The sequence below is a fragment of the Barbatula barbatula genome, assembly GCF_947034865.1.
Source record: "Barbatula barbatula genome assembly, chromosome: 23".
Classification (NCBI taxonomy): domain Eukaryota; kingdom Metazoa; phylum Chordata; class Actinopteri; order Cypriniformes; family Nemacheilidae; genus Barbatula; species Barbatula barbatula.
In genome coordinates, this window is record NC_136786.1 from 7,329,952 (window position 1) to 7,402,040 (window position 72,089).

A 72,089-nucleotide genomic window follows, 5' to 3' on the forward strand; every position below is an offset into this window, starting at 1 on the left:
TGTAGCTTATGCCCTTGGCTTTGGATCTACATATTTGGCATCTTAACAGGAAGTTAAGTTTTTTTGGGTCTGAGTTTTGAGTCTGTATAAATGGCTTACGTGTGCACCTAAACATGTGCGGGATAAAGCCAATCACACGGAACACAAAGTATTACCACAATGCACTTTTCTGATTAAGATTAAGAAAGCATGAAAACAATCTCGTAAATTAAAACACATTTACGAGTCCGGAATAAACACTGCTGCATTGAAAGTTTGAGAAGACACCTTCTGAACATATCTGTAATGGTTCTGCCATATCTTAAGGCAGGATCATGACCGAACACCTTTTTTGTGTGGAGAGAAACATATTATTGTTGGTCACGATTGTTGTTTTGCATTACTTCCTGTTTTCTTGTGGTCCTGTTGCCTTGCCTTTGTTGTGGAATTTTCTTATTCCTTAATCTAGGTTGAGTCAACCTTGACAAGCGCAATACACAGAGAAAAATGGAAGTACTTTGGAAAGTATTTTATTGTTGTTTAATCTGCATCATAAGCAATGAGCATGGTACAGAGAAAAGGTGCTCTTTCCTCCTGCACACAGAGTCCTTCTCAAAAAATTAGCATATTGTGATAAAGTTCATTATTTTCCATAATGTAATGATAAAAATTAAACTTTCATATATTTTAGATTCATTGCACACCAACTGAAATATCTAAAAAAAATTGCATATTTCATCCGACCATTAAAAAAAAAAGTCAACCTTCAAATAATTATGTTCAGTTATGCACTCAATTTATCACTTCTGAAAGTTTAATTTTTATCATTACATTATGGAAAATAATGAACTTTATCACAATATGCTAATTTTTGAGAAGGACCTGTATATGATTAAAACTGGTTTACGAGAAGCCAGGCAGAACATCTTGGCCCCTGCTCGAGGGCAAAGGCAGAGTGGTATGACGCGTATTGAGAAAAACATGATAACATTTTAAAGAAAACATAGATAAACATATAGACAGACACATCAAGAAGCAAGACTAGAAAATTTCCATTACACCTTATTCAATCCCTTGCCTTGTGTTGGACTGTGAGTTATATTTGGTCTTGTTTTATCAGTTATTAGTAAGTATTGCAATCCTGTGTTCTCGTTTTTGCCCCATTACAGGAAGTTTTTTGTTTATACAATTTCAATGCCAGCAAATCAACTGAATTGAAATATTTTATAGGTTTACAAAAAGATCAAATGAAAACTGCTTCATTACTTTGAAGCATTACTTTATATACTGAAGTTTGTATTTATACAGTATAATAATATATAAATTTAAATGCTTCGTTTATTATTAATTGATTCATATTGATGTAACTGATGTAATAATTATATTACTTATATGAATTATACATAATTATTTTCAATAAAAATAGATTTAACAAACAATTTTCAGCAAAAGATTTTCCCTATAACATCTTATCACTTTAGACTCATTTTAATTTGGAGCGAGATGGGAGTGGCTTCACTGAGTCACTTTGGTTACAGCTGGTTGGTCCAGTTTTGGTGTGCAATCTCTAACCCAGAATAAAGCCTGCTCCTAAACAGGTAGTGTACGTTACCATTGGGACAAAACCCGCTCCACACCAATCCACCTTCTTGAGCCTGAGAACTAAATGCAAACTTAACCGAAACCGGTTTTGTGCAGTAGGCCTCAGTTTCACTGCTTTACCGAGTGTTTCAATTGTCTACTTATTGCCTACTGAGTTGACCATTGTGCCTGCCGTTTGTTTATTGTTTGTTGGATTACCCTTTTGTCTGCTCTAGATTTTGCCTGTATTTTTTTAGTACCCCTGTGGATTTTGTATTGGATTCGTTTGCCCTGGTTAATAAACTTCCTTCACATGGATTAACACGATGCCTCCACTTCCAGTCAGTTACAATCATGCTAAATAAATGCCCAGATAACAATTATTTAATTTTCAAATTAACTACCTAACTTTAATATTAATTAATTTATAATAAAATCTTTACTTTCTAAACATCTCCACATTTAATTAAACTATTTTACCAACTTTCCATCTGTAGGACCGGAAGAAATTACTATAATATACATTTTTCATCTTCATCACCATCGACTTTAATGAGTTTGTTCACAGACTAAGCAAATGCTCAACTCTTCTGCTCAATGGTTAAACCTCTAATAACCTCCAAAGTCATTCACACACCAACATAATTCAGAACTTAACATTAACAAGGCTCCATTTTCTTCGCCAACACTGCGTTTTTAATAAATCTTTAATGCTTGAACTTTCCATACAGGAAGATGTCAAAATAAATAGCAGCGGTAGACATATGTTGTGATGTCTGAACCTGTGAATTGAATACACTAAAGTGAAATCTTGATATTAAGAATCTAATACTAAAGCCCAATTTATAGTTGTGCATAGGACCAATGCCGTAGCTACACGTCAACTCAACATGTAAGCCCGTAGGCAGGGGGGGTTCGGGTGGTTTCGAACGAACCCCCCTTACTGCCAAAGGTCCAGAATTTAAGTCGTTTTTGTTCATGTGATTATTGTCATCATTGTTTTAATCAATGCTTGTGACAAATTTCTGGGTTGCTCTTTCAAATTAATATGATTATTGTTGCAGGACGTGTGTGTATGTGTGTGTATGCGTGCGTGTGTGTGTGTGCGCGCGCAGACAGAGTTCTCTCAATACACTTTTCAAAACAACGTGAAGAAGCATCGCCTCTGAATGATGCGGGGGGGAGGGGTTATATATATATAGTTTTTTTATTAAAAGGATTTATCCACTCAATAGTCTACAACAGGGGTCCCCAAACTACAGCCCGCCCACAGATTTGGACCGGCCCTCTGAACAATGCCTTATAGTGTGTTCACACCAAACGTGTAATGAATGAAGAGTTAAGCACGAGTGATTTACATGTTTAGTCAATGCAAAGACGCTCACGCGAATCGCACGAATTGAGCGTTTGCGTTGAAAAATCTGAACTTTGACGAAATTTTGCGCCGCGTTAACCAATCAGGAGCTTGCTCTAGTAGGGCCATGAGCGAGCGCGAGCATCAGAAGCCCCTCCCATGACGCGAATTCACGTCGGTAAATTGTTTTTTTTAATATAGGCCTACAGTTTCACTTATATCATGTCTATATTTGATAATAAATATTGGCTTTCAGTTACTCACATAGCCTAATTATTTGTTAAATTCATAACGTACCATTGCAATAGAACTGACGCGCGAACCATCGGAAAATTTCAAAGATGACAAAATGGCCAAACGGTTAAAGAGAAAGGTTAATTAATATGCATAAGATTTTTTTTTTAATTTGAGTAGCACTAAACTATTAATAAACTATTCTACCATTAGAAGGCATAATAAATACATTTCAAATCATAATTAAATCTCCACAATAATTCAAGTAGTACCTCCGGCCCGTGTCATTTTCTGTTACAAACCAACCCGGCCCCCTCTGTGGGAGCAAGAAGAAACAACCAAGCATTGGGCCAAGCAACGAGCTCCTCGAGTTCTCCTCTGCCTCTACTTAAATACAGCCCGCTTAAGGATGTGCAGGTGGAAGCGATCGGCAGGCGCTGTGGCTTGATTGCGGTAATTCCATGGCGACGCTGATTGCACACTGACCCGCTCGTCACAATATATTCTTATGGATACTGGAGAGTCAGAAGCAGGGTAATGAACCTGTAATGTTTCTCTCACAGCACACAGGAGATCAACATTACAACAGAGCTGCCTAGCAGCAACACCCCAAAGGGACAGAATACAGAAAGTCAGGCCGTCTAGCGACAAACACGTTAGACACTGTGTTGTTCAGGAGAGTCAAAAAACAGAGTTTGGGAGTTGAACTGGGCAAAAGGCTCGAGTACTCAGCCACAAAGGCAAGGAGGGGGAATCTAGTAGCAGGAGCCTCAATCTGGGCTCGAGACACCTGCTCGCAAGGGGTAAATCCGGAGGTTGGGGCAGAGAATTATCTGGGAAACAATCCGGAGGGCGAACAGAAGGATATTCCTCAGGAGGTCCATCTTATCCTCCGTTAGAGCACAGGCATGCAAAAGCCACCAAGCAATACACAGAGTAAGCATCCGTTTGCTTAAGGGGGAACAAGAGCCACACTAACAACTGGGCCGACAGGGAGAAAGTCCTCAGGCTGTCTGCCGGGTTGACAGGGCATGAATGCTTGAAGGAAATCCACATGGACTGACAGGAGAGGAAACTCTGACATAATCCACAAAATGGAGAACATGGATGAAATCCCCTTAGACTGACAGGAGAAGCATGCAGAAGACGATCTCCCACAAGAGCAGCAAATTCCTGAGGTGACTGGAAACAAGGTAGACAGGGAAATCCCATCCGATCAACCAGCTGGATGAACAGCACCCACGCAGAGGGTCCGACGCTGCAGGCAGAAAAGAAGACACCACGTGGCAAACCCAGTTTTGGAGGCCTAGACAAGAAAGGGTGATTAACACAGGTTGCCCAGGACATAACGACAGGGAGGTCACGAAACTAACACTGACAATCTGACACAGGACAGAGGTAGAAGCGGGTATAAGAGGAGAAAGTAATCACAGGGGAGAATGACAAACCAGAGCCAACCCAGGTGAAAGGAGTGAAACAATGATGCAGTAATTATCACCAAAACACAAGACTGGGCGATCACAGAGACACTGAGCACATGTTGAGCTGTCACCCTGCAGCATGTGCTCGACAAGATGCAAAACAAACAAGTGCTCAGAACTGAGACCCTCACAAATAAGATGTTCTGCAAAGCCAACATTGATGACAACAGATTTGCAATTAATCAGGTTTTTATTTGAGAACAAACAGAGAAATTGCACACCACTGAAAAGTGAACAGACCCCGCCACAGAGTTGGCAATGGTTCATCTGTAACGTGTTTTTATGCAAACAATTTAATTACAACACACAACACAGGTTTCTACCAAACAATATAAACAAGCGAGGTTGTTTGCCTCTTGTTGCTCTTGCTTGATTCCCCGCAGAACTACAAGCTTCTCTTTTTCAAGCTTCACCAGCTCTTCCCTGCAGTCGCATCAGATAGAACGACACCTTCTGGAGCCCTTACTGGATTGCTGGTGTTGGGCGACCTCAGCGAAGGCTAGTGAAGGTGCGGACAGGTGTGGTGAGGCCGGTGCTTGAGAAGCACTGTCGTTGCTGCTTGCGGGGGAAGAGGTTGGTGCGGGGGGGGGGGGGGGGGGTAACGATGGCGTGCTCTGAGAGCTCTGTATCCACACCTGCTCTCAGATCAATCCCCCCTGAGATACCGCTTCTCCCAGGATTGCCAGGGTATTTTCTTCGTCGGGGCTCAGTGCCGGCACAGAGCTGGGTCCTGTGCCTGTTCTTTCCCGGCTGATCAGGAACTAGACGCTGCCATTTTTATGGCTTTGCTTTCCGAGGATTCTTTTTTGTGTTTGTTTGACACAGTTGTCCGGAAACTAGAAAAAAGTACACCTTTGTGGTGTCCATCCATCCAGCAGTATGGCCATTTCTGCAGAAGTAAAACTGGGGGATCTCTTCTTGCGATAAGTTTTCTCTGCCAAAGTGGTTGTTGGTATGTCTCGCATGTTTGCACTTTTATTGGGAAAGTCATCCAATCACACAAACGAGTGATTTATGCCAATAATGTGATATAGCTGGTGGGTAATCAATACAAATGCTGAAGAACATTAACACACTATGGTGTAGCGTCTGGTCGGATCAAAGGCCAACACATGGGATCGTAAAATGTAAATGGCCGAGCTATCACCTATCTGGACTGACCAGGGGACATTCCGACACTCTCCCTGAGCTTCAAAGGCATTCTCGGGGGGGGGGTCCCGAATGCGTCCTAAGGTGACAAAAGCCATGTGGCACCAGGAACAGAGAGAGATTCAAAGTCTACCAAAGAATGTCTCTTCTTCCCTCTTGCCACCTTAGAAAGGCTTAAAGTGTAAATAATTGTTTCTACCGTTTATGTTTGTTCCCATGATATGCTAGCCTAACCATAATATCAAAGGCATAGGTGTTACACCGTAACTAGGCTCATAATTGTGTTCTTGTACCAATTATGGGTCAATGTTCTAATAACCCTATCATGTTTCATACATAAAGGTTCCCCTTTTCCTTCTTTAGATGATGGTGTATAGCACAGTAATGTATTGTATACAATTCTCGTCTTATTTTCAGCTAATAATATTACAGCGCCAAAACTTCCAGGTGACCATAAATGCAAATGAGCTGTTGAGCCGGACAAAGGAACATTTCACGCTCAAAAATCAGCTCACTACATTGGATCGCCCACTCGGGAGGGGCGTGACGCCCTCAGGGTTAAAACATCTGTGCACGGAAGAAAATGCGCTCGTTGATGTGCCTTCAATATCTCGAGACCTGTCTCCTCCCTGGAGACAGCCCTTTTTCAGCAGTTTGCTTCGGCTAAGTTCGTACTTCCTTCGGCAGCCAATCCGGTTCTCAGGGAGAACCCAACGGACTCACCGCTCGCTTTAAACGCATCAGGACTTCCATCAGCGCAGACCAGAACATCTAAAAGCCAATGCAAGTATCTGGTCTATTTATAAATAGCTGCGCATAAGTTTTACCCCTTTCAATAAGGAGATTGTCCTTGATGGTTTATGCAGATGTGAATTGCTGATGTAATACTGCCACTCCTACTTTGTCTATTACATTCATTCTTTACTGCTTTTACGTTCCATGTGTGTTTGTCTAATTGTTCATCATTGTTTAGTTAGTTGGCTTATTTCCCCTTTGTCTCGTAGTCAATAAAATCCCAAAAGTACACCTGAATTGAATCTGTTATTTGCTCATATAACTCGAAGTCAATGAAATAAGATCTTAAACGTTATTTAAGCTGTATATGGTATTACTATTTTAGTAATACAAACTGTACGAACATAGGAAATATTATTTTATCCTGATCAGAAATTTAATGTTTCTTAAACGTTTGTAAAGCAGTAATCCTCTATTGAGAAGTGAGTCGGAAGTCTACAACTTTAGTTTGCAGCCAAACGAAGTAGTCAGATAACTTAAAGCAATTCTATAAAGGTTACTTGTACTTAATTAAACAATTCCCCTATCGGGAAATTGATATTTGTTGTTAACGACAAGCAAATTATATTCATAAACTAATGAATATTCAATCCATTTGAGTTAATTATTCCCCAAAACTCATAGTCGCTACAACTGGTGGAGAACGCGGGTATAACACTACAATGGCAAATTATGAGAGTTTAAATGAACATTTCAAAAGCAAGCGAGCGAGGCCAAATAGCCAGTTAATAGCTGGTTAACGCAGAAAACTTATGGCTGTGAGGGTTTGGGATTGCACACTTGCAAAATAATAAATACATAAACACACAAATATTTCTTTGTGTTTATATTATTTCAGCAAGCCCTGGTAAATACCATTTCTACTATTTCTAAAGCGTATCTTTATAATTAACATTTTATTACAAAGCTTTTCCCACTTTATAACGCAAGGTAGAGCAAATACATGATTCTCTAGATATCAATATCAACCTATTCAGCACTTGCAAATGTAACCTCCAAAGGTATAATTCGGGGAACACGCATAGAAAAGGTATAACTTGAGTTAAGGTGTGCCTTAAGAGATATTAACTAGCTGTTTGGCTAGTTATTTTTAGGGTACACGGCTGAGTGTTAGCAAACAATATGTCCTGAACGTACAAGATACTGAAATGTCACAGAAGTGCATACATTAGTGACCACACATTTCATTTTATTTAATCAGGTACAATGCTCATTAATAACACATACAATATGTAAAATGCACCAGATTTAGCCAACAGTGGCTAATTTTCATCCATAGCCCTTTTTGAACATAACTTCAAATAGAGAACTTAAATTTAAATAAATCAGGACCACAACATGAAACAGATTGGGAGCTATCTATAGTTTAACTATCAATGCAACAAAGTTCTCCTAAATAATTTTTTCAACATACATGTATCAGGGATGGCAGATATGTGAGAGCAGCATGTTCATTTCATTAGCAATAATAACAGGACCTGGATGAATGTTTTCTTTTAGATAGTGACATGAAGTCATCTGCCAGACATCCATGTACATCACTCCACCAATATCACTGAACATCTCCCTCAATACTGTATTTAACTGCAGCACAAACCAGTCGCTTTGAAAAATGTTCTGGAACAACAAGAATCAGTGAAGAATAATTAGCTTGAGCTTAAATACAGCAATAATATAGGAATATTTAAATCATATATGAAAATATTAAAATGTACTCTTTTTACTGAAACGTAACTTAGTTCTCTACAAAGCTCTGCTCCGTCCATGCTCACATTCACAAGCATGTGCACGAACACGAACACGCACACTAACCAGTGGTTCTTTAACAGCTCTTTTCACAGAAAGACCTTTCTGATAACATATTTTTCATTTAGTAGTTAACTGGTTTAAATTGCTTTGAGCCAATAAACAAATCTCCGAGATGCTTTTCTTTCTGTAAAAGTCTATAAAATATGTAATTCTTTACAGAAACCCACTTGAATCAAGTATTTAGTTCTATGTCCTGATGTGTTTTCTGCAAATCTGCTTTGCAACAACTCACATAGTAAGAAATGCTATAGAAATAAAATAGAATACAGTGGATCAATTTTACCTTGAAATGTGCAGTGTTTCCAGACTTGATGATGACAGTAGTGTCTGGTGCTCGGCTTAATAGTCTGATAACAGCCTGTCGCATTTTGGCCACTTCATGGACATAAAATGTTAGTGGATGAAAAACCAGGTGGGCAAAAAACGTGAAGATGATGACTGCATGAGAACCACCAGCTATTTCATCAATGCCATTGCTGATATGATGCAGATCAGTTTTCAGCATTTTAGCAAATCGTAAAGGAACACTGTGTGCGCGCCAATGAATGATGATATTATTGTTTAATTCTACAGCCATCAGAGGTCCAATAGCGCGAGGAGTGTGCAGATTAATTCTTGTTATCCCTGAATAAATGTAAACAAAAATTAAACAGCACTCAAATGTGTAAATATGACTGCATTGCATGGAAAAAAGAAAGGCATCTGTAAAACAATTATGCTGGTCCTTACTCAAAATCCATAAAATCTTTCTAACCCATTTTTTTGTTTAGTTGTCTGTTGAGTATTGTCCCTCATGTTGATATGGGTGTTCGCATTAATTCTACCATGTTTTCAAATAAATGACAATGATTTCAAATAATGGTGTTTATCGAATCATAATTGCCATAAAAATGACTTGCCTGGTACGTTTCTTTCAAAATACTCAAACCACTGTCTTGTGGTAGAATCTCCAAACAGGTAAACAATCTTGTTTTTAAGACAATTTACCATTTGTGAAGCATTGAACAACTGATTGTTACAGATTAAAGACTTCCAGACATCTTTAAAGTAGAATCCGGCGGGAACTGGTGTGATCAAACCTGATCTGCATCTCTCCGTTTTAACTAATGCAAAGAAACATATTAATCCTACGTGTGCAGGGTGTTTACAAATTATTAATAGCTTTACTTATTTACATGATGTGTTTGCTATCACATATGGACATACCAATGCCTGCAGTGTTAGAAAGGACATTTATGATTGTTTTGTCTCCTGGTATATTAATATCTGTTAATTCCCTATGGAGAATGAAGGAATGCAATCAATAAAGAAAATAAATTCTAGAAAGATATTTGTTATGAATCCTTTTCAACTTACTTTGAAAAAACCTTTTTTTCAAATGCATTTAATGGGCTTTTCAAATCTCCTGCTTCATGATACACCCAGTTGTCACAGGAAAGTTGTTTTGGTCTGTCACACTGCCACACCGTCTCTGTTTTCACATCCTTATACTCGCAGCAGCAGTTTCCTTTACTCCAACTTCCACGAGAGCCCCATTTAAGATTACATTCCACTTTTTCACTTATCCTGGTTCCTTCGGGTCCTGGTCCTACAAAGTATCCATAATAGTGGCTGCGTGGGAATGAAGATGCCCAGTATTTTTTAAGAATCCACACAACTTCACTGGAGTGTACTAGACGCACAAACACCTGTGCTTGACCTTCCCATGGTAACAGAAGATCAACAGTGTACGTCCCATTACGATGATCTATAACTTTCCCATAAACACTTGCCTTCAATACAAAGATAGAGTTAATAATGTAATTATAATTGCATATGCATCTACTCTGTAAGCAAGAGCCAGAAGCCAACATACTAAAATGAAAGTCAAAACATTAACAACATAACCTTCAACAGATACTCTAGTCTGACAGTAATGTATTAAAACTCAAGTGTACTCAGAAACATACCTTTAATTTGGAATTGAAAAGCTTTACTTGGAAAAAATCCCCTCCATATGTTTTCAGGTTCTTGATGTGATCTCTGGCTGTGATGATTACACGGATCTTATCTCCCACTTTGTAAGTGTCATTGAGTCTCACAATAGAGAATGTTGTGTAGACTGGACTTGTGCTGAGATTCAGTTGAGTGATTTCATGATCTGGACCAGACCATTCAAGAGCCTTCTGTAGTCTATCCCACTCCTCCTGACTGATTCCCATGTCAGACGCTGATATTCTGGATGATGCATTTAGGTGAGCAGCTTTAGGACTGGGGGGATTCAATCTCACCACTGGCCATTTCCATGAGATCTATAAGAGAAAGCAGGATAGAAAAACTCAATCTGTCAACAATGTTGACAATGTATATTACTGTAAAAATGCATGTTAAGGTCTAACGAAGTTCCATTTATACAGATTTTCTTTGTTTAATTATGGAGCACATTTACATAAACAGTTAAAAATATTATTTTTAAGAGTCATTTTTCAATTTGAAATACTGAGAATTTTTTTTAAGAAATAAGGCTATATGAATCCCCATTATATAAATTATGCCATTGGCAACTACCATTATAGTGCATCACATTTAGTCATTTAGCCGATGCTTTTATCCAAGGGAAGCAATTGGAACAGCATAAGCGCAACAAAAAGCATAAGTGCAATCAAAAACTAGTCTCATTATAGCCTACCACTGTATACAGAGCTAAGTTGTAAAAATATAATATATATATAATTTTTTTGAAAGAGTAGAAAAGAGATTGAAGTCAGAACTGATCGGTCAGGTGTTGACGGAAGAGATGTGTTTTCAGACGAGCTTGGATGGCTACAGAATCTGCTGATCTAATAAGTGTCACGGAACGTGGTGGGTGAGAGAAGAACCCAAGCGCAGGCAGCAATATGGGGTAACAGATTTTAATAAAAGGGAACAAAAACACAAAACAAAAACCCACGAGGAGGTAAAAATACAGGGGACAACAAAGACAGCAAAAACAGGACGAAAACTCACGGCGGGTAACCAGCTGTAACAAAACGGGGCCGCTAACGCTGGGAGACAGCGTAATGACAAATCCTCAATAGAGCAGTTACACAAAGCATATGGTTACCGAGCAGTACGAGAACAAACGAGCACAAGACAATAGACAAGAGGGTATTATATAGGGAGACTAACAAAGGAAATAACGATGGGCAGGTGTGGGTAATGAGACACAGGAGGAAAGCTATACTAGAAACGAGAGGGGCGGGGCCAAATGACGAGACAGGAGAGAACGCATATTATGTCCTGATTGACAATAATATGTTTCTCTCAATCAATGATGATTTAGCTGTATATACAGCAGAAATTATAGGAATATGGATGGCCTTATTGTGGGTAGAGAGCAATAGACCTAAGCAAGCTGTGATTGAGGCAGACTCTGGCTCAGCTTTAATAAGCCTTAAACGTTGTCACTCTGAGTCTAGACAGGACATAGTATATGAAGTAATGCAATTAGCCAACAATCTGCTTAAGTCTGGTATTAGTATTACATTTATATGGGTACCAGCTCATATAGGTGTAGGAGGTAATGAATTAGCAGATAAATGTGCAAAGAAAGCAGCAGGGAAGTCTGATATAGAGTTGAATATTAAATACAGCAAAGCTGAAGTCAAAAGTATAATCAAAGCTAAAATAAATGAAAAATGGCAATTTGTATGGGATAACGAACAGTCTGGAAGACACCTGCATAGTATTCAAGGAAAGGTGGGGAGGAGCAGGAATACATGCAGAAGCAAGCAAGAAGAAGATGTGGTATCCAGAATGAGGCTAGGACATACAGGATTAAACAGAACATTAGTTACCATGAAAAAGCATGTTGATGGAATGTGTGAATATTGTAATAGTCAAGAGACCATAGAGCATGTAATTATGTTTTGTCCTGAGTACCATCAAGCCAGACAAAGATTTATCTCACAACTTGGGGAAATCCAGATGACATTAAATTTGAATGATATACTGCAAAGAGAATCAGGTGAAATTTGTTTTTCCTTTTTGTTTTCTTTTTTGAAGGTAACTGGGTTATTTAAAAGAATTTAGGAAAGTGTAGGATGACCATTTGATCCACACTCCAGTCCAGATAGTGGCGGTAATGCACCAAAAAGCTGGTTGCCAACCGCCATATAAAAAAAAAGAAGAAAGAAAGAATATGTTTCTCTCCACATAAAACACGTGGGTCTGTCATGATTCTGTCCCTAGACCAGAAAATCAAGACAAGACAAGACAAGAGAAGAGAAGGCAGAATCATAACAAACAGTAGGCAGATACTGGACACATAAGTGGAACAGATTCAGAGAAGATACGCGAGAGAGATTTTTTACCTTTTTGGGATGGCACCACAAGACGTTCGTTTGCAGAGCATGGGGATCTGGTGGCTACATACGTCTGCATAAGCGAGTGGAAGTCCAGCCAGTAGCATATTGCAGTAGTTCAGTCTGGACAGAACAAGAGCCTGGACTAGGACTTCCGTAGCATGCTTGGATAGAAAAGGTATAATTTTCCTAATATTGTAGATAATGAATCTACAGGACCAGGTGATGCTGGCAACCTGATCTGTGAAATAAAGCTTATCATCGATCACAACTCCCAGGTTTCTGACCTTTCTGGAAGATGTGATGGTTGATGAGCCCAGTTGAATGGAGAAGACGATAATCTTTGTGACGGCCAGGATTACAAATTTGACACCCTGTTCATGTAGTCACAGAAATGGTATTCAGTATTTGTTAATTTCTGGTGCTATGAGATTGTCTGGGTATTTATAATGTCGATTAAATTAATGTTACAATGCCTAATGATGATGTGTAGTACTGTCCGGAGAAAGTAGGGGGAGATGTTGTGTTGACTGTGGGGTTAAGGGTGAGTCGCGAAGAAGTGAGTATTACGAGAGCGACGCCATGATGTAAAGACGCACAACTTTGTCTCTCCTTATTTCTTTCTACAGGTGGGTGAAGCTGATCACTAAGGACATAAAACATTAGCGACTATGTTGATTTAATGTCTATGTTGAGAAATTAAGTAAATGTACATGTTTCACATTGAGTTAAACTGTTAACAAGAGATCGTGTTGAAGTTTACTGGCACGTGTGTGCGTTAGACGTAATGTGAATATCTAAAGGGAATAGCCTTTTTAAAAACACTGAAGACCCAAGGCAAAGTAATGTTTATTTGGCTAATTGGTTTATTTATGTTAGATTATTTGTTGATGTTTAGATATATTATGGTTTGTTTAATGATCACTAATACTAATGGAGAAGCAATTTAGCAGTAGAAGCGTACAGAATTGTGTAAGAGTACTAAAACTCAACAAGACACGATTTAAATACAGTGTTAAACTGAGAAATCGCTTTGTATTTACTTCCGCTCTGTCACGTGGTGAAACCGCGTGTAGTATTGTTCATTCGTTCGTTCTCGGGCTAGTTTAATTGGTTTGCTTTGTGTGCGCGTGTCATCTGAGGGCGGGGCCTGTTGAATTAAAGTAATTAGACGGTATTTAAAAAGCGTCTACCCACTGCGGCAGCGGTCGCGTGCAGCTCTCACCGTGTGAAGACCGAAGAGAGTAAAGACATCGACTCTACCTGCGCACGACTCCACCGAGCCCGGGACACCGACAGGGCACTTGAGTATTGCACTTCTTTTGTAGCTATTTTGTTTTGTATTAAGTTGCACTTTTTGTCTTACTTGTTTGCATTTAAACTTAATCCTTTACTGTTATCTTTAATGTTTCTCCCTATTTTCTTTCTGCTTCTCTTAAATATGTGTTTTAAAATCCTTTCTGTTATCACAACACGTAAATCATCTGCCGCATGCCGAAGGCGACGCAATGCTAATAATCTTCACAATGTTTCACTGCTATCCACTGCCCCTTCTACTTTCCCATTAGGATTGTGGAACTGCCAATCTGCTGTGAACAAAGCTGATTTCATTACAGCTTTTGTTAAACATTCTGGTCTTTCCGTTGTAGCACTTACAGAAACATGGATCAAACCAGAGGACTCTGCCACTCCCGCTGCCCTCTCCCATAACCACACTTTCTCCCACAGCCCTCACATCACAGGAAGGGGTGGAGGCACCGGTCTACTTATCCCCAAAGATTGGAAATTCAATCAGCTAACACCCATGTGTGACAACAGCTCCTTCGAGTTTCATGCTGTTACTATCACCCACCCTGTAAAAAGTCATTTTGTAGTTATATATCGGCCCCCAGGTCAGCTTGGACATTTCTTGGAGGAGCTGGATGTGCTTCTTTCATCCTTCCCTGAGGATGGTACTCCTCTAGTGGTACTAGGTGACTTCAACATCCACATTGGAAAGCCACAGGCTGCTGACTTCATCAACCTGACCGCATCATTTCTCCTCGAGCAGGTTTCCACATCAGCAACCTACAAGTCTGGAAACCATCTAGATCTGATCCTCACAAGGTACTGCTCCACTCATCACTCTCAGGTCACCCCGCTGCACACGACTGATCACTTCTTCGTCGACCTCACTGCTCCAGACATCGCAGATGTCCTACCGATGGTCACTTTCCGGCGCAACCTGCAGTCCCTCCCTCCCTCCTGTTTTTCCTCTGCTGTCTTTTCTGCACTCCCCCCTCTGATGAGCTCTCTCTTTTGAATACAAACAATGCCACAGATACTCTGTGTTCCACGCTTTCATCCTGCTTGGACAACCATGCCCTCTTGCATCTGGACCAGCACGTGCATCCCCGTCGGCTCCCTGGTTATCGGATGTACTGCGTGAGCATCGTGCCAGCCTCCAGTCAGCTGAGAGAAAAAGGCACAAGTCAAAAGACCCTGCTGACCTCTCTCTCTACCAATCTCTTCTCTCTACTTTCTCTGTAGACGTCACCTCTGCAAAAACAGATTACTACCACTCGAGGATCTGCAACTCTCCGGACTCTCGAACGCTCTTCAAAACCTTTTCTGCTCTCCTCTGTCCGCCTGCTCCCGCACCTTCATCAGAGTTAACAGACAGTTTTCTACTCCACCACCTGTCGAACCCGCCCACATCCCTGACACGTGTGCTTACCGCCTTTTCTCCTCTGTCTGAAGCTGATGTTTCCAAGGTCATAGGTTCCAATCACCCGACCACCTGCCCACTGGATCCCATCCCCACCCATCTCCTCCAGGCTAGGCTTTAATGGACTAGTTTGATGCACTTATGTATTTTGTTGCCTATGTTGTTATAATTGCTTCCAATGTTTCCTCATCTGTAAGATCTGTAAGTCACTTTGGATAAAAGCGTCTGCCAAATGACTAAATGTAAATGTAATACAGTTCAAATGTTTATATAGATTTATTTACAGTGGTTTGCTCAACTTTACAAGTATCTGCACATATCAGAGAGATTGTGAAATGTGGTAAAGTAAAGAGTGAAGATGTTGAGTGATGTAAAGAGTAAAGGAAATAGAAAACTCTGAGGAGAGTAAATCAACAAATGTGTATTGGTGTTGGGTCATGTGAGTCACGTGTAAGGTGGCAGAAGGATTTGTAATTGTGAGATACAATTGTTGTTGGATTATGTAATAAAGATTACGAGAGCGACGCCATGATGTGAAGAAGCACAACTGTGTCTCTCCTTATTTCTTTCTACAGAAAACATATTTACTGCAGCGTCGCACGGCAGGCGTGCTACACAAGCAGTTCTGTTTTTGCAAGGGTCAGCTGCAGGTAATGGTCCTTCATCCAGAGCAACCTTCATCCAGAGCAAGAGGTCGGCTAGGCATGCTGAGATGTGTGCAGAAACAGTCAGATCGTCAGGCTGAAATGACAGATGGAGTTGTGTATCATCTGCATAGCAGTGATAGGAAAAGCCATGTTTCCAGATGAGAGGGTCTTCACGCTCTTCAGTGATGGATGGATGGATGGAATGAGGTTACATGTGTTGTCGTCGTCGTCAGTAGGCCTATTATCATTAGTAGGCTATTGCTATAATTGGGAATTGGCACCAGACCTCTGATATTAATTTAGGCAAGGCAAGTTTATTTATATAGCACATTTCATACACATTGGTAATTCAAAGTGCTTTACATAGAAGAAATAAAAATATCAATTTGATAAAACAGTTAAGAAAAAGAAAAATTAACCAGTTAAGAATAAAAAATGAATAAAATATAGTTTAGAATAGAAAATAAAATTAAGTACAGCACAAACAGTCGGACGGACACATTCATTGAATGCAAAGTTAAACAGATGTGTTTTGAGTCTGGATTTGAATGTGACTACTGTGGGAGAAAATCTGATCTCTTCTGGAAGCTGGTTCCAGCTGCGGCTCGCATAATAGCTAAATGCAGACTCTCCTTGCTTGGAGAGAACCCTTGGTATTTCTAGCTGATGCGATCCTAATGACCTGAGTGTTCTTTTGGGTCTATATTCAATGAGCATATCTGCAATGTATTAAGGTCCTAGGCCATTGAACGATTTATATACCAGTAATTAAACTTTAAAATCTATCCTATATGTAACTGGTAGCCAGTGTAAAGACCTGAGGACTTGTGTGATATGATCATATTTTCTGGTTCTGCTCAGAATCCTTGCCGCAGCGTTCTGTATGAGCTGCATCTGTCTTATGGTCTTTTTGGGGAGTCCATTACAATAATCCACCCTGCTGGTGATGAAAGCATGCACTAGTTTCTGGAACCAAAGCATCTAATTCTTGCAATATTTTTCAGATGATAGTATGCTGATTTAGTTATTGCTTTGACATGACTACTGAAGCTAAGGTCTGACTCTAGAGACACACCTAGATTCCTGACTTGATTTTTTGTTGTTTGACCTTTAGAGTGAAGGTACGCGTTCACCTTGAGAACTTCATCTTTATTTCCAAACGCAATGACTTCAGTTTTGTCTTTGTTTAACTGAAGAAAGTTTTGGCACATCCAACTATTTATTTCATCAATGCATTTGAGCAGGGAGTCAATGGGGCTGTAATCGTTAGGCGATAGGGCTAAGTATATCTGTGTGTCGTCTGCGTAGCTGTGGTAAGCAATTTGGTTATTTCTCATTATTTGGCTCATTGGGAGCATGTACAGGTTGAATAGGAGATGCGCAAGAATTGAGCCTTGAGGGACTCCGCATGTCATGGATGTCCACTCAGACTTATGGTCACCTATACTCACATAATAACCTCTTGCTTCTAGGTATGACCTGAACCATTTTAGGACTATCCCAGAAAGCCCCACCCAGTTTTCCAGCCTGTCTATAAGTTTGTTGTGATCGACCGTGTCAAATGCAGCACTGAGGTCGAGTAGGACCAGCACGGATAATTTGCCTGAATCAGTACTTAAGCGAATGTCGTTTACTATCTTAATTAGTGCTGTCTCTGTGCTGTGATGCGGGCGGTAAAAGTATCCGTTTGAGTTTAAGAATTTGTTCAGCTGGTTGAAGACAACTTTTTCAATGATCTTACCTATGATGGGAAGATTTGAGATCGGTCTATAGTTGTTTAATATGGTCTTATCCAGATTGCTCTTTTTCAGGAGGGGTTTGACAACAGCAGTTTTCAGGGAGTTTGGGAAACTTCTGTAGAGAAGCGAGGCATTTACCACATCAAGGAGATCTGCTTCTAAACTGTTTAACACACTTTTGAAAAAAGATGTGGGAAGTGCGTCAAGGGCGCAGGTTGATGTTTTAAGGTGTTGAACGGTTTCTTCCAAATGTTTGCCATCAATTTCTTCCTAATAAGACATTTCCTGACTTTCACAGGAGCAATATCATCAATTACACTTTTAAACTTCGAGTTAAAAGAATCAAGGAGAGAATCAACAGAGTCAGCAGATATACTTGGTGTTAAAGATATGGCCTACGTAAATAGTACACTAGTGTTCTCATTTAAGCATCTCTTTTTGACAGACAGAGATCTAACTTCAATGGTAGAGGAGATCAATATATCAAAGAAAATACAAAAATGATCAGATAGTGCTACATCCTTAATAACAATAGATGAAATGTTTAGACTCTTACTGATAAGTAAATCTAGAGTGTGTCCACGATTGTGTGTGGGTCCATGTACATGCTGAGTCAGGTCAAATGTTTTTAAAACAGTTTTGATTTATTTTGCCATATTGTTTTCTGCATTATCTATGTGAATGTTAAAATCTCCGGCAATAGAAAAACCGTCAAACTCTGAGGAAATTGTTGATAACAGTTCTGTAAAGTTCTCAGCAAAGGATGAAGAGTATTTTGGAGGCCTGTAAATAGTGATAAGTAAAATGTGAGGAGCACCTTTTAACACAATACCCAGATATTCAAAAGACGTGTAATTTCCAAATGATATTTGCTTACATTGATACACATCTTTAAAAAGAGCAGCTACTCCCCCACCTCTCCTAACTGATCTGCAGACACTCATAAAAGTAAAGTTAGGAGGAGATGCTTCATTGAGGACTGTTGCACTGCAGCTGTCTTCTAGCCAGGTTTCATTTAGAAACATAAAATCCAGGTTGTATGTGATTATCAAGTCGTTGACTAGAAGTGATTTGTTTTTAAGTGAGCGGATGTTTATATAGCAATCTTGCTTTGACGTGCATTGTGCACCAGATTAGTCAGGTTTGATGTACGACTATTGAAGGCCTTAGACTTCCTGTCATGTGATAGCACAGCAATAGAAAAAGATACAGGCACACTGGATTCTCGCATGTTCTGTAAACATTTGAGAAAGTTACTGTTATCATAGCGGGGACCCGACACATATCACTTCGAGCTGGTATTAGTTGTTTTTGGTTGACCTCGAGGAGATGGAGGAGGGTGTGGGCCCTGGCGTTGTGGCAGAGGCCGAAGAGCTCTCACAGGAGGAGGGCGAAGGCGAGCTGGGTCCGCAGGCTTTGGTGGCCGTGGGGCTAGTCATTTTTTGGTCGATATCTGGCGACTTCCAGCAAGTTTGGTTCCAGCATACACCAGTTTTTCCATTTTCTCTGAGAAGCACAGAAGTGGAGATGCTGGGGAGAGAGATAACGTGTCTGGTGAGAGAGGCTGTATCTCTGGTGTTATCAGAGGCTGTAATACGCTGTCCTGGTTTCCCTGGCTGTTTTCCTTCGGTGCTGAATCTTGGAGCAGTTCTAATATGTCACAGTCTGTCTGTGTTGAGCTTGGTGGGCAGGGCTCGGCTGAGATGGTGTCCATGAATTGAGTGGTGTTATCATTGTGTGGCGTGTCAGCCGCATGTCCAACCAGGTGCTGAGGTGAAGACATGTGGTCATTCATACGGTGTTCGGGTGTGTGTATGCCATTCTGGTTGAGTGGATTGGCAGAAGGATGACTGAGGGAGAAGTAGATATTGTCCTTAAGCACTCTTGAACCCAGTTTGTTTGGCTGGTGGCCATTCTGTTGAAACAGTTGCCTCTGACTCAAGAAAATATTGAAGTTGTCAATAAAGTTCACTCCTTTTATATTGCAGGTTTTTTGCAGCCATGTATTAAGCCCAAGCAAACGTGAAAACCTGTTTGTTCCTCTTGCTGGGATTTGTCCACTGATGAATGTTTGAACATTCAGTCTTTTTAGTGTTTCAAAGAGTTCATTGAAATCCTTCTTAAGAAGTTCTGACTGTTCTTTATGAATATAATTTTTCCCCACATGAATGATGAGTCTATTTGCGGTCTTATGTTTCATCAGAATGTTCTGAAGTTCCCTGTTTACATCAGAAGTTGTTGCTTGTGGAAGGCAGCACGTAGTTGTATCCCTGCTACTAATGTTTCTGATTATGGAGTCACCCACTATCAGACCCCTGGGCTCAGCTGCGCTTTGAGCTGAGTGCCGCTGTCTGTTTGACCTTGAGCGCCTGTTAAAATCAGAGTTAGCTGCTGGCTGATTTAGTCTGTGTTCGGACACATTCATCAAATTTGGGGATTCCTCATTGAATGATACTTCAAATCTGTTCTCAAGATGTATAGGTGGTGTTCGGAGACCAGTGTTTGCAGTCCTTGTAGCCGTATTTGGGGTAGAGGATGCTGCTGCGGCAATATGTGATACTCTTGACAGTCTGATGTCTCGAGTGCCTGTAGGTCTCGCTCCCTGTTTATGCAATCTATTTGTAAGTCGATCGGCTTGTTTCTCTACACTCAGAATGGCCGGTTGAGGAGTACTAAATTTATGGGACTCACCGGCTGTGTGCTGAGGGCGTCCATGACAGAGCTCTGATTTGTGTTCCGTCTGGTTTGGTGGTCCCACAAGTAACTTTGTTTCAAGAACTGCAATCCTTTGTAAAAGTTTGTGGCAGTTTATGCAGCAAGTAGATTCCAGAGAAGGCATTTTCTCTTATCCTTATGAATGTAGACATTTGCATTTTCTCTTCCCCGGAATGTAAGCTTTCAGTGGGAGGCTGGTCAAATAAGATAATTCAGATTTTTGTAGTAATACAAGCGTTTGAGCACAGTGCTGATTTGCTGAAGTTAAAATTAGGTGATAAAAGGAGATCAAATGTAAAAGTATAAAAGCGACAGAGTAAAGCGCAGAGAAGTAAGCAGGAGCGTCCGACTGCGACTTGACTCCTTCTCAGTAAAGCAATTTTATGCTTCATTATTTATGCTTCATTATTGTTATTATTACTAGGCCTAATAGTAGGCATCATCTAATTTTTTTACAGAAGCTTGCAGGTAGGTGATGTTAATGTGAGACCTGAGCCTGCTTTGCCTTGCAAAGATCCTCAATTCTTGGCTCAATGTTTGATAAACATAGCCTCAAATCATCCTTGATTTGTGCACGATTGCAGTATTTTGTTTTAAGTGCAGTCATTTTTGAGAATCCTGCCTCACACAAATATGTCGACACGAAAGGAAGGAGAATCTTCAAGGCGACGTCACAGAGTTCAGGATATTCCTGCGTCGATGCTGCCCAGAATGACGAAAGAGGGCGTCATTCTGGAGCTGAAGAGTTCCTTCAGTCTACTGTCACTCTTCAGCTCAATAAGCTGTTCCTGCATATCAATGGATAGCTCGTTTTCTGTGTACACAAACAGATCTCGAACACACGCAAAAGAGCGATAATTGTTTTCTCATTGCTGACAGGTGCTCAGACGCTGATTGAAATAGGGAAGAGAAATCGTGTGACGTGCCTGCATCAGTGATGAAGTCTGCAAGGCTGGGGAACATGTCGTAGTTCCCTCGACTGATGCGGCCATGCCAGAGGTCTAGTTTTTGTGTGAAGGCGTGCACTTTGTCTGCAAGGAGCAAAATATGAGTTTCGCGGCCTTGCAAAGACATATTGAGGCCATTCAAGCGGTCAAATATATCGACCAAATAGGACAGAGACGCAAGGCACATAGTGTCATCCAGATGCTTCGCCAGATCTGATTTGATTTCTGTCAAAAAACACTTCACTTCCACTCGCAGCTCATACAACCGGTGCAACGCCCGTCACCCTGGAGAGCCAGCGAACTTCAGTGTGCAGAAGCAGCTGTTCGTGCCCTGACCCCATCTCCTGGCAGAGGACCCCAAACAAGCGAGAGTTTAGCGGCCGTGATTTGATGAGATTTATCATTTTCATGGATTGGTTCAGCACGGAGTCAAAGAGAACCGGCATTTTTTTAGAAGCTAGTGCTTCGCGATGGACCATGCAATGTGTCCATTTCACAATTGGAGCTACTTTTTACGAACTCTATCAGTTGCTCTCTGATATCATTGGACATGTCTACAATTCTCCTAGCAACTGTGTCATTGGACAGTGGTACTGCACCGTGTTTGGCTGCTGCACTATCGCCTATCATTATTCTGCACATGTCTTGCGCTGCAGGCAAAATTTGAGTCTCTGCGATTGTATGCGGTTTACCCAGTTTACTGAATCTTTTGGCCACTACATACGATGCCTCCAAACACTGTTTAGACACAGTCCTGAGCACTGAAATGGTTGCCTGTTGCTGATGAAGGCCATCAAGCTTTCTTTTAAAATATTTAGCCGGTTTATTTTTAATGCCAGCATGCTTTGTTTCAAGGTGCCATTTTAATTTGCAGGGCTTCATACTGTCGTTTGCCAGCACCTCGGCACACACAACACACTGAGGTCTCAGATCAGCCGTGACTGTAAACACAAACTGCAGGTATGCTTCATCATACCTTCGAACCTTTTTTGCAGCCGGTGGTGTGTCGGTTGGCTTGTTGGTCCTCACAAGAAATTTCTCCATTTTTGTTATGTGTTTTCAATAAAGTTTAGGCAATATGTAACTGTGTGTGTGGCTGTTGAGAGATGTATCAGGGGCTAATCAGTCGGGACTTAGGCACGATCTTTAATTAAACAAACAAAATCATTATTTTGCAGACAATTCAGATTTTATTTTAATACTTGTAGTCCTTGTCTGTGTGTGTGTGTGTGTGTGTGTGTGTGTGTGTGTGTGTGTGTGTGTGTGTGTGTGTGTGTGTGTGTGTGTGCGCGTGTGTGCGCATGCTAGTCGCGTGGGTAGTTTTAGCTAAGTGTAGCTACTGCCTAGCAGTTAGAAAAAATTACTGGCTAGGGCTGATATTTGATCTAATCTTTAACAAGAATGTTTGTGGGTTTAGTCTTTAAAAAGACTGTTGGGATTTTGTAGTAAAGGATTGTATGTAAATTGAAATTGATAACAGACTAGCGAGAGCTGGCACAAGCGAACTTGGCAAGAGACTAGACTAGAGTGAATTGAGAGTTATGTCGCGAGTCAATTTAAATTCAGTGATTTATTTTTGTGTGAGAGTAGGTGAACATTTACACACCACTCTGTAAGACAGGGCGGGAACGGCGGCGGCCATGCGCATGCGCGATTCATTTGCAGCCTGGACGCGGAGGGGTGTGTGTCTTCTCTCTGCTCTGACTTCAGGCTGGGACTGCTGTGCGAGGCTACTGAGAGACTGGAGAGGGGCTCACGGCAGCACCCACTGCTCGTTGAGCACAGTAGGCCTAACAGCAGAGTGATTCGTTCTTTCGAGTCTCCAAACACCACAAAAGTCTCCAAAAACATGACTAAAAGTCGCTGGATTTGTCGCTTTTGACAAAAAAAAAGTCGCCAGTAGGATGATTTGTTTGTATTATAATCAGTGCTTGAAGTGGGGGGAACGGTGGCGGTACTCTCTTTGCATTGGCAAATCATGACATTTTTACAGTGAAAAACAAAACTAAAGTCTATGAGCGCAGAACACACAAATAAACTAAATTGACATACTGCAGTTAAATTTCAAAATGTGTTTTTATATTTATAACATTTGAATACAGTCCAGCAACATACATCACACGACCTGACGACCAAGAGAGCTGACAATTGACCATCATTTAATTTACCTTGATTGAAAATGTGACACTGATTTCATATGACAATTCAACAAACAAGTTAATAATATTAAGTCACTTAAATTTTAGATGAAATAATGTCTTGTTTTTTAAGCAGCGAAAATAGATCCGATGAATCCAAACAAAGATCACAGCAGCGCATCTCACAGCAACACTCAATCGTGTTTTGAATGATTCAGTGTTGTGAACGAATCTGTTAAATCAAAGATTCAGTGACCCATTCTCAAACATCTGTCTCATTCTTGATGAATCGGCTGTAGAACGAATCGTTTGAATGAACGACTCGGTGACTCGCTTAAAAAAAACGCTTATCACCTGCATTTGCGCTCACTATCTCACTATACTATTTTGTTAAATCTGTCCAAACACATTTAAATTTTTATTCAGGAGTTATGTTTATACAAAACTATAACTTTTTATGACAGTAGTTTAGTGATTAAAATTTTTTAAAAGATTAAAAAGTTATTTTCAGTATTTTTCGTTCCCTCCTGTAGCCTGATCGCGCCCCCCCCCGGGAGATTGTCTGTGTTCTTATCAATGTATCCCAAATTAAGTTTATGTGTGTGTGTTTTTATGACTTGGTAATCAAAGTTTAGTTTTGTTCTGGTTTTATGACCTGCCTATCTAGCCCCCACACCACCTGGCAAAGGCGAGGTCAAGAAAAAAATTGTTGTCTTGGTAATGTCAAGAAGTTGTCATGTTTATGTCTCTCCTATTATGTTAGGGGTCAATTTGACTGGCTATAGAAGTATTTGTGCTATAGAATATACATTTTTCTGGGGGTCGAGAGATGGCGCTCAAAGGTGGTCTCGCCCAGGGTGCAATTCAATGTAGAACCAACACTGCCAGCCGGACTCTCTTTCTCCCCATCCTTACCCTTACCCTTAAAGTACTCTTAAGGTAACTAATGTCACGAACCTCTACATAACATTACGGATGTTCTAAAAATGTTTTATTTTGGTTATGAAAGTGTTGGAGTTGAATGTTCTTTATATGACTTTAGGGGGACGTTACATTTTGGTTATTGTATGGTCACATTAGAACGTTACAAAGAGGACATTTGTGACCATAACAGAACGTTCTCACATTAACCTACTTTGAGTCATATAATGACGTTCCCGATATGGCATTAAGAGGACATTCTATATTGGTTATTCTATGGTCACATTAGAACATTACAAAGAGGACATTTGTGACCATAACCGAACGTTCTCACATGGTCCTCTTTCAGTCATATAATAACATTCCCGATAAGGCTTAAAGAGGACGTTCTATATTGGTTATTTTATGGTCACATTAGAATGTTACAAAGAGGACATTTGTGACCATAACAGAACGTTCTCACATGGTCCTCTTTCAGTCATATAATAACTTTAAGAGGACGTTTTGTATTCGTTATTCTATGGTCACATAGCAACAAAGAGAACAACAGAATGTTCACAAACAGTCCTCTGTTGTTCAGTTTCGTTCCCAAATGACTTCACGTCTATGGTAACAGGCGAAATCTTCCATTAAATAATGATAAAAATAAATTATAAACAAACAGTAAATCCTTAAATCTCATAATCCTATATTTCTGGACCACTGGATACTTGCCATTTTAAACCAATCACAAAAGTCCTTGGCGTTATACGCCCCAATAGCGAGAGCAGATGGGAGGGACATCCACCTATCCCAGCATCCGCAGATCCAGACTGAATTTGGCGGCATTTTTCTGTCAAGCAGCAACAACTTCTACGGTGAGTAACGTCTGCTAATTTGATTATCTCTCAATCAAGTATAGTTATTTAAGAACTTCTTGTGTTAGGTAGTTTACTTAACGTTACTTAATATTATGATAACATTTCGGTTTGTTCTGTGATGTCTGCCGCCAACTTATTTGGAAGAATACACAATTGTACAAACTTTAAATGAATAACATCGAATACTATCCAACATGCTGTGGCTGACATCAACAAAATAAAAAAGTAAGAAATACCAAAACCCAAACTAATACATAAGTAATCAATATTATTTGTGCGCTGTAATCCAAATCTTTACTGTGTGTTCACACCGAGCGCGAATGAGGCGTCAAGCGCGAGTGATTTACATGTTAAGTCAATGCAAAGACGCGAAAGACGCGCTTGCGACGCGAATTGCGTGAAACACGCGAATTGAGCGTTCGCCGTGCGAGTTGAGAAATCTGAACTTAGGCGAAAATTCGCGCCGCGTCAACCAATCAGGAGCTTGCTCTAGTAGTGAGGTGATTAAACGACGTAGCGAGCGGAGGCAGAAATTCAAAATGGAGGAGAAAACAATTATCGCCGTTTGTGGACACCCGGAGCTGTATGATTCTGGTTCCTATTTTTACAGAAACAGGAATAAAAAGGATCTTGCTTGGAAGAAAGTGAGTGAGGAGGTTGGAGAATCTGGTAAATTGTAAAAACACATGTCCGCCATTTCGGAATAAATGGGAGCCGCTTGCCAGGAGCCCCTCCCATGAGGCGAATTTGACGCGCGAATGAAGCGAGTAAACACAAAATGTTCAAGCGTCCAACTACTCGCGAATAGCGCGTTTTTGACGCCTCATTCGCGCTCTATGTGAACACACAGTTAGAATCCATGCGACTTCAAACTCGCAGCGACAGCATGAAGACCCGCGCTGACGCGCTCATTGCAAATTCAAAAAGTGATTCCCTCTTTAGGAAGCTAACGTGTTATTTGTGATCCGTTAATTTAAAACTTGAAATGTTTACGGCAGGAATATGCCGAATGGGGCGTTGCTTTTTTTTGTCTCTGAGTGCGTAAGTAAGATTTTGGACGATCGGTACTGGGTTCCTGAAAATTAAAATGCCCATTGTAATGTGTTAAAGCGTTGACACAAATGTATATAACTCACAATGTTATTTTATTTCCCTCTGCACATGAACAAATTAACAGCACACAGTTAATTCTCAATCACTCTGGTTTTCTACTGCTGCCCCGTAACCTAGCAACCACAAGGTTCAGCGTTAACAGCCAATCACATACACTTTTCGCCACACCCATATAGCTCTGTGCAGAACATTTTGCGGAGGATAGCTAGCATTAAAGTTTTAAAGTAAGCTTCTTACTGTTTTTTGTGCCCATTTTGTCCTTTGATTAGCAGTTAACATTAAATCTGTACTTAAATAAATTCAATGTTTTCATACAATTTATTTTTCTGTGCTTTTTAGATCCTTTCTTGAACTCTGGCCTGCTCACACAGGTTGTGATGTCGTCTCAAAAGGTAGGCTTATCTTACTAAATGATTACAGCAGCATACTGCTGACAGTCCAAAAAAATGGGATCAATTTCACATTTTAACGTAATTTTTTCCTTAATATGTTTTTCACCTTATAAAACATTTTTTTCATGTTATAGTAATATTTTTACACCATAAGAATGTACAAAATATATCGCTTTATATATTGTGTAAGGATTAGTTCACCCCAGAAATACAATTTTATGAATATTTCCTCACCATATAGTGCACTTCAGGGAGGCTAATGAGTTAAAAGTCCAAAATTGCAGTTTCAATGCAGCTTCAAAAAAGGCTCAACATGATTTCAGCCAAGGAAAAATTAAGAGGAATCAGCCATATGTATCTTTGTATACATCGTAAGGTCACACATGACAAATGTTTCCCTCAAAAATCATAATTTCTTTTTGAGGAAAGAAAGAAAGATATGAACATCTTTAATGTCATGGGGTTGAGTAAATTATCAGGAAATTTTTAATTCTGCAGTGAACTAATACTTTACAATTTATTTACAAATCCTGGTCAATTTTGTCCAATGAATATTAAAAGCAATGAAAACAATAGTCAAAGAAGGCAATGTTCCCCATTATGTGCCTGTAGTAGATATATCAGCATCAGCGTTTATGATGCAGATATGCCACCGATATACATTTAATTTTTTTACAGAACACAATGCGTGTAATGATCAAATGCATGTAAATTATGTAACTACCTAGCAGTGCACTCCGTTGTTTGCTACTGGGGACCAAGGTCACCAGTGACAGCAGCTGATCTCTGCATACACGTAAACATTCTAGAATGCATGTAGATATACCATATCTATGGCCCTATAATTTCTGTGTTCACGGAATCGCGGACGGAATCGCAGAAAACACCCCCCCCTTCAAAACACTGAAACCATGGCGAAGCGGCTCTCCACGGCTCTGCTTTCGTCAGCGAAAAAAATTATAAATTTGACGCTGAGTATACAAAGATACAAGCTGAGCAGTTCCCACATGACTTTTATGTGACCGGAGATCAGGGAGGAGCCCTACCTGAAAATGTAAGCAGCCTTCACCAACTTTTTACGACTAAAATAACAGTAAAGGGTAAAAATATAACCTATTAAGCTTTGCAAATTTCTTAAAATTTAAATATGCCGGTGCTGTATACAAGTCATTGCATGGTCTTGCCCCTCCCCCACTAAGTGCCTACATTAAAGCGAAAACAACAGACGGAGGCAGAAGTGTAACTAGGGCTTGTACGAGAGGGGACTGTGCGGTGCCTCGCAGACATACAGCATATGGCCAATGTGTACTATCGATTAAGGGGACAGAGATCTGGAACCAACTACCGGTTGCTGTGAGAGAAAGCCCGACCTTCCCCAGTTTTAAGAACCAACTTAAACATTGGCTTATAACAAACCAAACATGTGCTCATTAATAATACTTGGTGTAATTTAGATAAATGGATACGATGCACTGTACTACTGAGGGTAATTTTATGTATGTACAACAAACTAAATTCAGCATTTTTCAGCCACTAATTTGCACTTCTAGAAATGGATAACACACTCACTGCACTTTAAGTAGCACTCTACTATGTATGTGTATATGTGTGTATCAGTCATGTATGAGTATGCCATATTGGATGTCCTGTTTACTAATTGTGTCATTTCCTATACGTTGCTGTTAAGTGTGTGTGTTTAAATTTAGTCAATTCATGTTTAAATTATATGTTATAGCTGTGTTTCCTAGATATTGTTTGATGACTTCGCATAGGGACTACAAATGTAAAATAGCCTGGGGGCTAATTTTGGCATATGTACATTGCTGTAAAGCTATGTTCATTCATATGCATTGTCCCTTTTAAATAAATAAATAAATAAAAATAAAAAAAAAATATTGCCAAAAATTAAACGGAAAAAACTGAATTTGCAAAAATTAAAACAGACAAAATGGAATTTGGGAAAAAATAAAATGGATTTTATAGGGCCCTACATATCACTTATGTCAAGTACAAACACGATATACCGCATGGCCCTAGTTATTACAATACAATTTTTACTTTGTAAAATAATACAAATGCTTTTTTCTGGTTTGTATTATCGGAAATTTGCTTGCATACAAAATTAACAATCTTAAGGTTGGCTACAAAAAGTAAACATCATTATACCCATTTGCAGAGAAGAAAACACAGAGCTGTGTCACACAGCTGGATGCCTGCAGCAGACAGGAAAAGAGAATACAAACGGCTATGGCAAAGGGTTCAAAGGAAAATGAAAAATGTGCACAGCAAAAACGCTGGTCCTAGTACTTTGCTAGACATTGGAGCACAGAATCCCAGAGAGACTATGCCAGTCCAGGACTCAGGCCTAGAAAATGGAATGACTGGAGTATTTGATAGTGACAATGAGGAAATTAGGTTTTTCAATACTGGCATCAATGCACTCAATGGTCACACACCGCTACAACATACAATGGCTGTAGACACAGATAATATGGATAGAGAATCTTCTGGTAGCGAAATTGATGAAGTGTTTTTTGAGAAGACTGCAAACGTAAATATGCCCACTGAACAATTTTCTGAGGAGTTAAGGAAATGTATCATTGGCTATAACATCAAGCACAATGCTGCAGATGCACTGCTTAAAATTCTTAGGAATCAATGTCATAAAAACCTTCCATTCACTGCTAAAGCACTGTTAAAAACTGATCCGGTTGAAAGCCAAATGGTATCTGGAGTAGAATTAGTTAAATTTGGAGTGACTGAACTATTTATCTTGTGCTTGAATCGGTATACCTACAATTATGCAAGAGACATCTCTGAGCTTGAGATATCCCTCAATATAGATGGACTGCCCCTCTTTAAGAGCACTAGTAAGTCTTTCTGGCCTGTACTCTGCACTGTACATCTAAAACCAGCAAGCACATTTCCTTTGGCCATCGCCCTTACTGAGGCCAAGCCTAAATCACTGGACTTCATTAAAGTCATAGCAAATGAGCTAAGCATGGTTCTAATGAATGGCTTTTCTAGAGAGAAAAAAGAGTCAACGTGAGATTGAGATGTATAACATGTGATGCACTACCAAAAGCCATGCTGAAGTGCATCAAACAATTTTTGGGTTACTATGGCTGTGACAAATGCACCCAAAAAGGAAACTGGGTGGGGCACATAACGTATCAACAGGTGCATGACCTTATTTTGAGAGATGATGTCTCATTCAGAGAGCAACACCAGCCAGAACACCATCAGGAAAATACTGCATCCCCTTTCAGCAATCTCCCAATTGACATGGTCAAGTCTTTTCCTGCTGACTACATGCACCAATGCTGCCTGGGAGTGATGAGAAAAATGCTCCTACTGTGGTCACGGGGCAAGTCAGGGCATCGGCTATCGCCAGCTCAGCTGAGGGAGGTCAATCAGAGGCTAAGGAATTTGAGATGTGACATACCCCATGTATTTGCCAGGAAGCCACGCAGGTTGGATGAATTAGAGAGGTGGAAGGCCACTGAATTCAGACAGTTCATGCTCTAAACAGGCAAAGTTGTTCTTCAGTTTCTACCAGAAACACTTTACAGTCATTTCATGGTCTTTAGTGTGGCAATGTGTATACTAGTGTCTCCACATTTAACACAAACATTCAACATGTATGCCCATGAACTCCTCACATATTTTGTCGAACAAGGCTGTCTCATATATGGCGAGGAATTTTTAGTGTACAATGTGCACTCACTGCTTCACCTCACTGCTGATGCCACCACATATGGATCATTAGACAGATGGAGTGCTTTTTCTTTTGAAAGCTACCTGCACCAGCTGAAAAAGATGGTTAGAACAGGAAACCATGTTCTAATCCAAGCAGCAAAACGGCTCCAAGAACGTTCACAGATTCCAATAGAAACAGGTGAAGAAAGACCAATTCAAATGAAACATCATAACAATGTTTACATTGTTAGACCAACATCCTGCTGTGAAGTTCTAGAAAGCACTAACTCTGGAAAGCTCCTATGTAGAGTATTCTTGCACTTGACATCATACCTTTGCGAGCCATGTGATTCAAGGATCTATGGAGCCTTTGTTTTTTTAGGTTCTAACTTGCTACTGGCCCCGTAGAAGGCCTGTCAAAGGCCTGTCACAGGCCAGATAAGGAGCTCTGGAAACGATATAAAATAAGAATACTCTCAGAGACTGGTGAGAAAACTTAATAAAAATTAATTAATATGGAGGGTACACTGCCTTTACACACATAAATATTGATTACCAAAATTATAAAACATAAATTTACTGTGTCCTTAGACAACTACAAGACAGCTAGAGAGCGAGCCAAAAAAGCTGTTGAAACATCTTATGTGGAAAGTGAGGACGATGTGGAAAACATGCGTAAGTTAGACACTGGACAGATAGTGAAGGTAAAGTTACTGTTTTTTCATTCATTATATTACTGTAAATAGTATTATGGTGTTATCAGTTAAAAAAGTTTGAAAACGCTGTAATCAGAACAAACTGCTGTAATAATATGTAAACAGAATGTTTATAAATTATTGTGTTTTTGAGAAAACAGTGTTTATGCATGCTTGGTGAAAAACTAAAAATGTTAAATTATTGAGAAGACGTGCATAATGAGCTTTGAAGTACAGAATGTTGCGGAGATGGAACAGCTAAAATTAGAGATTAAAAAAATTTGGAATTAAAAAGTATGTGTTGACTAAAGAAATATATATATTTCGTTTGTAGTTTATTCAGAATATAGTCATTAAAATGGAAACACTCACTGTTTTATCCTTAATTAATAGGAGAAAATGAGATGCCTCCGAAACAAAGGAAAAAAACATCCATATCTTCTCAAAACCCACAACCAAGTGTCCCTAAACCCCCAAGCTGTAAGTAACAGATTTAACTTTTGGAGGAATTTCTTGTTGATTTGATGATTTGTTGTCTGGTGTGGGTGTCAACTAGTTAACATGCCAAAAAAGCTGTGTGTGTGTGTGTGTGTGTGTGTGTGTGTGTGTGTGTGTGTGTGTGTGTGTGTGTGTGTGTGTGTGTGTGTGTGTGTGTGTGTGTGTGTGTGTGTGTGTGTGTGTGTGTGTGTGTGTGTGTGTGTGTGTGTGTGTGTGTGTGTGTGTGTGTGTGTGTGTGTGTGTGTGTGTGTGTGTGTGTGTGTGTGTGTGTGTGTGTGTGTGTGTGTGTGTGTGTGTGTGTGTGTGTGTGTGTGTGTGTGTGTGTGTGTGTGTGTGTGTGTGTGTGTGTGTGTGTGTGTGTGTGTGTGTGTGTGTGTGTGTGTGTGTGTGTGTGTGTGTGTGTGTGTGTGTGTGTGTGTGTGTGTGTGTGTGTGTGTGTGTGTGTGTGTGTGTGTGTGTGTGTGTGTGTGTGTGTGTGTGTGTGTGTGTTTTTAATATACCAGTTTCATTTAATGTTTTAAAAGAAGTTTATTATGCTTTTCAAAAATACAGAATAATATTATAACATGAAATATTATAACAATGTAAGTGTTTTTTAACATTAATAAACATAAACATTTTATTTATATCTGTAATTAAAATCATAAACTGTTAATCCAGTCTTCAGTGTCATATGATCCTCAGAAATCATTCTAATATGATGATTTATTATCATTTCTGGAAATAGTTGTGCTGATTAATAGTTTTATATTTTAGCTTTACAAATTTTTTTATCAATAAAAGGTTAAAAAGGAACAACAATTAATTTAAATGTATGTTTTCTAACAATATACACTACTGTTCTAAATGTACTGTACTTTTATTTACCAAGGATGTTTTAAATTAATAAAAAGTCATAGCACAGATTTAAATTGTTAGAAAATACTTGGATAAATGCTGTTCTTTTTAACTTGTTATTTCAAAGAATCCTGGAAAAAATCATAGGTTCTAAAATATATATAAATGAATCATTCTAATAATAAATCAGCATATTAGAATGATTTCTGAAGGATTACGTGACACTTAAGATTGGAGTAACAGCTGATGAGAATTTAGCTTTGAATTACATTTTGCAATGTTATTATTTTTATCTGTATTTTTGATCCAAAAAATGCAGCCTTGGTGAGTATAAGAGACTTCTTTAAAAACATCAAATGAGAGGGTGTGTATATTTTTATATATTTTTATAGCTTGTTTTAAATTTTTGTTCAGGTTTTAGACCTAAATATGACTTATGCATAAGTCTAAGTAAAACATATGGTGAAATGTATAAAGTTTGGGAATATGAGAAAATAACCATAACACAGAAAATTTTTCAATTACAGAAAATACCCATGACATCCAAGAAACCAGTCATTCAGAGGGTGCAGTAAATGCAGGTAATTGTATCTTTACACTTTTTAATTACAGTATATTACTATCGACATTAGGCCAAAGCACTGCATCTGGTAATACCTTCATGCCAATGTCTATAATTTATTACTACTACTATGTACTTACATCAAACAAATAAGTACTCTTTTTTTACCCATCCCTCTTCTTCGCCTTGATCTGTCAATCCTCTTGCCTGCTGTGGCTGCAGCTCGGGCTGACAGGCGTGCTCAAACTTTTATTTACGGAGCAAATGATAAACCATTGTCCAAGTGAAGTATCTTTTATTTTTATAAAAATGCAAAAAGAAGTTATTTTGGTAGCCAAGTAATGTAATATGTAGATAGCCATTGCGTTTTTAAAATTAATTTGCATTGAGTCTGCTGTATTTGTTTTGCGCATAACTCGCACGCATGTGCATGACCTTGCTTCAAGTTTAGTCGAGTAAATCATTATCCACAATCAATCGATCCTCAATTAATCATTAACATCCCTAATATGTACATAATTTGTCCATTGTATCAAATTACATTAGTAAGTGCATACTAATTTAGGCCACCTAATATAGAGTGGGACCTATTTTTAAGTACCACGCACGCATATGAATAATTGAATGTCAAAATGCCTTTTTTTCTATCTTTATTTGTCAGATCTCCAGCAACTTATTAGGCAATCTGAGCAGCGGGTGCTGCTAGCTATAGAAAGAATGCAGACAGACGTTGCAAATTCTATTGAGCGCCTAATTCAGGCCATTCAGCAGAACCGTCCTGTCCCTGCATCCACCTCAACACCACCACAGGAGAACATTGAGGGGCCCTGCAAAACAATGCAGGAGCTGCAAGTGTTGCTTTTAAAACTGGAGGGCACAGAGGAAAAAAGAAAGATGGTATGTCAAAGTGATACTTCACCCCAAAATAAACATTTTGCCATTAATGTCATTTCAAACCCATAAAAGCTTTGTCTTTGGAACACAATTTAAGATATTTTTATGCATTCTGAGTGGAGGATCAGACCGAACCACTGAAAAAGCTATCCAGGCACATGACCTCAAGCACTTTTGAGTTCCGAGTAGACTTTTTTCCAACTTCATGCGTTCAGCGCTTCGCCCCAAATCGTAGCAACTTTTTTTTTAAATTGTAGTTTAAGGTCGAACCACTGATGTCAAGGATTATTTTACCAATCTCCTTACTTATTTGGACGTTGATTATGTTAATTATATTGAATTATATTAAATGACAACAATTTAATTTTGGGGTGGAATAAAATGTACTTTAAAGACCCATTGTGCTTTTAAAGATAATGTTTTAAATTGCAACACTAACAATTGCTTTTAAATATTTTTCTTTATATGTTACATAGATCCAGTTTTTGAGCATGGTCTGAGGCAGCAGCATCGGGGACGTTGTGAGAAGAATTCTCCGTAAAATCGCTTTGAATGAGGTCTGGTCCAATTACAGCCTGAAAGGCAGAAAAGGAAAGCTGGCCTTCATGGGAACATCCCTCCACCACATTGTTTTAAGTAAGCTTTTCAAAGCTTCTCTTTTCCTCTTACTGATTCATGCAACTGTTTTAAGGAGAAAATGATAAACCATGTCTGCTAATAGTGTAACAAGACATGAATTCTTATTGAACCGTTCGGTACAAGGCTGACGCTTCTGTAGGCCTACAAATTACAAACAAAAAGATTTGTTGCACTAACCCTATTACATTTGGAAAATAAGAGCTTAAAGTGTGTGAAATATGTCTTATATAACATTGTGATGGTGAGAAATATGTCTTATATAACATTGTGATGGTGAGCTCGTTTGTTAGAGTTTTACATCTTTGTAAAACACAGCCTGTGTGCATTTTACTTTTACTTTAAAAGGACCGTTTATCCGCTCTAGGGAAAGGGAAAATAAATGGTCTGGTTTCTAATTTTACAGACATTTCATTCTTTTTGCTGTTTTGAAAACATACCGAACTGTGACACCTCTGTGTTGTATCAATGTATTAACATTTATTACTGTACCTTCCTTTCTAGGTGCATGTGCCAAACTGAAAAGCAAATTGATGTTTGCATTGGGGAAACCCTTCAACATGCACCTCATCGTGCCAAGGTGGCCATTACACCTGTAAGTTGTTATGTTCACTGAGCTATTATTCACCCTGAAGAATTTTCTATGTTTTTGCTTAAACCTATATAAAACATCATCATATTTTTAAGGTAGACAAAGAGAATCCAAACCAAACAAAGGAGAAAAATGTGTACTTTCTCAAAATAATCCAGTGTTAAAAATCTTGCAAAAGTATGTGAATCTTTGTTTTCAGTACCTGATCTGACCCACTTTTGCAGAAATAACTGCAGCTAATGGAATTCATTCCATCCATGATAGCCAGCTGTCCATGATACTACCAGCGCTCAAATTTCTCCTTTAAATTAAATTCTAATCCTAGAGATTAACTTCTTAATGTACTATTAAATAAACTACCCAAATAAGTGTATATTTTTATCTTCTGTTTGGATTTGCTTTGTTAACATGCAAAACTTTTTTGTTTTACCTATCCAGAAATGTAGAAAAGATATTCAAACATAAGTGAAGTGATTTGAAAATACTTTTTCTTTTCTTTTTTTTGACAGGAAGGAGAAGGAAATCTTGGCACATCTCTTGAAGACAGAGACAGAGACACTGACTGACTGACACACACACACACACACAAAGACGTTTTGTTAAGTGTAAGTTTTCATGGCAACAAAGCCAATTTGAAATAAATATAATTCTTTTTGATATCTCTGTCTATTCTCCCCTTATTCGTGATTAGGTTCTGCAGTACCTGTATAAAAGAAGTGCTGCAGTAACAGTAAAGTTTGATCCCCTTAAGTTACTTGTAATGTTACTAAAGGTTTTAATAGGATATTAATAGGAACCTAAATAGAACCAGGAAATCGCATTTTAGGTTGGTCCCTAGAACATATTGAAAATGTAATAGGAATTTACAGGGAAAGTCCTAAAAATTTACTGATTGTCTTGTGAAGGTCCTTACCCTTACATCCTTAACACCAGCGGGGACGTTCTGGGAACGTAAAATTTCCTAATAAAAGGAAATTTTATTAGGAATTTTTTTTCCTAATAATGGAAACATTATAAATTTCCTAATAATGTTCTTTAAAGGTCCCCAAATAACGTCCCCCTAACCTTTAAAGAACTCCACATCATAACCTTCTCAGAACGTTCTGGGAATGTTACTAGACAACGTACTTAACACCAGTGGGGACGTTCTGGGAACGTTCAATTTCCTAATAAAGTACGGTCTCCTAAACATTCCAAGAACGTCCTGAATGTTCTTTAAAGGTCCCCAAATAACGTCCCCCTAACCTTTAAAGAACTCCACATCATAACCTTCTCAGAACGTTCTGGGAATGTTACTAGACAACGTACTTAACACCAGTGGGGACGTTCTGGGAACGTTCAATTTCCTAATAAAGTATGGTCTCCTAAACATTCCAAGAACGTCCTGAATGTTCTTTAAAGGTCCCCAAATAACGTCCCCCTAACCTTTAAAGAACTCCACATCATAACCTTCTCAGAACGTTCTGGGAATGTTACTAGACAACGTACTTAACACCAGTGGGGACGTTCTGGGAACGTTCAATTTCCTAATAAAGTATGGTCTCCTAAACATTCCAAGAACGTCCTGAATGTTCTTTAAAGGTCCCCAAATAACGTCCCCCTAACCTTTAAAGAACTCCACATCATAACCTTCTCAGAACGTTCTGGGAATGTTACAAGGCAATGTCTTGAACACCAGTGGGGACGTTCTGAGAACGTTCTGGGAACGTACAATTTCTAGCGGGGCCAGGGCCTTGACAAGGATGCTCGGATGCTTAGTGAGATAGTCTAACCTTTGTCTACCTTTCACATGTGATATTTGTTTAATATAAACTCACTTTTTTAAGTTTGAATAAATGGTTTGTGTCAAAACTCTAAAACGAGCTTTACCTGTGCCGACATGTGTAACCGGTTCTACCTGAATCACAGCGGTGTGTTCAAAGTACAAACCATAGATCTGGCATAGGAAGCAGGCGCTCTAACCCCGAGGCCACGTTTTCCACAAACCTCATGTGTGGGCAATCACATCAGGAAGTCAATAGTGAAGTCGGCGGAGCAAATTTTAGAGAGCGATCTATATGCGGTTATCCATCTCATTTCGTTTTAGCGTTTAACATAAAATTATGTTGCAAGGATCCCGCAACAAAAATGTTTGGTTATCAGAATATTCCCCTAACGTTATTTTTTTGGTTACCAGAATGGTATTTTCTAAGGTTGTTTTCTTTATGGAAATACTACGTTAGTTTCTGGTTCCCATAACGTTCTGGAAACCAAAAATTAACGTTAAGGGAACGTTCCGCTAATGTTATTGAAACCATGAAACTGTGGCGAGGGGGCGTGGTTTAGCGAGGTCCGCAGCGGGAGAGAGAGCCGGGAGACAAGCAGTGAGTCAGTGGGGCATCTGCAAACAATCAACATCTGTATCTCGTTTCAGTAAGGGCGCGGGGAGACCGGATATAAGGGTGAAGAGAACCGGGGAGAGAGAGACGGACTGACGACGGGCTCTACAGTGAGGAACTATATCAGCTTGGAAAGCTCTACCCGGACTTCGAACCATAACTGACTACTCGCAGCGCTGCTGGAGAAACAGACACCTGTGTTGTTGTGAATTACCTTCTTTGCTAACTCTATTGTGAATTAAGAATAAAAGCCTGTGTCAGTCCAGCCAACCACGTCCTCTGAGATTGTTACGCTGACGATTTATTTCCGTAAAAATAACCAAATACAAACCTTTAAACGTAAGTTTATAATATCTGTCTCGGGTCCGTTTGGCCTCACTACACGTCAGTAATAAATACATTCATGCTGTTCTTTTATCCATCGCTTGTCTAATCTAAGAATATAAATCATCCCACACAATATGGAGGATGAAAATCATGCATTAGATTATTCTTTTAGCCTAAAAAATATTTTTTTCATTACTGAAGTAGCATTGTTTTCGATTTAAACCGCACAGTATAATTTCTAATGTCTAATCAGACATTATAGATATTGAAATAAAATAACCAGTGACTTCAACACAATATTTAAATCAGATTTATACTGACAGAATAATAAACATTTAATTATCTTCAGGCTAACAATATTCTTGTCTCACCACAGAAGTATAGCGCGGCTGTAACTTAGATATAACAATCAAAAGCCCCAACTTTCAGTCCTTACATCATAGTCTGTTGATTTAGATGTCTCAAATCAATCGAAAATATAGGTTTACTCTCAAATCTGTAAGTTTTTTAATAAAACCAAAACAGAAGCACAATTGAACGTTATTTTCTGATTATGTTCTGGTTGCAAAAAAGAACCATTAGGGAATATTGTTATCTTGTTATTTTCTGGTTGCTCAAAACAATAACCAAAAGGGAACCAAAAACTAAGGAGAACGTTCAGTAAGCAGTACACAGATTTATTGTCAAGGTAGGATTACGCATGAACGAAAACAGAAATTATATAGAAAAATATTAAATCTTTATTATAAACAAGTTCTATTAAGTTAACTTCACACGGTCATTTTCACAAACTTAAACCAAAAAAAAGAAAATTCAAATAAACAACCGCAGGGGGCGCTATTTTCCTCCTCATACTCAATTCACCACATTCGTGACACAGGGCAAAATATCAAGCACGGCAGTTTGTGGACATATTTACCCGCAGAGCACATCTATACTGCATTTGGCTATACATTTACATTTAGCAGATGCTTTTATCCAAAGCGACTTACAAAGAGTTCGGGGAGCAATAAGCGATATGTCATAGTACAATATGTGCTAATACAAAGTTACTAGTTTCAACAAAAGCTAAACCACTATAGGCCTACAGTCAAACCACTAGACAAATGCAGCACGAGAGTGCATAACCACAATCGCTACCAGATGAACAAACATACATGAAAAAACACGTCAAGCCAACATAATACGTTTAAGTACAAGAACGGTATGTTGGCCCTGTCAAGCCAACATAATTAGCCAACCTTAGAAATGCAGCATTAGCATTAATGAAAAAACGAAAATGATGTGATTCTAAATTTAATTGAAAAACAAACCACAGGTAAAACATATTTTTTGGGAGCACATGTCGACAATTATTAAGATTATCATAATTTAAAAAAACAGCATTATTTTGCCAAGTAGGCTATTGTTGGCATCAATATTGATTTTGCATAGGCCTATTAACCTGCCCTTCCCGTAAATACCCTTCCGAACGCCTAAAATCTTTTTTGATGAACTTACCAGATATGTTGACGTACAAAGAAAGCATGCCAGAAGAAACACATGAAGACGTCCTAACCTGTAAACTGATGATACACAGAAATATACTTGTTAATCTCTGTAAATCATTTAAACCTGCAATAAAACACACATATAAACCCCCAGCTACTTTACCAGATGGATCCGATTTATTTGTCGATGGTATGACCATGATTAATGTTCTTGCTTCTAAATCAATTGTAAAAAATAATTCTCATGAGTCATTTCCAGCAACGATACAGAGGACAAGCAGGTTTATAGAATGATTGGACTTTTTTCTATTCACTCAATATAACCAGGTATAAGGGGTGGAGTTTGCCTTATATTTAAAAGTGTCACCTTAGAAAGAGTGTCTTTAAAAGGGTTAAATCTAAACTGAAAATCTACTGAAGAGACTGAGAAGCGTTTCCCCAGTCTTTTTGTTATGAAGGGGCCACAGTCCGATTTTTATTATAAATCAGAAAAACGACATTATGACTTTCATCACAGCCAATGAAAGACAAGTTGGCAAGATAATGAAGGTGACTGACAGATCATGTCAACCGCCACAGCTTCTGCACGGGTATTGCGGTGTAAGGCAGGTCAGAACGTGAAGAGCTGCTTTTCGTTAGGCTTTTTGAAAAGTTCTGTCACAGTTTCCGGACTTCACTAGCCATGCGCTGCTGCACCTGTTTCGTGTCTGTAATCCCCACTCCTGCCCGTCATCAGGCTCATCACCCATATATATATATATATAAACTCAATCTGTGTCCTTGTTCATTGTCTGGTATTGTTTATGTTAACGTGTTTTTTCCTGTTCCTGTCTCCCCATGGATCTAATCCCTTTGGATTATACTCTGTTGTCGTGTGCTTCTCTACACGCTACACGTGACATAAACTGTGACAGACAGTGGTGCAAATTCACCTAAAGCCAAGGTTATGCAGACTCTCGTGAGGTCATCCGATCAACTTGATTTAATACAGTTAAATTAATACATACAGCTCCTTTAACTTTCAGAATCACTTTTATATGCTTTTTCCTCTGTTTGTGTGTGAGTCTGGATATTCTTTAAATTCTTGCTATAATAAAAGCATCAGCAAGTTTTATTATTAGCCTGAGAACACCTTTAGCTACAGCACTCTGAATATATTGCTCTCACATTTCACTTGATTCTTCAGTACATGAGGATGAGGATTAAAACATTTACATTTCAAAATGAATTTAAAGGCTGGCTGGTCTATTTGGAAATGTATGTATCCTTTAGGTAGAAGAATTCAAAGTGAGATGTAATGACTTTTAGGGAATCCATTATTTCTCTGGTTTGGGATTTCTGAAATGATTTTTTTAATCCAGTGTTATGAGCAAAGCAGAGGAAACTTGCACATCTTAAGCACTGTGTGGGAAATCAGCAGCTCAATGAGATGCAGATGGAACAGATGTACTAGTCTCTGTATGTCATGCTTCTGCCTCCTTTTGTCTTGATGTTCGAGTCTAGTTGCAGAATCATGACAGAGCTGCGTGTTTGGTGAGGAGAGAAACCCATTATTGTCGGTCACGACACGATGTGATTTCTCTGCAGTCTCGTCTTTGGCCCCGCCCCTCACATTTCCTCGTTAGCTTTCCATTAGTGTCTCATTACCCACACCTGCATATTGTTATCTTCCCTTGTTACTTATAATGGCCTTGTGTTTTCGGTCCTGAGCTGGTTTATATTATTAATTATTATTATTAAAGTCTTGTCTGGTTTATTATCTGGAATGGATTTCTTCCAATCTATATGAAGTCCCTCCTTCCGAAACGCTCTGATTGATAAAGTTGACCAGGTCTGTCATGATTTGTTCCCTTTCTGTCGGTCTCTCAACGTTGTTGCCGATACCTGCGTCACATGTCTGGGTCACCAGCATGCTGAAGTAGCGTTCATGGATTCGACCATCCACAAACTGCTGCACATGTCGATCACGGTATTGCGATTACAGCTGGTTGTTTTCGTGTGGACACGACCACAACACCGTCCGCTTCCTTCCAGCGAGTGGCGGTGTTGATAGGCGGGGTCTTCATGTGGACACGACCACAACACCGTCCGCTTCCTTCGGTTGCAACATCTGATGGCAACTATCTGACGTCAAATGCTGAGGACTCCCTGCAGCTCCCGGCTACGGCCAGTCGAGCCCGGGTTGAGACCGATGCAGTGGGCATCGGGCCGCAGCACTGCAGTGCCTTCCCCGCAGCCCACGGCTGGACTCTTGGTACCTGAATACGGAACACAGGGAACCGCATCCCGCTCAGGTGCCAAGGTCCTGGGAGAGCGTAAGGAGCATGGAAACCAGGAGCGACCGGTATTCACGGTAGATGAGCTCGGTTGCCACTACTTCGACACGCCTCCCTGCTCGACTGAGGTGCAGTGTGCAACTGGCAGGCAGTGTGTATCCTCATGAGTCAGCTCCCATGTTGGCAGCCTATGTCCACCCCTAGGTGGGCCTCCACCTCTCGCTGTACAACCGCACATTGTTCCCATGAGTTCTCCCCTGTATGCGAGACATGTAGGTGTCTCCACTGAAACCCAAAATAATAGTGCTTCCCAATGCTCCTTACAGTGTCAGGCGGCCATCTTGCTTCTAGAGTAATTAGGCCTGTACGGCCGATAGTAAGAGCCTCTCGTCGTGATCACACAAATTGATGCCTTACTACACCACTGGATGGATACAGTTTGCGGGGACGCTTATTTTGAGGCTGGTCAGTGTCGTTCCACTGGAAATCGTGACACGGCGCAGCACAGTAGCATTTTCAATAGGAACCCCATTCTGTCAGTCTTAACACAACGTTGAGAGACCGACAGAAAGATAACATCTTGGTTCGCTGATGGAGGGAACGAGATTCCTTCCATCAGGAAACCGAGGTTACACACGTAACCAAGACGTTCCCATACCATATCAGTGAGCTTCTACTTCTCAGGCTGTTGAGATTGGTTGGTCCCCCTCTCCCTGCACGTGTTATTATAAAGTTTGGGTTTAAGCAATAAACAGTAACAATGGCGTCAGCTAAAAACATGGGGATCGAAGTTCTGCTAGTGCATTTGCAAACGTCTTTTTTTGTTAGAGATCGCAATGTCTTCCCCCACTATGGCCAGGGAAATGACACCGGACCGAATGGCGTCAGACCAGTTAAATTAATCAACAAATTTTTGTGTGTGTATTTAGCACACAGGGCTTGTGATGCGTCAGTGCAGCAGCATATTGAAGCAGTAGTGCTTTTAGTTAGCAACATGTATGATGCTTGCTGGACCTGCTTGTCACTCTCTGCTTCCGGCTGCTGCCACCGGATAGCCCTTTTGTTTTTCAAGGGCAAAAAGAGGAGACGAATGTCTCCCTAGCCGGTACATAGCCTCTCCAATGCCAAGATCTCTTACACGCCTCCTCGTGGCACACATGGTAACTGGTCCCTTGCGGTTCCAGGCTAAGCTGTACGGGATCTCGGAGCAGCGGTGGGCCCCAGAGACGTGGCATGCAGGCCCATTGGTGAGTGGAAAACCCCTGATGCCCTTCAACCAACGCCCCAGCTATGGGCAAATAGCCCCAGCTATGGATAAATAGCGAAGACCCCAATGACGGCACAGACGGAAGGTGATGTTGTGTCCAACATCACAACCGCTGGGAAGTCGGAAGAAGGCAACCCCACTGCCACATGGGTCAACTTGGGAGGGTACACTAGGGGAGCAAACCCCGTAGACAAACCTGCATTCGGGGGCAGGCATAGGCAGAGTCCAACTGACCGGACCACCAGCAGCCCCCTGCAACTTCATGCCAGACGAAAGTCATCATGGGTTCTCTCATGCCACTGGCGGTTCAACGGGTAGGAGTGAAGATGATGGGAGTGAGGTCTGCCTACCCCCACCTTAATCCTAACCTTTGCGCAAGCTTCTTCCCCCCCCCAAAAGTCCTGTGGCATTGTTGAATGGAGGTGGGCACAGGCCAAGGATGTGGCAGGGAGTGTCTAGCCAAACCATGCACACAGGCGGCAATGGAGTGATGGTCGTCAGGACTGCGGGTTGGAGCAGCGCGTCTTCTCGGCAGCTTCCACTGCATCTGAGCAGCCCCAAACTGCTCACCCCTGTGATGGGGAAGGACCTGGAAAAGGTGGTCTAAAAATTGTCTGCTCCCCACACTCCGGACGGTAAGCTGGAACCGTCGGAGCATCCCCCCCCTCGTGGTCGAAAAACTAAAGTGAAAAATAAGTTAAGTATTGCTTAGTGGAACGTTCGCACATTGTTGGACATGGTTGAAACTCCTGACAGGCCCCACCACAGCACTGGTGGCCCTAGAGCTTGCACGATATAACATCGATATAGCAGCTCTCAGTGAGACCAGACTACACGGGGAGGACTCCCTGACTGAGTCTGGTGCTGGGTACACCTTCTTCTGGAAGGAGGTCCCCGAAGGCTCTCGTCGTAACCATGGAAAGGGCTTTGCTGTGAAGTCTAAACTGCTGCAATAATTCCGGAATCCCCCACCAGCATCAATGAGAGACTGATGACATGGCGCATTCCTCTGGCAAATTCCTCTTCGCCACCCTCATCAGTGCATATGCTCCATCTCTTGATGCAGAATATAACATCAAAGATGATTTCTACAGAGCTCTTGATGCCATCTTAATGAAAATCCCGGTTACAGACAGGCTCATACTCATGGGTGATTTCAATGCTAGAGTGGGTACAGAGCACCTGATATGGAGTAAAGTCATCGGCCAGCATGGTGTGGGGAAAATGAACCATAATGGGCTCAGACTCCTCTCCCAACTGGTCATTACTAACACCATCTTCCAGATGAAGAACAGGTTCAAGACCCACGTTCAAAGCATTGGCATCTCCTTGATTACGTGATTTGTCCGTCAAAAGGACAGTTAAAGAACGTCACAAGAAAATCATTTTCAGAGTCTTTTTAACCACACTAACCCTGTTGATTTACATATACAGGATAATCTGCCAGACCTGCCACCAGCAAAGCACCTGGACACGCCTCCACTTTACTCTGAACTTCGCCAAGCCATTGCAGGGCTGAAGAACAACAAATTTGTGGACCCGACGGAATCTCCGCAGAGGTTTTTAAATACGGAGGTTACATCCTCAAACGCCGTCTGCACCTCCTGATCCACAACATCTGGGAATACGGGACCCTCCCACAGGATTGGAAGGATGCTAACATCATGGTCATATACAAGCAGAAAGGGGACAGAGCTGTCTGCGGTAACAACCGTGGGATATCTCTCCTTTCCATCACAGGGAAAGTCCTGGCCAAGATCATGATCAGCAGAATAGTGGAGCACATCTCGGAAGCTGTGCTTCCTGAAACTCAGTGTGGCTTCCGGAAGTCCAGATCCACGACAGACATGTTTTTTGTCATGAGGCAGCTGATGGAGAAGAGCCGAGAACAGAACAAAGACCTTTATGTAGCCTTTATCGACCTCAGCAAAGCTTTTGACACCATCAACCGGGATCTGCTCTGAACTCCAAACTTACAACCCAAGTTTCTCAGTATCCTCCGGCAACTGCATGACGGGATGCAAGCCAGAGTGCTCACGGGAAAACTCTAGTCTTTCGAGTCTTTCGTGGTAAACGTTGGGGTGAATGAAGGTTGTGTCTTGGCTCCGGTGCTTTTCAACGTATTCCTTTCTGCCATTACCTGCCTCTACCATCGTGTTATGGGGCATGACGATGGTGTTCATGTGGAATACCGACACGACGGTAGCCTCTTCATTATTCGTCGACTCCAGGCCCGCACAAACACCCGCCAAATCTTCAGTATGCTGTTGACTGTGCTGTCTTATCTCACAGCCCAGACTCTATGCAGCACACCCTCAACACAATATTCATTCTGTACCAATCCTTTGGCCTACAGGTTAACACTCAAAAAACCAAGGTCATGCTCCATCCTTACACCCCTGCTCTCATACCACATAAATGTTGTTCCACTTAAAACAGTGGACAACTTCACCTATCTCGGCTCCACTATGTCCTCATGCTGTCCTCATGCTGTTCCCTTGACACTGAAATACACACTCTGATAAATAAAGCCTCATCATCTTTTGGTCGCCTACGCAGCAGGGTTTTTGAAATTCGTAACCTGAAGGTCAGTACAAAGGTTGCTATTTACAACGCGGTATGTCTCTCCACTCTGCTTTATGGGGAAGAGTCATACCGTCAGCACTTCACCAACCTAGAAGCGTTCCATATCCGCTGCCTACAGAAGATCCTCAATTTGGAACAAGAAGGGAAGAAGGAACAATGGACTGCGGCCTACCACAGGGCCACAAGGCCAGAACTTTTCCAGCGAGACTGCACTTTGAAACCAATTGCAACCTTTCCATCTCTCCAAACGCTACAGATACATATACAGCACAGAGCTTGCAAGTATTCTGTCCTATTCATAGAATAGCTGCGTTAAGTTTGTGCCTCTTTGTTAAAGATGAGATATTTTGGTGCCGTGGCCATGCTGCTCTCCCAATCTATTTCTTACATTTCTCTCTCTATATATATTTTCTCTATCTATGTTTTGTGTTTCATGTTGTGTATTGTTTTGTAATTGCGATCGTTATGTGTACCCCTGCAATTGGCACATTTACATTTATTCATTTGGCAGACGCTTTTATCCAAAGCGACTTACAAGTAGTTTTTTTTTAAACAGTCACACATTACTGCAGAGCAATCAGGGGTAAGGTGCCTTGCTCAAGGGCCCTTCAGTCATGATCTGCTGGCACTGAGATTAGAACCGGCAACCTTCCAACACAATACCACAATACAGGGGTGGCTCAGGTGAATATGCCATAAATGCTTAAAAAGAGCCGAAATGTTACCTCTATAAAACAAGAAAATTACAAAATATTATTTCTATGGTTTTAGCTTACTTTGTCAAATTATATATAGTTATATTAACAGCTGAAAATTATTAACTCAAACTCCGAACCACTTCCTATTGACCCGGAAATCATAGCGTCATATAATCCCCACAATTGCGGCAAAAATTCCTTTACCCAAACAAACAGGAGACGCCAGTAAGACACAAAGATGGTATGTCCATGGTTTTAAACAGCTAGATATGTATTGATAATAGTAGCTATAGCATATAAATCACTGTAGTATTAGATGTTAAAGTGTGCACACGAAAGCTACGGGAATACTGTGGAGTTTTGATCAAAGACTAAGTTAACCGCTAATTTGAAACAATATGAGGAATAGGAGAACACATTGACACGCTAGACAAACAAATACCAGCAACATTTGCACTCAGTCTTTGTGAACTGGAATAGGTAGCGCATCGCTGCCGTGATGGTAGCTATGCGTCCCGTCACAAACACAACCAGCTGTAATCGCAATATCGTGATCGACATGTGCAGCAGTGTGTGGATGATCGAATCCATGAACGCTACTTCAGCATGCTGGTGACCCAGACATGTGACGCAGGTATCGGCAACAACGTCAAGAGACCGACAGAAAGGGAACAAATCATGACAGACCTGGTCAACTTTACCAATCAGAGCGTTTCGGAAGGAGGGACTTTATATAGACCTGAAGAAATCCAGACTTTAATAATAATAATTAATAATAATTAATTAATAATAATTAATAATATAAACTAGCTCAGGGCCGAAAACACAAGGCCATTATAAAGGGGAAGTAACAAGGGAAGATATATATATATATATATATATATGCAGGTGTGGGTAATGAGACACTAATGGAAAGCTAACAAGGAAACGTGAGGGGCGGGGCCAAAGACGAGACCACAGAGAAATCACATTATGTCGTGACCGATGAAGGATTTTTATTGTGTTTTTTATTGTGGTTTAAACGTGCCTTTACAAAATATAACCAGTGTGTAACCAAGAATTTAGGGCTGATACTGTGGGGCTTTTTCCATAGGAAATTGCTATGTGTGTGTGTAAAGATTAGATTACACGGGGAGCCCCATGGAATGGGTGAGGGTCTTGTGTGCAAATTTGTTACAGATGTCGGGTTTGAAAAACAAGGCAGTGAGCTGATTGGCTGGAATGCAGACAAAGGGAAGACGATCTGATTGGACCCCGCCATGGAGAACAGATTCGACGAGAAATATATAAACTTCTGAATGTGTTTTTCGGGGTCGATTCTTTGTTAAGACTGTTTTGAGTCTGAGAATCCACCGAAACAGCTGTTTGTTTGAGACTTCTGATCAATAAATTTCAACGTTTTCTGAACTGGCCTCGCTCCAATTTTTGAACGCGCAGAACATTGTTTTAATGTTCATCACCGACAATAATGGGTTTCTCTCCTCACCAAACACGCAGCTCTGTCATGATTCTGTAACTAGACTCGAACATCAAGACAAAAGGAGGCAGAACCATGACATACAGAGACTAGTACATCTGTTATATCTGCATCTCATTGAGCTGCTGATTTCCCACACAGTGCTTAAGATGTGCAAGTTTCCTCTGCTTTGCTCATAACACTGGATTAAAAAAATCATTTCAGAAATCCCAAACCAGAGAAATAATGGATTCCCTAAAAGTCATTACATCTCACTTTGAATTCTTCTACCTAAAGGATACATACATTTCCAAATAGACCAGCCAGCCTTTAAATTCATTTTGAAATGTAAATGTTTTAATCCTCATCCTCATGTACTGAAGAATCAAGTGAAATGTGAGAGCAATATATTCAGAGTGCTGTAGCTAAAGGTGTTCTCAGGCTAATAATAAAACTTGCTGATGCTTTTATTATAGCAAGAATTTAAAGAATATCCAGACTCACACACAAACAGAGGAAAAAGCATATAAAAGTGATTCTGAAAGTTAAAGGAGCTGTATGTATTAATTTAACTGTATTAAATCAAGTTGATCGGATGACCTCACGAGAGTCTGCATAACCTTGGCTTTAGGTGAATTTGCACCACTGTCTGTCACAGTTTATGTCACGTGTAGCGTGTAGAGAAGCACACGACAACAGAGTATAATCCAAAGGGATTAGATCCATGGGGAGACAGGAACAGGAAAAAACACGTTAACATAAACAATACCAGACAATGAACAAGGACACAGATTGAGTTTATATATATATATATATGGGTGATGAGCCTGATGACGGGCAGGAGTGGGGATTACAGACACGAAACAGGTGCAGCAGCGCATGGCTAGTGAAGTCCGGAAACTGTGACAGAACTTTTCAAAAAGCCTAACGAAAAGCAGCTCTTCACGTTCTGACCTGCCTTACACCGCAATACCCGTGCAGAAGCTGTGGCGGTTGACATGATCTGTCAGTCACCTTCATTATCTTGCCAACTTGTCTTTCATTGGCTGTGATGAAAGTCATAATGTCGTTTTTCTGATTTATAATAAAAATCGGACTGTGGCCCCTTCATAACAAAAAGACTGGGGAAACGCTTCTCAGTCTCTTCAGTAGATTTTCAGTTTAGATTTAACCCTTTTAAAGACACTCTTACTAAGGTGACACTTTTAAATATAAGGCAAACTCCACCCCTTATAACTGGTTATATTGAGTGAATACAAAAAAGTCCAATCATTCTATAAACCTGCTTGTCCTCTGTATCGTTGCTGGAAATGACTCATGAGAATTATTTTTTACAATTGATTTAGAAGCAAGAACATTAATCATGGTCATACCATCGACAAATAAATCGGATCCATCTGGTAAAGTAGCTGGGGGTTTGTATGTGTGTTTTATTGCAGGTTTAAATGATTTACAGAGATTAACAAGTATATTTCTGTGTATCATCAGTTTACAGGTTAGGACGTCTTCATGTGTTTCTTCTGGCATGCTTTCTTTGTACGTCAACATATCTGGTAAGTTCATCAAAAAAGATTTTAGGCGTTCGGAAGGGTATTTACGGGAAGGGCAGGTTAATAGGCCTATGCAAAATCAATATTGATGCCAACAATAGCCTACTTGGCAAAATAATGCTGTTTTTTTAAATTATGATAATCTTAATAATTGTCGACATGTGCTCCCAAAAAATATGTTTTACCTGTGGTTTGTTTTTCAATTAAATTTAGAATCACATCATTTTCGTTTTTTCATTAATGCTAATGCTGCATTTCTAAGGTTGGCTAATTATGTTGGCTTGACAGGGCCAACATACCGTTCTTGTACTTAAACGTATTATGTTGGCTTGACGTGTTTTTTCATGTATGTTTGTTCGTCTGGTAGCGATTGTGGTTATGCACTCTTGTGCTGCATTTGTCTAGTGGTTTGACTGTAGGCCTATAGTGGTTTAGCTTTTGTTGAAACTAGTAACTTTGTATTAGCACATATTGTACTATGACATATCGCTTATTGCTCCCCGAACTCTTTGTAAGTCGCTTTGGATAAAAGCATCTGCTAAATGTAAATGTATAGCCAAATGCAGTATAGATGTGCTCTGCGGGTAAATATGTCCACAAACTGCCGTGCTTGATATTTTGCCCTGTGTCACGAATGTGGTGAATTGAGTATGAGGAGGAAAATAGCGCCCCCTGCGGTTGTTTATTTGAATTTTCTTTTTTTTGGTTTAAGTTTGTGAAAATGACCGTGTGAAGTTAACTTAATAGAACTTGTTTATAATAAAGATTTAATATTTTTCTATATAATTTCTGTTTTCGTTCATGCGTAATCCTACCTTGACAATAAATCTGTGTACTGCTTACTGAACGTTCTCCTAACATTAGTTTTTGGTTCCCTTTTGGTTATTGTTTTGAGCAACCAGAAAATAACCAGATAACAATATTCCCTAATGGTTCTTTTTTGCAACCAGAACATAATCAGAAAATAACGTTCAATTGTGCTTCTGTTTTGGTTTTATTAAAAAACTTACAGATTTGAGAGTAAACCTATATTTTCGATTGATTTGATCTAAATCAACAGACTATGATGTAAGGACTGAAAGTTGGGGCTTTTGATTGTTATATCTAAGTTACAGCCGCTATACTTCTGTGGTGAGACAACAATATTGTTAGCCTGAAGATAATTAAATGTTTATTATTCTGTCAGTATAAATCTGATTTAAATATTGTGTTGAAGTCACTGGTTATTTTATTTCAATATCTATAATGTCTGATTAGACATTATAAATTATACTCTGCGGTTTAAATCGAAAATTATGCTACTTCAGTAATGAAAAAAATAATTTTTAGGCTAAAAGAATAATCTAATGCATGATTTTCATCCTCCATATTGTGTGGGATCATAGACCGCGTAACTGGGGGGGCCAGGGGGGCCACGGCCCGGGCAACTTTTGTACTCTGACAAACTATCTTATATGAATAAAAGCCTAAGTTGTATCCGTGTTTTTACGAGCCAAACAATACTAGTCACCACACAGCTTCACTCACTCTCACCAACTGCTGCGATAAAAAAAACTCACACTGACTACTGCATTTTGATTTGAAATTAGTGTGCATTGTTTATCAACTACGACGTTACGTCGACGTAGTTACTAGGTCTGTCATGTGAGAGCATCGTCGCGAGCTAACAGCGGGCACCTGTTTAACCGCTGGCGGCATTACCAGGCTGCGACAATGAAGGGACAGAAGTCAATGTCAGATTTTTAACAAATAAACTGGCAAAACAAAATGAGCAAACTACTCCAGCTTCCACTGTCGCCTCAACAACAGACCCGGAGCGTCCATCTCCACCACAGACTCAGACGAGCCCGCTAGCTGCTCTCCTCCGGCTTCAAGCCAAGCTACCGACAGCCACTGTACAAGTGAGTGCTGCGGGGGATCTCACAAAACCCTGCTGTTCTTATGAAGTTCACAACAAGCAAGATCAGTTCAATATCAGTGGTTCAATGATTTTAACTGGCTGACATTTTGTGACACGAGCGGAAAACTTTACTTGTTTTGTGGGTGTGAGTGTGTGTCTGTGCGGCTCTGCACATCAATCTGATAATAATGTCTTGACTTGTGATGATAATGACTATGATGTTGATTTAGAGGCAGCAAGATGAGTTGTGGTTGTGGACTGGATGTACTTTATGTGTTTTCTATAGTTTCATCTGTGCGTTTATGTGTAAATAGGCTTGGCCTGTTGTGTGTGAATGTAAGTGGGATCAGAGGGGTTAATCTGAGGAAACATGTGTGCGTATTCATCATGTGTGTACTGTAGATGTGACTGTGTGGTGTCGGAATAAAATAAAGTGCTCCGCAATGTTATTTAATATATCAGTAATATTGTCTGTTTCAATGCATCTGCGCCCCACCCCCTCCGCGTGACTTGAAATTATGGCCCCCCCTTGTTCAGATGCGTTCCGCGGTCCATGCCCTGTACCTTTTTGGTCTTCATAAGAACAGCAGGGTTTTGTGAGATCCCCCGCAGCACTAACTTGTACAGTGGCTGTCGGTAGCTTGGCTTGAAGCCGGAGGAGAGCAGCTAGCGGGCTCGTCTGAGTCTGTGGTGGAGATGGACGCTCCGGGTCTGTTGTTGAGGCGACAGTGGAAGCTGGAGTAGTTTGCTCATTTTTTTTTGCCAGTTTATTTGTTAAAAATCTGACATTGACTTCTGTCCCTTCATTGTCGCAGCCTGGTAATGCCGCCAGCGGTTAAACAGGTGCCCGCTGTTAGCTCGCGACGATGCTCTCACATGACAGACCTAGTAACTACGTCGACGTAACGTCGTAGTTGATAAACAATGCACACTAATTTCAAATCAAAATGCAGTAGTCAGTGTGAGTTTTTTTTATCGCAGCAGTTGGTGAGAGTGAGTGAAGCTGTGTGGTGACTAGTATTGTTTGGCTCGTAAAAACACGGATACAACTTAGGCTTTTATTCATATAAGATAGTTTGTCAGAGTACAAAAGTTGCCCGGGCCATGGCCCCCCTGGCCCCCCCAGTTCCGCGGTCTATGGAATAATACACTGAACGAAATTTGTGCAAGCAGTTTAACATTACAATCAGGGTATCTTCCGTTCATTCCATATTCGTTTTCAAAACTGATTTTTTTTTCACATAATAAAAAAGGTAATAAGATTCTTAAAAAAATATGATTTTATTTATTAACTCAAGTAATTTCTTCAACATACCTAATTAACATTTAATCTTATAGTTTACGATCATTCTGTTTTTCTGATGACATCTGTATGAGGAGGATCAGTGTAAATAAAAAACAGCATCATGTCTATGGACGCTGCTGCATTTGGCAAAATATTTAAACCTCATGCGCTCGCTTGGACATTTTATTTTTGGCATTTTGACTGTGTTCATGCAAACATCATACATTTTGCAAAAGATTTGTATTTGTATTAAAAGTAATATTTATGCTTCATAAATGTTTTTAGGTACAATGGCAGGGGTATATGGACATACATATCCTCATTAAAACCTATTAAAACTACAAATCTGTATGTAATTTAAGCATAAATCATAAATTCCATATAAAATTATCTTTATTGTGTTCGCTTTGCTGGTCTAAAATAATTAAAAATTCATTAATTGCATAAAATTCAGTTTTCAAACCATAACTATTTACTTTTTGATGATGCGGTTTCAGTTCTGAAACGTTTGCTTCTCAGTTTTTCTGCTTGTGCTGAATCATATAGCACTGCAGGCCCACAAACAAAATACTGTCGCTGTTATGTATGTAACCGCCGTTCCCTGATGGAGAGAACGAGGCGTTGTGTCGGCAGAATGGGGCTTAACTATTGATGGATGTTCCCATGGACCGCGGAACGCATCTGAACAAGGGGGGGCCATCATTTCAAGTCACGCGGAGGGGGTGGGGCGCAAATGCATTGAAACAGACAATATTACTGATATATTAAATAACATTGCGGAGCACTTTATTTTATTCCGACATCACACAGTCACATCTACAGTACACACATGATGAACACGCACACATGTTTCCTCAGATGAACCCCTCTGATCCCACTTACATTCACACACAACAGGCCAAGCCTATTTACACATAAACGCATAGATGAAACTATAGCAAACACATAAAGTACATCCAGTCCACAACCACAACTCATCTTGCTGCCTCTAAATCAACATCATAGTCATTATCATCACAAGTCAAGACATTATTATCAGATTGATGTGCAGAGCCGCACAGACACACACTCACACCCACAAAACAAGTAAAGTTTTCCGCTCGTGTCACAAAATGTCAGCCAGTTAAAATCTTTGAACCACTGATATTGAACTGATCTTGCTTGTTGTGAAGACCCAGTCCCCTGTACCATAGACCGCGGAACTGGGGGGGCCAGGGGGGCCACGGCCCGGGCAACTTTTGTACTCTGACAAACTATCTTATATGAATAAAAGCCTAAATTGTATCCGTGTTTTTACGAGCCAAACAATACTAGTCACCACACAGCTTCACTCACTCTCACCAACTGCTGCGATAAAAAAAACTCACACTGACTACTGCATTTTGATTTGAAATTAGTGTGCATTGTTTATCAACTACGACGTTACGTCGACGTAGTTACTAGGTCTGTCATGTGAGAGCATCGTCGCGAGCTAACAGCGGGCACCTGTTTAACCGCTGGCGGCATTACCAGGCTGCAACAATGAAGGGACAGAAGTCAATGTCAGATTTTTAACAAATAAACTGGCAAAACAAAATGAGCAAACTACTCCAGCTTCCACTGTCGCCTCAACAACAGACCCGGAGCGTCCATCTCCACCACAGACTCAGACGAGCCCGCTAGCTGCTCTCCTCCGGCTTCAAGCCAAGCTACCGACAGCCACTGTACAAGTGAGTGCTGCGGGGATCTCACAAAACCCTGCTGTTCTTATGAAGACCAAAAAGGTACAGGGGACTGGGTCTTCACAACAAGCAAGATCAGTTCAATATCAGTGGTTCAAAGATTTTAACTGGCTGACATTTTGTGACACGAGCGGAAAACTTTACTTGTTTTGTGGGTGTGAGTGTGTGTCTGTGCGGCTCTGCACATCAATCTGATAATAATGTCTTGACTTGTGATGATAATGACTATGATGTTGATTTAGAGGCAGCAAGATGAGTTGTGGTTGTGGACTGGATGTACTTTATGTGTTTGCTATAGTTTCATCTATGCGTTTATGTGTAAATAGGCTTGGCCTGTTGTGTGTGAATGTAAGTGGGATCAGAGGGGTTCATCTGAGGAAACATGTGTGCGTGTTCATCATGTGTGTACTGTAGATGTGACTGTGTGGTGTCGGAATAAAATAAAGTTCTCCGCAATGTTATTTAATATATCAGTAATATTGTCTGTTTCAATGCATTTGCGCCCCACCCCCTCCGCGTGACTTGAAATGATGGCCCCCCCTTGTTCAGATGCGTTCCGCGGTCCATGTGTGGGATGATTTATATTCATTAGATTAGACAAGCGATGGATAAAAGAACAGCATGAATGTATTTATTACTGACGTGTAGTGAGGCCAAACGGACCCGAGACAGATATTATAAACTTACGTTTAAAGGTTTGTATTTGGTTATTTTTACGGAAAATAAATCGTCAGCGTAACAATCTCAGAGGACGTGGTTGGCTGGACTGACACAGGCTTTTATTCTTAATTCACAATAGAGTTAGCAAAGAAGGTAATTCACAACAACACAGGTGTCTGTTTCTCCAGCAGAGCTGCGAGTAGTCAGTTATGGTTCGAAGTCCGGGTAGAGCTTTCCAAGCTGATATAGTTCCTCACTGTAGAGCCCGTCGTCAGTCCGTCTCTCTCTCCCCGGTTCTCTTCACCCTTATATCCGGTCTCCCCGCGCCCTTACTGAAACGAGATACAGATGTTGATTGTTTGCAGATGCCCCACTGACTCACTGCTTGTCTCCCGGCTCTCTCTCCCGCTGCGGACCTCGCTAAACCACGCCCCCCTCGCCACAGTTAGTTTCATGGTTTCAATAACATTAGCGGAACGTTTCCTTAACGTTAATTTTTGGTTTCCAGAACGTTATGGGAACCAGAAACTAACGTAGTATTTCCATAAAGAAAACAACCTTAGAAAATAACGTTCTGGTAACCAAAAAATAACGTTAGGGGAATATTCTGAGAACCAAACATTTTTGTAGCGGGATCCTTGCAACATAATTTTATGTTAAACACTAAAACGAAATGAGATGGATAACCGCATATAGATCGCTCTCTAAAATTTGCTCCACTGACTTCACTATTGACTTCCTGATGTGATTGCCCACACATGAGGTTTGTGGAAAACGTGGCCTCGGGGTTAGAGCGCCTGTTTCCTATGCCAGATCTATGGTTTGTACTTTGAACACACCGCTGTGCAGATTCAGGTAGAACCGGTTACACATGTCGGCACAGGTAAAGCAGCTCGTTTTAGAGTTTTGACACAAACCATTTATTTAAACTTTTAAAGAAAAGGTGAGTTTATATTAAACAAATATCACATGTGAAAGGTAGACATTTTCCTTCACAACTCCTTCCTGGTGGAACATTCTTCTTAACTCGGCCCAGTCAACCACATCTCTCACAACCTTCAAGAAAATACTTAAAACCCATCTCTTCTGTGAATACTTGACAGACAAATGATAAAAAACTAACCCTCTCTCTTCTCTCAACAAGTAGTGGTTTAGCTTTTGTTGAAACACCTATCGTACTATTGCTCTTTTATGACATATCGCTTATTGCTCCCTCAACTCTTTGAAGTCGCTTTGGATAAAAGCATCTTTTAAATGACTAAATGTAAATGTAATTGTGGAAAATACAGCGCTTTTTATCTTAAATCGTGTATACACATTAGGCCTTGTGTTATTTGGAGAAAATATCTAATTGCTATTTTTTTTGACAGACATTACCATTGCGATTTAATTGTCAAGTCAAGCTTCAGCTCAATATTGTCAATAGTGTGCAGCACCGTATGAGTATTCCTAGTTTACACCGTTATGTTGTGACGACGTACCTGGACCAGACCATATTCATTGCCAAGACTTAAGCACAATATAGATGATTTAAAACAGATATTTATTGACAGTGATAATAAAAACTTTGTTTAGGATTAACATTATATTCATGTCTTATCACATAAGTTAAGAAGGTTAGAAACAACAATCAAAAGCTTCTTTAGTCACATTCACAAACATCAGGGTCCGTTGATTTAAACACGCCAAATCCATAGAAAATCACTAAAATATATGTTTACTCTCACATATGTAATAATGGACAAGTATTTAAAGGATTTATGAAAGGGTTTAGAAAGAAACCAGAAATCAGATGTATTCGGGAAACCTAGCTTAAACCAGTATAAGATTTTAGTATTAAAGCATGGTATATGCAGGAATCATAGAGATGAATTTACTACCTTTTACTACCTTTTTTACCACCTCCAAAATATTTTTTACTACCTACACGACATCAAGCAGCAGCCCTTTTTTGGGGGGGTATGCTATAAGGGTGTGTTCACACTAGGGGTCTCCAACCTTTTTGTAAGCGAGGGCTACCAAAATATCCAACATACTTTCAAATTTTAAAATGTGATGCCTTATTTTTACGCTCACAGAACCAAATTCAGTTTTCTTTCAGATATTTTTGCCCTTCAATATATTAAAGCTTGCTAATAATAAACTTTCATGACGATGTAGCACTTGGCTGATCGGTATAGTCACAGATTTGTCAACTGTCTTGAGCATTATTGGTGAGCACTGTGTTTAGCGGGCACCTTACAGAGTTCATTAGGGCTACCAGGTGCCCACGAGCACCACGTTGGAGACCACTGGTTCACACAAAGCGCGAATGAAGTGGTAAGCGCAAGTGATTTACATGTTAGGTCAATGCAAAGACGTGATGACCTACTTGCGGTCTGATTCGCACGAATGCTCAATTTTCGCCGCTTTATTCGCTCGAGGTGAAAAATCTGAACTTTTTAGTTCAGCGTTAACCAATCAGGAGCTTGTTCTAGTAGGGCCGTGAGCAAGCGGCAGAAGCCCCTCCCATGATGGGAATTTGCGTCTATAATGAAGCAAATTTCACGCACGAATGAAGCAAGTAAACTTAAAATGTTCAAGCGAATAGCGCGATTTACCACGTTTGGTGTGAACAGTCTATCATCACACTGTCACACCCATCATACATATTAGGTACACTAATGTTTAATTGTGATCATTAAGTATTGTCATTGTGAATTATGTTTTTTGTAGTGTCGAGTTGAGTTTCAGTTGTCTTAACCCTAGCCCTTGAGTTATCCAAACCATTTATAAGCAGCTTCTAAAAATGTGGAGCAATGCCGAATCCAAGTATGTACGCCGTTTTATCCTTGCCACACGCGAAACTTTTGGTGGTCAGTGAACATGTTTTGGAACAATTCCCCAATGCCCTGATTTGAATTATATGAATGATGGTTCAGACACCAGAGAACCTCAGCCCTGAGTTAAGATCTGCTGTCTGGCTATCGCTGTCATAGTGGTGCTGGTGGCACTGGTTTGCTGCTGAGATGGTGCGATAACAGCTGACCTCGAGTTGGCATGATTTGCCGCGACATGTGTAGTGCTGCTAGCATTGCAAAACAACGAAATAGGGATGTTGTTGGCATCGCTGATAGTCCAACAAAGAACTCAATACACATTTTACTTCTACGTCATTGCTATCAACTCCGACTCACTCAGGGTCCTGTTAGCACCGTATATATTTTTAAACTAGGCTAGATGAAGATAAAACATGGAGACACAAATATTAAGCAAAATATGGAAACTCATTATATATTGTGGTGGTGATGAAAAATTTACTACTAAGTCAAATTGCGTTTGTAACCTTTTACTACCTTTAAAGGGCCATAATTGTGGTAGATTATTTTTACTACCGCGCGGACACCCTGTAAAGAGTATTATGATATGCGCATGTAACACTCCCGTCTGTTTCCCTGCTTGTTTTCCCTATGGACTTGATTTCTAACGATCCCGCACCTGTTCGTCATCCGTAATCACCTCGTTTCCCGCACCTGCCAGCCATCAGTGTATCACTTTATACTCTGTGTTTCCTTTGTTCCCTTGTCGGTTATTGAATGTCTCGTGTAAAGTCTAGCGTTATGTGTACCTTGTCGAAAAGAAAAGGAAAGAAAATTAAGAAGATTGTACCATGGTGGACTGTGATAAAGCAATTCAATTTCTAAAATGTTAAAAAAAATTATAGTTTTCAGAATTTTATTGAATATAAAAGAAAACAAGCAAATGTAAGGAGAATCATTAAAAATACAAAGAAGAATTTTTGGAGGAAATTTTGTAATTCGGTGAGAAGGGGAACAGAAATCTGCCAAATATGAGGAGTGATAAAAATAATGAATGGGATAAAGACCGAATATGGGTATCCAGTGATAGGCTTGTAGGCAAACATCAGTGACTTGAATCTAATACAGGCTTCAACCGGTAGCTAGCGGAAAGAGATAAAAAAAGAGGTGTCACATAATCCCTTTTGGGCTGTTGGAAAACGAGGCGTGCTGCTGCGTTTTGAACCAGCTGAAGTGGTTTGATGGGGTCGAACCTTTCGAATGTTGAATGAAGGCATATAGACAGGATCGCATTGTCTTTGCAATGTGATCATTGAAGGATAGCTGTTCATCAAATCTGACTCAGAGGTTCCTGGCTGATTCGGATGGAGTGATTGTGGAATTGCCAAGTTGGATGGTGAAATCATGATGCAGCTTGGGGTGTCCTGGAAACACGAGTAGTTCTGTTTTGGCCAGTTTCAGCTGGAGGTGATACTCCTTCATCCAAGCTGAGATGTCATCTAGGCAGGCTGTAAAGGGAGCTGCTACAGTGGTATTGTCTGGGTGAAACCAGATGTAGATCTGGGTGGCATCAGCATATCAGTGATAAGAGAAGCCGTGTGCCTGTATTATAGGTCCTAAGGATGTCATATAGATAGAAAACAGCAGCAGTCCAAGCACCAATCCCTGAGGGACCTGAGTGATCATGTGGTGAGCAGTGGACCTCCTAGCCTACCTTCGCTACAGACAACCCCGGTCAGCGGCCTTGTCGGATCCCCTCTTCGTCGACGACTCAAACCGCCCGGCATCACGCTCTGGTTTCAGAAGCACCTCAAAGCTCTCCTGCTCCAATCTGGCATCCCAGCAGACAACTTTTCCGGTCACTCTTTCCGCATAGGCGAGGCCACCACAGCCGCCCAAAAGGGCCTATCTCAGCCGCAGATCCAAGCCCTAAGCCAGTGGTCATCCGAGGTTTTTAGAAGCTACACCCGGACGGACCTGTCGCTCATCAGGGAAGCCCATCGAACACTCCTTTCTCATATCATCTGACAGTCTCGGCTGTCAGTTCAAACCTCAGCTACTTTGACGCTTGACTCTTGGCCACATCACCTACGCACTTATCAACAGTTACCGGTCGTCCAGCTCTGGAGCGCCTCCTCAGGGGACGGTTCTTACATCTAGCACTCGGCTGTGCCGGGATTCAATGCCGAAGTCTGCACTGCCATACGGTTCGTCCTTAATGCAGCCAGCGCTTCCATCTCACAACGTTGGTCTCATCGTCTCGAAGACAGCCTTGTCGCAGCAACCGGCAGCAGCAGACACAACTCGCCATGAAGCCAATATCGCAGCAGCGACCGCCCCCTCAGGTGCCCAAGCTTCGAACTAGTGTCCTACAGCAGCAGACACAACTCACCATGAAGCTAGTATAGCGGCGCGTCCGCCCCCGCAGGGGCCTGAGCTTCCAACTTGTGCTCTGCAGGAGCAGACACAACTCGCCATGAAGCCAGTATCGCAGCAGCGACCACCCCCGCAGGGGCCCAAGCTTCCAACTAGTGTCCCGCAGCAGCAGACACAATTGCCATGAAGCCAGTATCGCAGCATCCTCTCGTCTTTATAAACTTTCGGGTTGCACCTCCGTAACGCCCATCATGGCATATTTTTGGGGGGTGTATGCGTACTCCGGCGGTTGTCAAACTCTATCTGCATTTGGGGGTGTTTTCTGGGCTCATACCGGTTCCGTGCCTGGCGCACTTGCCCTGACCAGGGTAGAGTGCTCCGTGTTTGGATAGATCTGGTGAGCTCGAAGCCCACTCCCTGCACAACATGCCAAATACGCGTAACCTCATGCCCATGCTTTACCAATCTATCCTTCCAATGAGCTGAATATCTGTAACGGCGAACTCGTGAAATTATGTTTTATTACCAAAGTTCGGGAGGAACTTAGCATATAATCAGCCCGCTGTTTCATCAGCAGCAATCACCTATTAGCCCAAGCATGCAATCCCGTCATAATTGACCCGGCTGGTTTATCATCAGCAATCACCATATCTACCCTGCACAACACGCCAAATACGCATAACCTCGTGCCCATGCTTTACCAATATATCCTTACAATGAGCTGATTATCTGTAATGGCGAACTCGTGAGCACTCATTATAACCCGCGTCACCGTCACCGCGTCGCTGTTCCCTCGTGGCTCTCGTCCCGCCTTCCTCGATACAAACCCCCATCCCCCCTCACAGGCAGGGGGTACCCAAGAGACTATGCTCTACTCCCCACGGAGGCCAGTCTTGGCGGCCGCAGCACCTGGGGGTATGGACATACGAGAGCAATTATTTTTGACTGTTCAGCGAGATATGATTGAATCAGTGTGAATGATAATCTTCAGCAAGAACATGGCCTAATAATAGTTTGATTTGTGTTCTTCCCAGATTTTGCCAGCACCCTGTTGCTCTAATATGTGATGTGGAGTGTGGAAAATCTTTACCAGTTCCTTTTGTGCATGAAGAAGACAGGGATTTCCTGCAATTCTTGTGGTGGTGAAATGGAAATCTGGCAGAACTGCCTCAAGTTTATCAAATGACAGTATATCTGTTTGGAGCATCTTCATCTCCAGGATGTGTGAAGTACCTGGCTGGAAGTAAAAAAAGATCAGTACCCCTTGTGCTTTCGGTTTATAATAAACTATTTTTATGTGGATGATGGTGTCAAACAGGTGTACAAACAGCAGAAGGGGAATTCAACTAGCCCAGGAAGCTAGAGAACTCTTTGCCAGTGGAGGCCTTTGACTCCACAAATGTATGTCCAACAACAAAACTTTCCAAGAGAGTATTCCACAATCAGAACGAGCAAATGACTCAAAGGAACCAAAAAATTCCTTAGTAATGTATTGATGGAACGGACATTGGGGATTCAGTGGAACATAGAACCTGATTGTTCAAAATTTGATAACCATCTCAAAGAAAAGCCAGTAACCCGACGATGGCCCTTCCTTTCATTGAGACCTCAGAGTTGCAACCAGGTGATGCAGAGGTCAGAAGTGCCCTCTTACACAGGCCAGAGAAGAGAAAACTATTGTTGACCACCTTTCTAAGTTTTCTTCTTGGTCTCAAGCAGGGAAGGCAATCGCATGTACCCAAGAACAAATGCGTAGATTCAAAGGGATTGATCTCTCTACCGTTTGGGAATGAGAAAGAGCAGAGTACACTATAATTAATCATCTACAAAATTAAGTGTTTCAAGAGGAATTGAAAGTACTAAGCAAAGGAACTCTGTTGTCATCCCGCAGCCAATTGTACATCTTAATCCATTGTTTGACAGTGATGGTGTACTCAATGTGGGAGGAAGACTCAATAATTCAATTCAATTCAATTCAATTTTATTTATATAGCGCCTTTCACAATTTGCATTGTTCCAAAGCAGCTTTACAGGGGAAAAACGAAAAACCCAAGAAAGGGTAAAACACACTACATGGTGTTTTATATAATAAATCCAATTATTCTAGTAAAATAATATCTAATGTCAGCATCTCCTGGTGGTTTATTTAGCATATTTGCATTAAGTGAATGCTTGGCTGAAAAGATGCGTTTTTAATCTAGATTTAAATTGGGCGAGTGTGTCTGATCCTCGAATAATATCAGGAAGGCTATTTCAGAGTTTAGGTGCTACATATGAGAAAGCTCGACCCCCTTTGGTGGATTTAGTTATTCTAGGTATTATCAAAAGTCCTGCGTTTTGAGATCTTAGAGAGCGTGATGGGTTGTAGTATGATAGAAGCTCTGTTAGGTAGGTAGGGGCTAAACCCTTTAAGGCTTTATAAGTGATTAAAAGAACTTTAAAGTCAATACGATACTTAATGGGTAGCCAGTGAAGGGTTGATAAAATTGGGGTTATGTGATCATATTTTCTGGTCCTGGTTAGAACTCTGGCAGCTGCATTCTGAACTAACTGTAGTTTGTTTATTGATGATGCAGGACAACCACTAAGTAGCGCATTACAGTAGTCAAGTCTTGAGGTCATAAATGCATGAATAAGCTTCTCTGCGTCAGCAACACACAGAATATTTCGTAACTTGGCAACATTTCTTAGGTGGAAAAAGGCTGTTTTTGTGACATTTGAGATGTGATTTCGAAATGACAGGTTGCTGTCTAATATAACGCCTAGATCTTTTACTGTATTTGTTGGAGTAACAGTACATCCTTCAACTTGCAGTTTATAATCAGAAATATTTGGTTTGCGTGTCTTAGGTCCGATAAGTAATATTTCTGTTTTATTAGAATTTAAAAGAAGGAAATTATAGGTCATCCAATGTTTTATATCTTCAATGCACTCTGCCAATTTGGGTAGCTGGGAGGAATCATCTGGTCTTGATGAGATATATAGCTGAGTATCATCTGCATAGCAATGGAAGCTAATTCCATGTTTTTTAATAATGTTTCCAAGGGGAAGCATGTATATGGAGAACAGCACGGGTCCCAGAACCGATCCCTGAGGTAATCCATAATTTACTTGCGTTAAATAGGATGATTCCCCATTTAGATGGACAAATTGATGTCTGTCTGACAAGTAAGATCTAAACCATTGTAGTGCCTGTCCCTCAATACCGGTATAATTGTGTAAGCGATCTAGAAGTATGTTATGGTCTACGGTATCAAACGCAGCACTAAGGTCAAGCAGGACCAGGAGTGAGATGTGACCTTTATCTGATGCTATAAGCAGGTCGTTTGTAATTTTAACGAGCGCAGTTTCAGTGCTATGATGAGATCTAAAGCCTGACTGAAATTTTTCGTGCATGTCGTTATTTTGTAAGAAAGAGCACAACTGAGTGCACACTACTTTTTCTAGAATTTTAGACAGGTATGGGAGATTTGAAATCGGTCTATAGTTTCCTAGTTCATTTGGATCTAAGTTTGGTTTCTTGATTAGAGGCTTAATGACGGCCATCTTAAAGGGACCTGGGACATGGCCTAGATTAATTGACGAGTTAATAATGTTATAGATGGGCTCAATTGCAACAGGTAGTAACTCTTTTAATAATTTAGTTGGTATGGGGTCTAGTAAGCAAGTTGTAGGTTTAGAGGTTGCGATAAGTTGAATTAAATCTTCCTGTTTTATAGGTGAAAAACGCTGGAGCCTTTCTTTTGGAGCGATGGTTGGTGCTAATTCATAGGACAGATTTGGAGGTTGAGTTTTTACAATTTTGTCACGAATGTTTTTGATTTTCTCTGTAAAAAATTTCATGAATTCATTGCTACCAAGGTGCGGCGGAATAACAAGGTCAGGTGGTGTCTGTTTATTTGTTAATTTAGCAACTGTGCTAAATAGAAACCTTGGATTGTTTTTGTTGGTTTCTATGAGGTTACGAAGGTGCTCAGCCTTTGCTGCTTTTAGTGCCTTTTTATAACAATTTGCACTCTCTTTCCATGCCATTTTAAAGACTTCTAATTGCGATTTTATCCATTTGCGCTCTAGTTTGCGTGTTTCTCTTTTAAGGGCGCGAGTGGTGCTATTGTACCAGGGTGCAATATTTTTCTCATTAATCTTTTTTGACTTCATAGGTGCAACAGCTTCTAATGTATTAGAGAAAATAGTGCCCAATTTCCTGGTCATGACGTCGAGCGATTCGTTATTTATTGGTCTGGTTATTAAAGGAGTCAGATCTGGCAAGCTCTTTGCGAAGCTATCTTTAGTAGCAGAGGTGATTGTTCTACCCTGTCGATAACGTGTTAAAGGGCTGATTCCAGACGTGCGCAAAGTACCCGTTATAAGATAGTGTTCGGTGACATCGTCGCTTTGAGGCATAATATCTATATTGGTTAGATCGGCTCCGTGAGATATAATCAGGTCTAGTGTATGATTAAATCGATGAGTTGGTCCTTTAATGTGTTGTATTACCCCAAAAGATTGTAGTAGTTCTGTAAACGCCACAGCTAATGCATCGTTAGCGCTATCTACGTGGATATTGAAATCTCCGACAATTAGTATTTTATCAACGTTAACCAATAGGTCCGATAGGAAGTCCGCAAACTCTTTCAGAAAATCAGTATAGGGACCAGGGGGTCTATACACCGTAGCCAATGTAAAAGAAAGCAATGGTTAATAATATGTCCTGCAGACTATTCAAACATCCTAAAATACACCCCACAGAACATCAAATAACAAGGTTGGTCATAGCTGATTGCCATGAAAAGATTAAGCAAGCAAGATGGTAGAGATTTCACCATCAATGAATTTCGTGCAGGGGGCTACTGGAATCCCAGCATTAATTGTGCCAATGTATCTTATGTCCGTAATTGTGTAACCTCTAGAGAATCTGCAGACCAGTAGAAAAGCAAAAAATGGCTGACCTACCCCCCTGAGTGTCATGAGCTCTCTCTCTGCCTGGTAACACACGCTGATTGAAGTCTGATGACCTCCACCTGTTCCTGCTTTGCTCTGCCTCACCCTCGTTTACCTACCAGCTGCACTGCATTCACCACTCATCATGCCCTGTATTTAAAGCCTTGCTTTTCAGTCCACACTTGTCAGATCGTCTGCAACCAGCACCCGTTACCTGCCTGTTTTGGAAAACGCCTCTGACTATTTGCCTGTGATCCCGGACCCGCTCGACTACTTCTATGTTCTCCAGCCCCGGTAATCTTGACCTGCCTTCCGTCCCTTTTCTACGTATACCGCCTAGTCCTTGACTGTACTGCTGCTTCGTTTCAATTGCTGTTGTGTGTGTGTTTCCCCCAGGATCATCCAGCTCCTGCCATCGCTGTTTGGCTACTGGGGGAACACACACACGCAGACTCTTGGAACTCCTGTACCCCCCCGGAACCCCGGAAATCCCCTTAACCCCCAACCCTTAAATAAACTTTTGAACGTGACGCTTTTGTGGTCCTCGTCCTGTTTGGTGTCTGACACTGAGGGAGTGAATTCCTCCCCGCTATTTACTTATTGTGGCATGGACTGTTTTGGTCCATTTCTTGTTAAGCAAGTATGAAAGGTGCATCAAAGATATGGACTGATCTTAACTTACTTCTCTTCTTGTGCTATTCACAATTGAAATGCTTGATACCCTTTCCATAGATTCCTTTATTAATGGCTTGCAATGTTTCATCGCATTCGTGGAGCAGGTCGACAGATCAAATCAGATCAAGGGAGTAACTTTGATGGTGCTAAGAATGAGTTTGTTGAAGCCCTCAAAAAACTGGATGTCAACAGAATTAATTAAATTATCTTGAACCTCTAACGCCAAATCATCTTCTGACTATGAAGTCCTCAATTGCTTTACCTCCTCCAGGCAGGTTTGCTATGGAAGACATCTATGCATGGAAAATATGGCTTCATGTCCAATATCTTGCTGAACAATTCTGGGGCCGCTGGCGTAAAGAATATCTCTTGTTCATATAGTCAGATGGTCTGGTAACAAGAGTAAAGGTTCTTCTTGGTACAATAAAATTAGCTAAGAAGGGAGAATGTTTTGTTAAGACATTGAATGGAAAATTCTATTCCAAAAATTGGTTTTGCTGTTGGAGACTGGTTAAACGGTCTCTTTTCTTTTCTGTCTCTAAATGTAATTTTTTTTGTTTAAGGATGCTATTGGGAAATCATTTGTGTCTGGATTTGTGGGAGTGTAAATGCCCAATGTTGTGTAGTTCATGATGTATTTTGTTGATTTTTTTGTGTATGATTTTGGTATTTGAGTTTGACGACTTTTATTTAGATAAACACGACATTTATAAACACGACATTTGTTGCCTCTAATTGGAACAGAATTACTGATTATTAGCTATTTTTCCACGTTGCGCACATGTCCAGATCAAACAAAGAAACAATAACATCAAACTCAACTCGGGTTAGTCCATAACAAAGTCTTTTACAATGAAAATATACTTACAGGCTGCGAATCTGAAGCGCCAGACATTCCTTGCGGAGTTTAAACTGTTGGAATTGCCTCACTTTTTAACAAGAGCTTCCGTCTTGATCTCTCCCAGATTCGTGAAGCAATCGTTGTTGAAATGCTCTGCACAAACCTAAACATTTAGATTGTACTTCTCTGGAACAGTGTTGAAAATAAAATGTAACCATTTGTTTTTTGTTGTATCGTCTTTTGGCAAGGCAAACAAAGAGGATATCTTTTTAAAACGAAACATAATTCCACTCTTGTGTTTTTGTCCGGCTGCCTTTTATAGGTTTTTTGGAAATTGCTAATGGTGAGAAGATTTTATCCCCCCAGTCCTAAAGCTGCTTGCCCAAATGCATCATCCAGAATTTCAGCTTTTGACATGGGAATCAGTCAGGAGGAGTGGGATAGACTACAGAATGCTCTTGACTGGTCTAGTCCAAATCATAAAATCACTCAACTGAATCTCAGCACAAGTCCAGTCTACACAACATTCTCTATTTTGAGACCCAATGACACTTACAAATTGGGAGATAAGATCTGTGTAATCATCACAGCCAGAGATCACATCAACAACTTGAAAATATATGGAGGGGATTTTTTCCAAGTAAAGCTATTCAATTTTAACTTAAAGGTATGTTTCTTCAGTCATTTTAAATATACTTAAATTGTTAAACGGGAGCTTATCTTATGTTGTGTCATGATTTCATACACCATAATGGAGTTTTTACTGTAATGTATACTATAAAATACTGTGAAACATGAGACAGTATAATCCTTTATATGGATTATAGGGGTTATTGGAAAATATATGTAATAAATACTAATGTAATTCTTCACTACTGTAAATCTATTTTCAGCTAGGTTGCAAAAGGCTGAAAAAATTCAGTATGTTTCTGGAACTTTCCATGGGAAGTTAAGTAGGGGAGTTTTCAACTTGGAATATTCCACATGTGTTGGCCACATGTGTATTAGTTAATTTGAAGTCAAAATTTGACAGCAGGGAAGCTGTCTCCAAACAGAGACCGGTGAACTGGATCGTGGACGCCAAGTCAGACTTTAGATGCTCCTCTACCCTGGCTCTACACAGTACCTGTGGGGGGAGGCTCACTGGGGGAGATGTACTCCAGCTTGTCCCGCAGCCAGCTGTGCACAAAGGCATTCGTGCCAGTCTCGGTCAGGGAGTACCCAAACGCCTTCCTGGCAGAGGGTTGATGTCCTCCGTTGAAACCCACCTAAGGAGGGGGCACTGGCCAGGGCGGAGTACAGAGGGGTGGGGCTGCTGGGATGCAGACACCAACGGGGCCGGGTCACGGCAGAGAGGCTGAGAGGCTGATTGCCTCCGTCCTCTATTCCTTCGAAAGACTCGGAAGTCTTCGCCGGTGTCAGCAAGCAGCCCACGCTGTGTGATGGGTGCCTCACGAAAGCGGACTCTCACAACGCCTCCCTTCTTCGCAGGATTCAGTCAAAGGTATCTCTCTTGGACCACAAGAGTGGACATCGTTAGACCCTGTGTGTGCGCTGCCACTTTGGTTGCCCGGAGAGTGAGGTCTGTGACGGTGCACAGGCCCTGCATAACCACTGGGTCCTGATTTCCCTCATCTAACCACTCCGACACCTTAGCCTGGTGGATCTGCAGGATGGCCATGGCGTGAAGGGTGGAGGCAGCAGACCCGCCGCACTGTAAGCCATCAACATCAGTGATTTGGAAGGGAGCCAGCTTTGGAAGGGAGCCTTGGTCTGTGCTTCCAGGTGGCACGTCGGTGGACACAAGTGCACTTGTGCCACAAGATCATGCTCTACCTGGGGTACCGACATAACCCTTAGCTGCTCTAGAGTCGAGTGAAGTCACGGCGACCGAGCCTGTCTGCCGCGAACGCGCCGAAGGGGCATTTCTGGTTTTCGTGAGCTCGTCATGCACCGCCAGAAAACTGGCACCGGGACGCAAAGCAGTTCCCCGGTGTTTCTTGTCTAGGTACAGGGAATCCGGCCGTGAACCCGATGCTCATGCGGGTCCAGGCAAGCACGGCTGACATCTCCACGTCGGCCATAGCCGGGAGTTGCAGGGAGTCCTCAGCGTCTGATGTCAGGAAATCGCCACCCAGTGTTGTAACCGAAATCTCTTCCTCTGCACGCCGTGGTGTGGATCCGCTACAGGAATGTCTGGCGACGCCCATAGGAGACGGGTTCGGTGAGCGTTACGGGGCTTGGGCGGTCAGCGGCTTTCTCACACTGGCTAGTTGATGAGTGGGTGTGCTTTTTTCCTCACTGGATGACGCATGGGCGTGCTTTTCCTTGAGAATTGTCCAATAAGGGGCTAAGAACCCATGTTACGAAATAAGTTGACCATGTTAAGCTTGAGAAGCCAGCACGTTTAACAGCTTTAAGAATTCAGAATGAATGAAATAGCATGTTAGCTCCGGATTAATTTTTAAACCTGTAACAAATCACACTTAACACATTTGACCACGGAGACTTGGTGCTGAAATGATCGTAGCACTTCTGTTTCATCTCTGAATCTGCAATGCGAGCATTTGCAGGAAAAAGCTTTCACATATGTGGTTTTAATGCTCAAAGATGAGAATTAAGTGATACAGTTAACAACTACAGGGGGCGTTAAAATAATTTTGTCACGAATGAGAAACACAAGGATTCAATTGCAGGGGGGTAACGATAGCTTTATTAGTTAGCACCAAAGATTGAGTCCGTGTGAGTTCAACAGAAACAAGAGTGATCGACGAGCAGAACGTCCAGGCTGACTGAGAGGCCAACTGGGGGAACCTCAGTGTACGGCAGCGCCAGCCGAGATGGGAGAGTGCACGTCCGCTCAGTCACAGGAGAATACAGTGGGTATCGGTGCCAGCATCGGATGAGTCTGTGAGCACCGAGAAGGCAGCCGGATTATCTGTGATCCCTGCAGAGTTTGAGCCGGGCTCGATCCCCAGTGTAGCAGTAGGTGGAGAGTCACTTGTACGCGGGGTCGGGCTCTATCCTCAGTGTAGTAGTAGGTGGAGAGCAGGGGCGTTTCCTCGGAGGAGGCAAGGGAGACAGTGCCTCCCTCCCCCTCGAAAATAATCGAATGAGAATATTATTAACAGTTCAGAAATACAATAGGACAGCAGATATAACGTATTAAGCTAAATATGAAATAAATCAGCGTGTACAACAGTGTGAAACAGCGACCCCGCTCGAAATAATTCCAAAGGGAGGCAGCGTTTCGCTTGCCTCCTCTCAGCTCATTGACTTTACATATACCCCGCTAAAGCGTGCTGTGAGTTTGAGTGGGGGTAATTGAAAAGAATGGAGAAAAGTCACGTGAGAGGAGGCAATGCCTCCAACGGGCTATGATTGGATTAACTCATCAGAGAGATCCCGCCTTCCTGCTCGTCTTCGTCTTACATTTTAAACTGCGGGCGCTAAATTAGCTTGAACGTTAATTAAATTGTTTTATTAGTTGTATTAATCAGAGTTTAGGATTCGTGTCGGAGATGGCGGAGGCAGAGTTATCGATTGTTGACAGAATATTACGTGGTTCAGATTTGTTCAAAAACTTTTGCTTGTGATCAGGCTTGCTCAGGATAGCAGCAAGGCTAAAGTAAGTCACATCTATTGATTTGAGTATTTCTGGGACTGCTAATAGTTAAATGGATGGTATTGGTAATGATGTTATTCTTATATAGGAAATCCCAAATGTTCCAGAAAAAGATGAAGGTGGTGTTGATGTACCTTTTCCCAAAGCAGGGAAAATAAAAAACTTCAAAAATCAGAAGTACATACTGTAATGAACTTGTAGTAATTAAAAGGAATTTTTCACACATAAACACTGAAATGACACAGTGCAGAGATGAACAAAAATTACATGGGTAGAAATCTGCCTCCTCATTTTTTAAGTCCACCGCACACCACTGGTGGAGAGTCACTAGCACACGGTGTTATGAAGTATAGACAGAACCCAAGCGCAGGCAGCGGTTTGCTAAATAACAAAACCTTTATTAAAACAAAGACCCTCGATGGGGAAAACATGAACACAAACAAGACTGAAAACTAAAACTTCCCACAAGGGGGACAAAACAAACAAGGTCTTAAGAATAAGAAACTATAAGTCCACAAACTTGAGTCCAGGGAACAGGAACACGGGTAATCCAGACAGACTGGGAAGGGTAAATGTGCAAAGTGTGCAAAATGAACCGACAAGGGACAGAGGGAAACTGGGGCTTGATAAAGGGAAACACTAACAAGGACTGATGACACTGGGAGAGTGGCCGCAGGTGACATGGATGAAACACTAAGGGAAAGCTAACAGGAGGATTGCACGAGGCAGGTGAGGGGACTGAAACACTAAGGGAAAGATGGACCAGGGCTGGAGACAAGACTAACACTAATGGACCGCTAACCGGGGAAACAAGGGGGCGGGACTAAAGGACGTGACACCGGAGAGAGAGCATGGCTTCTCAAACCAAAACAATGCTCGTTCTCCACACAAAACACATGGGACTGACATGATCCTGCCACAAGACTCGAAAACCAAGACAAGGAGAGGCAGGATCATGACAGAGCCCCCGTCTTAAAGAACTCCTCCAGGAGTTCTTCAAGACCACACTAAACATGACAAGACTGACAGACAGGAGGACAGACATCATAAACACAGAACAGAACACACTAGGGGCAGGGCTGACATGACTAAAAAGGGATTGGGGTTGGACAATAAAATAAACATCAATGGGAAGGGAGGAGGTGAAATGGGTGGGACAAACTTGGGAACATAATAACTGGATGGGGACTTAGGAGGAACAGGACCCTGCTTCCTAGAGCTGGGCGGAGGGGTGGGGTAGGAAGGCCTGGGCATGGTAGGGATACCTCTCTTGGAGTGGGAGGAACTAGAAGGGGTAGGGCATGACAGGAAGGCCGGCTGGACAGGACTGGGTGCAGGACTTGGGACCACCGGACTTGGGACCACCGGACTTGACGGGACCACCAGACTTGACGGGACCACCGGACTTGACGCCTGGGCAGGGCTGGATACCGGCTGCTGGGCAGGACAGGATGGTGCCATTCTCCTCTGCTTCTTCCTCTTTGACCGGCTCACAGGACGTGTGGCCGGCTGCAGAGTAGCGGTTGGGGACCCCACTATCTCCGTGCTGGAAGAGTCGGACGGGGAGTCCCACGACTCCCGCCGTCCACGCCTACCACAGAGGCTAGCTGGTGGTGGAGCAGAGTGTGTGGTGACGCCCAAAACCCCAATCCTCAGGGAACGACTATCTGGGATCGGAGGAAGGAGAGAGCGCGAAGCCGAGGGGCAGCTGGAGACAAGACTGCTGACCAGTTGCTGAAAGGACCCCCGGATCAGCCTCTCCCGTTCCTCCAACGGTGGAGGCTTAACGAGGCCCGCCAGGAAGTAGGCATTCATGAGCGTCTCTGGCAGAAAACCCCGTCTTGCCACAGACGCTCGAGCATACTCACCCACGGTCCTATCTCCCTGAGGAGGGAAAGGACCATCGCCACGCTGGATTAAGTCAGCGGTCGACTGCCACCAAT

At 41.1% G+C, this 72,089-nt stretch overlaps 2 protein-coding genes across 2 annotated transcripts in view; one reads left to right on the forward strand and one right to left on the reverse strand.

Annotated features, from left to right (window-relative positions):
- Positions 1-7,743: 7,743 nt before the first annotated feature.
- LOC306911998 (NXPE family member 3-like) lies at positions 7,744-39,783 on the reverse strand. The gene is made up of 8 exons (XM_079487746.1): positions 39,655-39,783; positions 39,502-39,566; positions 10,332-10,673; positions 9,739-10,154; positions 9,589-9,659; positions 9,282-9,485; positions 8,666-9,006; positions 7,744-8,190 (listed from the first exon to the last, which is right to left on the reverse strand). The coding sequence occupies exons 1-8, from the start codon at positions 39,689-39,691 to the stop codon at positions 7,993-7,995; spliced, it is 1,674 nt and encodes a 557-aa protein (XP_079343872.1). The 5' UTR covers positions 39,692-39,783; the 3' UTR covers positions 7,744-7,992.
- Positions 39,784-66,849: 27,066 nt separating this feature from the next.
- Positions 66,850-72,089, forward strand: part of LOC306912165 (NXPE family member 3-like) — a 10,371-nt gene continuing 5,131 nt past the window's right edge. The window contains exon 1 of the mRNA XM_079488068.1: positions 66,850-67,188. Coding sequence (XP_079344194.1) covers positions 66,862-67,188 — 327 coding nt within the window. The 5' untranslated portion in view covers positions 66,850-66,861. The remainder of the gene's footprint in view (positions 67,189-72,089) is intronic.

Coding starts and splice junctions, on each gene's coding strand:
- LOC306911998 (XM_079487746.1), bottom strand. CDS start 39,691: ATGGTCATACCATCGACAAATAAATCGGATCCATCTG. Junction 10,155..10,331: donor TTTTCAATTCCAAATTAAAG/GTATGTTTCTGA, acceptor TTTGTATTGAAG/GCAAGTGTTTATGGGAAAGT. Junction 9,007..9,281: donor TTTTGAAAGAAACGTACCAG/GCAAGTCATTTT, acceptor ACATTTATTCAG/GGATAACAAGAATTAATCTG.